A 72,089-nucleotide genomic window follows, 5' to 3' on the forward strand; every position below is an offset into this window, starting at 1 on the left:
TTAAATCATTGCATCGTATGAAATTTTACTACAGTTTACAGGTTAAATTTTACAAGTTCAATGGTTTATTATGTTTTCCAGCATTAAGTACTCCTCTTTTCCGGTAAAAGTAAATATAGTTTTTTTTAGTTTCATATGTTGCGACTAAATGGTTGGATGTTTTGAATCCGCGATTCGTCGACTTCAAATTTACAGCTTCGTAAAAGAACTCGTTTGTATTTAGACATTGGTCCATCCCCAGTATTTTCTAGCGTTCTTTTGTTGAGTCCTTTGCTGCTTAATTTAATTTTGTTGCTTTCACTATCAGAGCAGCAAAACGTCTTGCTGCACAGGCACAACATCTCAGTACAGCGAAATTCTTCTTTGAATAGACCGGGTTCTCGTTTGTCATGCTTTTTATGGACAGCGCAGCCTGTACGTGGGGAGAAATTTTTCTTTGCATTGGCAATGAAGTCATCTCTGCAGTCATTTCGACGGATTTGTAGCCATTGAGCTTGGTAAAATCTCAGGTAAAATACAACCCTCCAAGTTCTCTTCGGCTAATGATAAATACAGAGAGTGTGTGTCCATCTCCAGTTAGTTCCTCGAACTTGTTCTCATCGCAATACCTATGAAAAAATTATAATATAACTCCAACATTCTGAGTTTAGCGTATTGAAGAACGAAAAAGCCTAGAGTAATTGGTTCTCTACTTTCGATTGTTGACTTTAACAGTCCTACTTCATATAATTTTTTTTCACATTATTCAATCGCTTGAAAACTTTTTCATTAATTGCTCTGTATGTCTTCTTATCAACGAGTTATCCATTTCTCGCTTCTTGTTCCACCTTTCAATATCTTGTTCTGACAAAGATGGACGGGTTTCTTGACATAAGCAGAAGTAATAGTAGCAACCCATAGCTTCAAATACTGTTTTACAGTGATGGCAATAGCCATCAACATGGAAACAGTCAATTTTCTTCTGCTTTCCGGTTGTGTAAAAACTCAATTTTACACTCTGGTCTCAATTCTTGATAGAAGGACATAACCATGTTCTCAAAATTTCTTGTCCTGTTATTTTTAGCTTTAAATCGATCAGTTTCAGAGTCATTCTCCCATCTTGTGTAAAGTCCGCTCGGCATCTCTTTGTACATTGAGAATGGATATAATTGGCTAGCGTCAACTCCAAACTATTGTCTTGCAAACATTTGACGAGTTACGAATATATGTTTAATCGACAACAGTTTTTCGTTTAAAAACTATTGATGGACCACCTGTAATGTCTTCTCTAATTTTCTCACATAAATCCTTATCTCCTTCAAAGAACGGGTAGAATTTGTGATTCGTATATTTGTGTAAGCAGATACTTGCAAGATTTGGAAGCGTGCATCCCAGTTTCAACATGTCAATTCCCTTATCATGGTAAAACCCTATCATTTTGGGCATAGCAACAAGAGAAGGATCAACATCTTAGTTGTTATACCATCGTAAGAAATCTTTGAAAATGATCATGCTGTGTTGTACCCAGATGCTTTTCAAATAAGAGTAATTTTTGAAACCTTTTGGTGGAACTGATTGAATACGTATTTTTTTTCAGCGTACTTTGTTGATCAAGTCTTCCATTAACAAGTTTTTGGTAATCGTTGTAATCTTTTTCGTGAGGGTTGTGATTTCTCAGTTGAGGGTTGTGATTTCTCAGTTTGCTGAAAAAGGCTTCACATGGAGGAAATTTGCACAGTCAAGCTTGTCTGGACTGTCAAACCATTCGGAACGGAAAACCCTTTCGTTTTGCTTTATAGATTTTCAGAAACTAATCCAATGTTGTTGCTCCTCCAAGAAATTGCATTAAGTCTAGAAACTGTACATCTCCAAATTTGAATGATATGAAATCATTTGCTATTTTAGTGACTGTTGGTTCGATTTCTTTATCACATATAAAGTACGGAATCAAATAAGATTTGATAAAGTTCTGATCGTATCTGCCGCTATTGAAGCTGAACACCGGTAAGGTATTAACATATCGCTCTAAATGCTGTTTCAAGTCGATCAGCTGATTTTTTTGAATTCTTAAGAATTGCGTCGACTAGTCATCTTCCTCACCATCGTCAACACATTCATCTTCATAATCGAAGACTTCTAGTGTTTTAGTTAAAGTTCTATCGTTGAGTTGATCAATGATCTTTTTGACTCGATCGTTGACTGTGTTTTCGATTTCTTGAAACTTGGTTCTCATTTGTAATTTACTTTTTTCAGCCAGAAGTTCCAAGCTGGAAACAAAACAATTATTAAGAGTTCTGGATTTTTTTCTCACAAAAAAATTGGATCATGCTGTAGATTTGAAGATATTGAGACAGAAATAATGACATGTTTTCCAATCCAAGTAGTTGTTTCAGTTGCTTTCACTTCTTCTGTGGGAACACAAATTGATTCCAAGTCAAAGATTGCTACATTGCTAAATAATTTATGTTCTTCGGTGTAAGGAATGTTGAAACTGTCGAGTTTTTCTCGAATATTGTTTCCCCTTAGTGTGTACGCGTTTTTGGGATAATTATGTCGCACTATATCTTTACATCTGATTAGATGCTTGTTGAAGTGATCTGACTTGTGGAAGAAAGTGTCACAGCCACTTTCTTGTGGAAGAAAACGTCATCTAGTATTTTTGATTTAAATTATCAGAAAAACAATGTATTAAGATAGGAAAAAGCACTCGAAGTCATCAATGAAAATTTTTTAGCAATAATTTAACAAGTTTTCTAAAATAAATAATTTAATTTCGTTTTTCGCACATGCTTAAGAAAGAAGAAGATAGATTTTTGCGTTTTTTTTCTAAAAAATTACGAAAAAACTTGCATCAAACACAAAAATTTAATAAAAATTTCTGCACAATTGTGAAAAAAAAACAGTTTTTGCATCTGATAAAAAAGTTTAATTAAGTTTTTTCAAACTTGTTGAAGAAATCAAATCAAAATAAGCATCCTGCGAAAAAAATCTGAGTTATTTTTTGCACACGTGTTGAAACTTACAATTTTATTCGTTGAAAAAAGTTTTGATTTCAATTAAAATTAATTTTGACAATATTTTTGTAAACAAATATTCAATTATTAAAAGAAAAATTGATATGCTCACTATTTACAGTACCATAACCATCAATGAAACAATCAAAAGTTTTCAACAAATTAATCTCATACTTTGAGTTTGGAACTTTTCGAAACCTTCCCAAAAAAGCTGCTCCAAGAGTCTGAGTGGACGCAAGCTTCTGAGCAGAACTGAGATAATCGTTCTTTGTTTCTTTCCGGTATTCTACATTTCTTTGCAAAACTGGGTAATTTTCCGGTATTTTTGCAACACTGGGTAATTTTTCCGGTATTCTACATTTCAAGTTGTGTTCGACTGCACGATTCAATTGATTGAAAACTTCACCTCTTGATGAAATAATATGGGAATAAAGTCTGTATTTGTATAAAATACATATACAGTCAACAATTTGGAAAGTGAAATGATATTTATCTAATCTTTGCAAAATTTGATCGAGTGATGATCCGATTAATACTAAGTGAAATTTGAACATTTCCACCGAACAGAATGATGAATGGTTAGATACACAGTAGTCTTGGGTGACAATGAATTTTTCATAAAAGTTTTCTGAGACAGAGATAAAAAGAGATTCTGCATTGTAGTCCGAATAAATAGTGGTATATGCTTGAAACATAGCAGATGCCATCACCGATTACTTATTGAAAATGATTTTTATCTATATTGAATTGCTTATATAGTAGTTCCATCACCTACGCAATGTCCATATTTGGATCATTATCTTCTCATTATTCCATATAAGGTAAAAATACCTTATTTGGAATGTACAGTGATTCATCTACATTTCCTAATTTCTATATATATATACAAATATCATTATTTTGAAATATCTACTACTGATCAGTTGGCTCTGAGTCTCAAATCAAAAATGTATTTACGGAAAGATATCCTTCTCAACTATTTTGAATTTGCTAACAACCAAAAAAGAATTGGATGATTTTCTTGGTCCCAAAAACCCTAGAACGGAAAAATTTACTCTGAACCTTGGTTCCAATTACTGAAAAAAAATGAATCGGGACAAATCGAAAAAACCCAGCAAGTCTATCTTGGTGAAATAGAAGGAGAAAGAATATCAGCAATACGGAATACTATTATCCACGATGCTGAAAACCTTGGACTCGTTCCTGTATTGGAACCCTATTCTGACAAAGACTCTACCATGGAGCAGGATTTTGCGAACTGTCATGCAGTATATGACGTAGCAACATACAAGAAGAGAAAGGTGTGTGTCACTATCAAGAAATACAGTGTGAACAATCACTCTACATTCAGATTCGACTCTTCACTGCAAAGAAGAACGAAGTCTTGAAGCAAGTTGCCTATGTCAACTATACTTTGAACGATTTCAAAGAACTTGCCCTAGTCTTGGGAGATTTTATGTTTGCTGAGAACTGTAGGGTTCAAAAGTTTTATTTAGTGATGTTATTATAGTCATGTAATTCAAATATTCATCTTCTTGAATCATTTTTTAATTTTCTTTGAGCTGAGCAGTATGAGTTGGAACATTGATTTTTCCAGAAATCTTGTTTTATAGCTTCAAATTAAATTGGGACTTTTTCATATCGTCTCACAAGAAAAGTCCCAGAAGTTTTCACTAACAGTTTTGGAATCTCAAATTTTACCAAAATTGAAAGATTTGTTTACAGAATCACAAATTTCTCAGTTTGAAAGGATTTTCCATAATGGAAGACGCCAAGTTTTTCTAAGTTATCGTTCAGATATTAAAAAATCGGTCTTATAGAATAATATAGAATATTAAACACTTGGAAAAACAATCATAAATTTCAGTTAAAAAAAGAGGAGTATGATGAATTGGTTGTTTTTACCCCCTCGGTTTTGTTTTATGCAGAAACATTCAAATTAAACTTGTGTCATTATTGATGAATGCACTGTAGAAAATGAACGTTCAGAAATTGAATGAAAATCACAGAAATTTTGATTTGATTGAGCATGACTTTTCATCAAATACAAAAAGAAAAAATTTCTTTGTACCTGTATTGGTCTTGGACCCAAACATAAATTTGAAAGAAATGGACCAAAAATTTCCTTTTGGGGGTCTAATTGGATACGGAAGTTCCTGTATGGAATATTTTTTTGCAAGTTCAAAACATTTCAGACCTCATGCAAATTTACATGATGCAGCTAGATCTGTGAAGTTTACTACTTATAAGGGACCTGGTTATTGTTGTAATTTACCTAGATTTCCAAGTTCTTGTTTTCTTGGTCACGTGACTGGATTGTTCTTCTGTTTACATATTAAAATTTTTGCTTGAACAGTATATGCACTGTTCGATTGTTAGTCATTTTAATCAAAAATTTCAGCGAAAACAAATAACATCATGAGTCTAGTTGTTTTTTTATATTGAGTGTATTGAAAACAAAATAGTGAAAGAGTTAGGAGTTTATAAAAATGGACAAATTGTGGGATATTCCTTTCTTCCTCCCAAAAAGTTCAAAGCTTCATCTCAGTCAGCTTAGTGTACGAAGTATCTTCAGGGAATCAATTGAAGCAGTGGTCATGAAAAATATACAGAGCTTGAAAAAATATTGAAAAAACTAAAAGCTTCAGAAAGGGAGTTTTTTGCAAAAGGTTATGTAAAACGTAAAATTCTGTCAGAAGTTTTGGAAACAAAGGTTACAAACTTGGATGACTACGCATGCCCGGAAGTTCAAAATTTGAATTTCAAAAATGAAGAATATGATTGGAGGTGTAGCAACTACCCATTTCATCATACAAATACTCTTCACTGTGCAGAAAGAGAAGAATTTGCATACAGAACATCGACTCGATGTTTTTTTAAAAAATTGGAAATAATCTAAATAATTTTGTATTATTGTGTTTTTGAAAATTAAATGTTAATCATTATCAATTTTTTCATTCCAAAGTTGAGATGGGTGATGAATGTGAGAAGCAATTAAATTTGGGAAATTTTGTTTTTGATGAGGAGAATCATGAAGGAAAATCATGGAAATTTTTTGGACGTATGTGTAATAGATCTCTTTTAGTTTTTATGTTCCAATTTTTTGTCATAGTTTTGATACTAGCATGTGCAATCGTTCGAATAATGTTATCCACTACATGTGAAGAAACAACAGTTTGGGTAGCAATTTTATCAAGTAAAATCTGTTATATTTTAGCTTCTCCAAAGCTGTGAAGAAAATATAATTTCTATCAAAGAACGAGATTTTATTTTGCTAGTTGGACCGAGTGGATCTAGAAAATTGCATCTTATTTTTGATTGGTTAAAAATTGGTAATTTTTAGCCAAAATTTGACAAAAAATTTTTTTTTATCAACAATATCAACCTCTTCATGGACAAATGCAAAGAAAAAACCTTAGATTTATCCAAGGAGTTGACTTTGAACTGACTGAAAATCTTCCCAATAATGGAACAAAAGACCTTAAAATTTGGTGACTCTTGTGAAGAAATTTCAAATTCTAAGCAGTTTGTAAAAGTTGCTACTGCTGGAAGACAAGGGGACTAAATACAAAATATATTTAGCATAACTTGTTTAATCAAAGCAAATTGGGAAGAGATGTTGAGTTACAAAATACACATATACCTTTTTTTCAAGTCTTTTTCAAGCAACGAGAGATGTTTTACAAATCAATACATTAGGTCAACAACTAGGTCTAGGATCACAACTGAAAGAGTGGTATCAAGATGCAACATCTACTCCTTATGGTCATTTACTCATTGATTTAACTCCAAAAACAGTTGATTCGCTAAAATATTTCACAAACAGCGGTTCAGTTCCATCAAAATTTTATCTGCCAGCAGGATCAGAAACAAAGTTTTTGGACGATGAGCATACAATACGTCTCTATACTCCAATATTTCAAATATTTTCCCAAAAACTTCAAAAACAATTCATCATCCATTGTCCAAAAATTACAATTTGTGATCATCCATTATCAATCACAAAGTACACTTCCAAAAAAAACCAAAACGAACAAAAGCAAAAAGAAAAAGGAGATTGAACCAAAAAGTTTTGATTTTGTTTCCAGTGCTGTAAATGCGAAGTTGAAAACAAGTAACAATAAGCACCTTATTGAATTACTTTTGAATTCTCCTAGAATTAGTCTAAGTCAGTCAGAAAATATCATATTAGATAATCGAGACACACAAGAATCAATTGTAGACTTTGTGTGTGCACTTAAGCGAAAAAATGTCGACTTTCCCGATATTTACTTTAGCATTTTGGAAGCAACTCAAATTCCACCTAAACTTGTTATCAACAAGAATGCCAAAGCGAAATACCGAGGAACTTGGATCCCTTTCAAAATCTGAAAAGGTAAGTCTGAACAGATTGTATTCTAGGGGTAGAGCTGCGTACGGTTCTGTGCCAAACTTGAGTAAATCAAGCGGATTGTCAAAAAAGAAAGTAGAACAATTTTTACAAACCAAGACATCGTATATAAAATTTGGTCCTCCAATCAGACGTTTCCGAAGGCTTCAAGCTTTTTCAAATTATATTAATGAAAATTGGTGTATGGACTTGGCATTTGTGGACGATCTAGCAAGTCAAAACAGTGGAGTCAAATAATTCTTGGTTGCTGTTGATATTTTTTCGCGGTTTGTCAGAGTTCAAGCAATGAAAACTAAATATGCCAAAGAGACTTTGCAAGCTTTCAAAAAAATGATTTCTCGAAAAAATACTCCTGAAAAGCTTTGGGTTGATAAAGGAACAGAATATGGGGGAACTTGCAAAATGTTTTGCAAGGAAAAAAACATTAAAGTTTACTCAAAAATGAGTGAAACAAAAGCTGCATTTGCAGAGAGAGAGAGAGAAAGAGAGAGTGATTCAATCATCAAGACACATAATTTACCGCTACACAGAAGATCATGGTGGAAAATTTATTCACAAGTTGTGGCAATTTGTGTCTACAATGAATTGTTGCTTTAAAAGATCTATTGGAAAATGACCTAGAGATGTTAAGAATTTAGATTTTCTCTCAATTCTGTACAATAACCCTCTAACAAGGTATAAGAAACTAAAATTCAAAGTTGGAGACAAGGTGAGAGTTTCAAAGAATGATATTCCGTTCCGAAAAGGATACAAACCACAATTTCCAGATGAAATTTTTGAAATTTCGGCAATATCTACAAAAAAACCTCCTTTATACATCCTCAAAGATCTCAACAAAGAAGAAATTCTGGGAAAATTTTATGAAAAAAAGCTAAAAATGTTCAGATTAAAGGTAAACATTTTTTTAAACTAAATTTCAATCAATCAGTTGTCATGGATTCTTTTACTATTGAGTTAGTTTCCAACACTTCTTTTAATTGTTGTCCGAATATAATTCTTAGTTCTCTTACAAACTTTCTACCCGAGCAAAAACATTTGAAAGGAGAATGGGAGGTTGCTGAGGAGAAAAGAATGATTGTACCGATGCATATTGAACCAGGATTGTATCCAAGTATTGTTGATATGAACAACAAAACTCGAGAACGTCTAGGTGCTCAAGCTTTTGAATATAACGGAATCTATGTATCAGTAGATAAATTTACACAAAAGATTGCCGTTCCTTTACCTGAGAATGAATCAGTGTTTATTATTCAAAGTTCTGACTTGAGTCACATTTTTGGTTGGGATTTAGAACAAAGTCAAACAGGGGTTAAAATGAAAGGAAAAGGTCCACATTACTCTCAGCATTTTTACGACATTATATGAATGCAATCTGTGATGATATATAGTGATATTATAGAGTATAACATAGTCGGTGATACAAAAAGTCCCTTATTGCGTTGTATTCCATTTATCTCCAAAGTAAAAAGTGGAGACATAATTGCTACAGGGCAGTACATGAATTATCAGTCCTTTACAAATTTACAATTTAAGAAACTGTTGAAAACTTCTTTCTATTGTATCAAGATAGAACTAAGAGATAGTACATGGGAAAAAATTTCTTTTGTGTCCGTAGGAATTACCTGAGTTTTTCTTTTGTTCCGCAAGATTTCATATAAACTTTTTTGATTTAAACTTCATACGAAATGGTTGCCCAAAACTCAGCAGATTTCCCTATTTTTCGAGGACATGCAAGACAACGTGGAAGAGGTTCTGGAGCTCTCGCACAAACTCTTGGGAGAATTGCAATCCACTTTATTAAAAAATATATAGTCCCAGCTGCGAAAAAAATTGGAGCAGGTTTGTTTGAAATCGCTGCTCCAGAGATTGGGGAAGTTGTTAGTGGACGTAAAAACTCAAAACATTTGCAAAAGATGTGAAAACAAAAGCAATTTGGAAACAATTGGGAGGTGGAAAAAGAAATAAAAGCGTAGAACTGGTAGAACCAGATCCATTTCTCGAAAAAGTAGATCGAAAAACAGTCGATTTTGCAAAGACCTTTTTGACAAAATAAAATGACTGTAAACCAAAATCTTTTTCGGTACGGGGCTTTAACAAATTCTTCCTTGGAGATTTTTGATAATGTCCCAGTTTTGGAAACAATTATGCCATCTTACACACAAGAAGTATTCCTGTGCACTTCTCTGGATGGAAGCAGCATTGAGTTTGAATTTGAAACGGATCGTAATCTCTACTTAAATATGCGTGAAACCCATCTTAGTTTAAAGCTTCAGCTGTTCAAGGGAAGACTTTTTGATGCTTTCAAAAAAGAAAAAGCAGAACATAAAGCAAAGTCTGCGGATGACTCAGATGAGGAACCACAAACTTACTTAACTTATGTAAACAATCTACTACATTCACTATTCTCCAATTGTGAGATTTATTTTAACAATACAATGGTTTTCAACGCCAATGGATTATATCCTCATAAGGCAAAAAAATCGAACGAATTCAACTCGTCAACAGAGAGTAATAAAGGAGTACTTGCTTGTCATGGATGTTGTTATGAAGAATATCCTGATGCGTTTGATATGCATCCATTCACTGATAGAGCAAATTCCTTGGGATCAGAGATAACTTTTTCCTTTTATGGCAGGCTTGCCATTGATTTGTTTACTTGCAGAAAATAGTTGCTACCAAAAACCAGATTTCGAAATAAAGAGTTAAACTGATTCGAGTTAAACCTAATTTTTACATGTTATCTGATAATCCAAATGTCAGTCTGAAAATTTTTGATTGTTCACTGTTTACTAGAAGAATTTTAGTTGCTGAACCTAATCATCAATATTTGCACCGGATTCTGGAAAGAGAACCTGCTCAATACTATTACATGGAAACTATAGCAAGAATCTTTATCATTCCATCTCGTCGAAACCAATTCATACAAGCAAATATATTCAATAACCCTCGAATAAGAAAAGTAGCTGTTGCAATGAATACAAATTCAGCTGTTGCAGAATCTTTTCATGAAAACTTTTTCAGCTATCATCAATTCCATTTGAGAGAGCTTAGAATTATTTGGGGTGGAAGAGCATTTGTTTCATTAGATACAACTTCTCCTTGTCGTCCTTATGTCACAACAATGAAAGCAATGCAGTTTAACGAAGATTTCCCAGCTCTTTCTATGGAAGATTTTCAAACTCACTATATTCTTGTTTTTGACTTCACTTCACTACAGGATGCAGCTGAACAGTTGCATTATCCAGAACTTAGTAAAGAAAGCCGGAGATAAGCAACGTTTTTCCAATTTCCCTTGTATCAAGTAACGGAAGTGATAGTCTTGGGAGAAAGCCTATCAAATATTCAAATTGACAAATTCGGAACAGTCGCTAAAAATGATTAGTTTTTCTGAGTTTTCAGGTTCCTATAAAAAGGTTGTAACTTTTTTGGGACTTTTCATTGTTATTGTCTCTGTGCTATCTATTTAATAATTCTTTAGACCTAAATCTCAATGCAGACTGAAGTTTGGGCAAAGCTGAGTTTGGGCAAAGCAGACAATGAATGCTGTTTAAATGAAAACCCGAGAAGTTTCTTCAACCTAGACTGCAAACCAGTGTTCAATAATCTTTGTCCAGTTCATAAGACTTCTGTATGGGACTTTGTTGATTCAATATCTAAATGCATGTAAAACATGAATCTTAGTTTTTTTATCCTAATTTACACTATGAAACTATCTACATCTGTGTTTTTAGATGTAAATCAGCTAACAATTGCAAAGATGGATAATTTTTCACTCCTGAAAATTATTGAAAGAACTTCTCAACTCAGGTACAAGTACATGGGATCTTACCCCTCTGATAAAGTTCCTCGACTAAAAAAATACTCTTTTGCAATCATCAACTCAGCTCCAAACAATGATAGAGGGGAACACTGGATCATGATAGCTCGATTGGACAAAACTTACTACTTTGCAGATTTTTTGGTTCAAAAACAACAACTTATTGCTTTCTGATAAAAAAGTATTTGAAAAACTTTTGAGTTTTTTCGAAGTTTCAGTAGGTTTCAGCCTTGTTTCAAGCAGATAGAAAGTAAGAGTATCTTATAAACTGTTATTAGGTCGAACTATAACAAATCTTATCGTGTCTTGAAATTTTTTTATGAAACTTACCATGCACCAAAAACGAATTAAAAGACCTTCCTTCCACAATCTACACGTCATTAACAATTATTTTTTCCAATTAGATAACGCGCACCGAAACTTTCGCAAAAAAACTAGACAATTCCACACAAAAACCAAAACAAACATTCGTTTTTCTTATCATTATCTTACCACCACACAAAACATAAAACCTTACCATTGGTAATCCCTATCTTAATACATTGTAGACTCTATACCCAATCCTAATACATAGCTGGGTAACCAGGTGATCTACTCCCTATCTTAATACATGGAGGTCACCCACCAATCCCCCCCCTCCCCACTTCAGCCCCAACATATAATACTGTTATGCGATAAAAAAGAAGACCGCTACTCCGACATCATCGCTTAGGTGCGCACTAAAATAAGTTTGCGCTACTTCGCAGCTCAATTTTATGCATCCGTGGTTCGCAATCTATACGTCGTTGCGCAGCTATTGAAGCGTCGATCTGAACCGTTGTTGTGGAGGGGATGCTGCTGCAGTAATTTACACAGGTTATTTCATGTGCAAGTTCGCATCCATGTAAGTGAATACTTGCGTGTATATACACACAACTTTATAATTTTTTTAAGTTATTGTCTAAAAATATTCTATCTCTAGTGCTGTAAAATTATTTCTCCACTTCTTGTTGTAATGTTTTTGACAAGCCCGTTACTCACACTGTACGGTGGAGTGCAGCGTGGAACTCAGGACACCCGATCGTGCTGTCTAAATCTTACCATTGCGCGTTGTTTGACATTCAAATGGGCTCCGGAGCACGTTCCTTTTTATCTTTTTTGAATTTTTTTTTTAAAATTGCACTTTATAGAGCTGCTTTTTGTCCTGTTCTCACTAGTAGCAGTGAAGCGCAGCTTCACTTGTGTGGAAGGAATACCACCGACGTTTTGTTTTCTCGCTGATCTATCTGCTGTATCTACACGATTAGAACAGTATAAATTGACAAGTTTTACTGAAAAAAAAAACGAATCAGCCAATGGACTTGATTTTGTCGAAGATTATACTAGCCTGGGATACTAGCTAAAATAAAGTTCACCTTTTTCAATTTAGTTCACGAGACCTACAAAATGAAGAAGATTGGAGTGCAAAAAAAAACAAAATTTAAGAGCAAAAGAGGAAAACATTTCGTTGATATTTGAGAGCTGGGATATCTATCTAAAAAATACTTACCAGGCCAAGTGTAATTGTTGCCCAAACAAAAAGCGAGCAAAGCGAGATCTCCTCCCTTATCAGTCAGTTTTAATTGGTTCCATTCAGCTTTTATCCTTGCAGCAGTTTGATTTGCTGGTTGACTCCAACACGAAAACTGACTCCGAGTCCGAGAAAAAGCAATACCGATTCATGTGAATGAAAGTTTCAGTTTTTATCTGAAATTCGTTTACTATTTTGCTGAAAAATGTAACGTTGAATTTTAAGACTTTGAGGCTTCTCATGTAACTTTTAGAAAACTAACTCATTATCTGTCTTTTCTCAAAAAATGTTCGAGCAGTAGCAACAAATTTGCGTAGCCGGTGTATAGAAATCAATTTTTGTTGCTAGATACTCCTGCCTAAAATGATGAGTTTTTAGGTTAATTGACTTGCATGAAAATTCTGAAAAATGCGAATTCGATTGTCTTAGGCAGACGCGGATTTAGGAATTCGATCCCCCCTCGGGGATTCGACCCCTGCCAATCCAAAGGGTCCGCCTTTTGTACTATTTTCCAATATCCATTTTTGGTGTTGGAACCTAAAAAATTTTTAAAGGCGCCCTCGAGTCAAAATTTCTATGCAAAAAGTGCCTAAAAACGCCTTTTTTGACCTGTTTTTTTTTCAACTTTGCTTCCGGTGCAGAAAATTTGGCCAACACAGGGTTTTTTAGTGCTTTTGAAGACCTCGTACATCAATTTAGTCGGCCTATTTTCCAATATTCATTTTTGATGATGGACCCTAAAAATTTTCCAAAAGCGCCCTCGGCGCCAATATATACTAATTTTGAGGGGGCAGCGCACCGAAAAAACGCGATTTTTTGGTCAAAATTTTCCAAAAAGTGCCCAAGAACGCTTCTTGGCCTGCTTTTTTCCCAAAATTTTGCCTGCGGCGCAGAAAATTTGGCCAAAACTGGGACCAAGCAGTGCTTTGGGAGTGCTCGAAAGATCAATTTGGTCGACCTAAAAAAAAGGTCGACAAAATTTTCGAAATTTTTTTTCGTAAATGTGCCCCTCCCCCCTCGAGAAAATTCTAGATCCACCCCTGAGTGTATTTTAAAATGTGAATAAATTATTTTGAAATGGTATTGAAATTATTTGGCTAATTGAAGCACTTAATTTTGAAGCAAAATAGTTTCCTATCAAGATGTTGAAATTTTGATTTTTGGGAGGAATTAGTAAAAAGACCCAAAAACTTTGTTCAACAGTGCCAAAAGGCTAAGCCAAAGACTGCTAACCCGGATATCTCCTGTGTATGGCCACCGGGGGGCGATAACTGGCTCTAGTTATAAAGTGCGTCCTTTCAATTGCTAGCAAGCTCGCAACACGCCGTTTTTGTCATTTTTGTAGCAAATTAAAATGTTGTTGAACAGCAAATGAAGTAAAAATTCTTCGTTTTGACCAGTCCCATATTAATATCTTGCATTTCTTAGTGATATCGATACCAATTTTGTTATAAGATTTTTAATTTTCATTTTTCAACATGTAGGGGGTACAATCGAAAAGACTCGATTTTTGCGGGTAAATAACAATTTTCGATGTTATTTGGGCATTATAAGATTCGGCCATGAGAATAGGACCCTCTTAATCTAAGGAAAGATGAGGGTGTTCAACGTGCCGAAGTGCCACAGTGGCGAAGCGGAAAAAGTGTTGAACAGTGCCGAGAAAATTCGGATCCCCCGAGATTGTTAAGTATAGATCCGAGGGCTGAACTGAAGATTTAACTTGCAATCTTAGTTTTGCCAATGCTGGTTGGTCCTTTTCACGCTCCCTTGTAGCAAAGAAAATTGCGCTAGTACAATCAGCGAATTATTCGCAAAAACTGTTTAAAATATTCAATTCATTTTATGGCGCTTGTCACTTTGTCGACGGTTGATATTATTGAAGTTTCTGAAAACAATTCAGAATATCCGTTGATATTCAATCTGACACCAAACAAATGTTTTTCTGAAGGGAGAGAAAGTTACAAGTTGTCATGGTTGAAAAAGTAAAGTCAACTTATTTGGTTTCTTCAACATTCCGTCACTAGGACGGTCAGTGCACAAGTGCCATTCGGTCAGAATGTAACAATTATTGGAGACAGTTCGTACTTGTTTGCAAGACGTCTGTTGTATTTTTCAGAACATGCAAATCGAGTAATCAGGCTACCAATGAGTCAACTTTTGCCTATCTGCAGCGTGTTGGTCCTTTTTTTGTCCTAGCTTTCTTATTTTTTATCATTGTCTGTTGTTATGCTAACCGATTGAGCAACCGAATAAAATTGTCTTTTTGGCTCTTTTCCAGTTCCCCCCTTTCAAATTCAATTTTGAAAAGTCGTTTTAACGTTGAAATGCATTGAAATTTGGCGTGGTGAACAAATCGACTATTCTGAACATATTTGTTCTTTATACTTTACAGCGTAACATCACGCATTTAGCCGTAATAACACGTAAAACAAATATAAAACTCGGTATTTTGAAAGGGGGGGACTGGAAAAGAGCGGTCTTTTTTTGCTCCATTGATGTGTTGTTGCTTCAAAAATAACATAGAAGGCAAGCCAATATTATAAATCAGATAGATTTATAATGTATTCTTTTCGAGCAACGTTGAAAGCAAGCGACTCAAAGTGTACGCAGAATATCAGCTGTATATAGTGTCTATGTTAACCATGGACAAGGTCATTTATTTCTTTCATTCCTTCCAAGATGTGACAATTTATTCACTTCAGCCGCTTTAGGCCAAAAACGACCTTATGATCGATAGTTCGACTCAAGCATATATTTCCCGTGCTAGCTTCGGCAGCACATATACTAAAATTGGAACGATACAGAGAAGATTAGCATGGCCCCTGCGCAAGGATGACACGCAAAATCTTGAAGCGTTCCATATTTTTCACGATCTTCAAATCCTGCCGTGGAGTTGAAGTTTTTGCCGCTTAAGTTGTCCGTGCAAAGATCGGTATCGGAAAAACATGGAACTCATAGATTTATAGATTATGGCAATAATTGTCGTCAGTGCCTCTCAAAAATTAATTCAAAAAAGCAATTAACTGCAACTAGATGAATTTTGAACTCAATTGGAAGACCGTAATTCAATTATAATTTATACCCAAACAGTTTTAGGTACAAGCAAGTTAACGGAAATGAGGCAGGGTAATTACATTAGAGAAAAAGTTTTGAAACGACCCATTTTTCTGTTTTTCTGCTCTTTGATCCGTTCTGCTGTATTTTACTTATTGCTCCGTAGGGTTGTGCAGTTACCATTGTCCCAGGATGACCGAAACTTCTTATCATACAATTTTCATATATGAGAAACTTCTTGTCATACAATTCCATACGTACAGAAAATTGTATGAAATCTCTATGATAAACATTTTTCCATATATGAAAATTGTATGATAAGTGTTTTTCCATAAAAGTTCAATTATAAAAATTCGCACGTGGGGGGGAAAAGGAAAAAGAGCCAATTACTTGAAAAAGTTTTTTGTGTCGCCATCAAAAAAAAGCCAGTATGGGAATATATGGGAATTGTATGACAAGCATTTTTTTCAAAAAATGAAAACCTCGGTTTTTTATTACCAGACTGTTTTATTAGAATCAAAGGCTCTTTTCCAGTTCCCCCCCTTTTCAAAATAACGAGTTTTATATTTGTTTTACGTGTTATTACGGCTAAATGCGGATGTTACGCTGTAAAGTATATGAAGAACAAATCTGTTCAGAATTGTCGATTTGTTCACCACGCCAAATTTCATTGCATTGTGACAACGTTAAATAGACTTTTCAAAAATGAATTATAAAGGGGGGGAACTGGAAAAGAGCCCAATCAAACAGCCACAGAAATAAGTTTACATCTTTTTTCAACCATTTTTAGAAATTGTATGAAAATTGTATGACAAGCATTTTTCCACACACTTGATGTATGGAATTGTATGATAAGCATTTTCGGTGTATGGAGGTCAACCGGGGGTCTTAGGTCCTTGGCCCACAAGTTTTTTCGCCCATGCGGTTCTTCGCAGGGGTTGGTAACAGTCAATTGGTAGACAAAAAGTCAATTACTTGAAAAGATTGTCAATTAATTGAATTGTTTGCTCAAGCTTTGTCAATTATCAATTAATTGCAATTAATTGGGTCTCATTCATAGCTTAAGCAACGTCAGTTTTCGACCAAAATTGATTGTTAACATTCAGGAACAGCTGCATTTTAAGGTTCATCGGCAAAATACTCCGTCGTAATATCCTACATCTTGATAAACACTGTCAGCTGATTTCTTTGTACACTTTTTTTTTACGAAGTCAATAATAGCTTTACATTTCAAAGACAAAATCATATGGCTCTTTTCCAGTTTCCCCCCCCCCCTTTCAAAATACCGAGTTTTATGTTTGTTTTACGTGTTATTACGGCTAAATGCGTGATGTTACGCTGGAAAGTATGAAGAACAAATCTGTTCAGAATTGTCGATTTGTTCACCAGGCCAAATTTCATTGCATTATGGCAACGCTAAATAAGCTTTTCAAAATTGAATTTGAAAGGTGGGGGGAAACTGGAAAAGAGCCAATCATATAAATTTCAAAGTTTGCAAACCTTCAATTAATTGCAATTAATTGGCGGATTTTGTCAATAGTCAAAAATTGGAAAAACAAAGAAGTCAATTAATTGCATCCAATTAATTGCAATTAATTGGTCACCAATTGACTTTTACCAAGCCTTGGTTCTTCGCGCATGAGAATAGCCCCCGCGGGACCTGTCTATCATAGTTGCTTTTTCGAGGGACCACTCTATCATAGTAGTACCTAGTAGTACCCCGCCGAAAGTTAACGTTGTTATGATTTATAATAACAGATTGTCATGTTTATTTTTTGTTGGTAATTCACCTTGTAAACAGCTAGTAGAAAATAAGTTAAAATAGTTGTAAATTGAAAAATTTCCCAGTCCGGGAGTCGAACCCGGGCCTTGTGGGTGAAAGCCACAAATCCTAACCGCTAGACCAACTGGGATATAACCTCGACCTCAGTGGTTGAGATAAGTAACAAACGTTTATTTATTGCTTAACAATCTCAAGTTATTTATTAGCTATAACTGTGTAAAAAGACAGCGGCAACCACCAACCCCTACCATCTAATCATTTAAGATTTTCCGATCATGAAGGAACTCATATAAAGCTTACCAATTGGTTTTCGATCCTATTTACGGCATAGTTCCAATAGGTGACAATTCTAGTTATACAAACTTACAGCACAATAGTAGTGTACTGCTTATTATAATGAATGCTATTCAAAAGAACGCTTAGCACAATCGCTGTTTTTGCTTTCTCCTAGTTCTTCAAGGCTATCAAACTCACTAATACTCGTGTGAATGATTTGAACTTGCATTTGTTTTTGAATAAACGCGCTATAAAATCTGTGTTTTAGTATCTAGTGTTATTGAAAATTATTATTAACAATGCCTGATCTGATGTTGGAACTAGTCCTTCATCACATATTCCAGTCTAGGCTAGTTAAGTCTAGCAATGTTTGAAGCATTGGCGATCTTGGAACCAAGTCGTCAATCGAAAATTTCTGAAGAACCTGATCGATTTGATTTCATCGGAGTCTAGAAAAATTTTGTAATCAAAAACAGTTCTATAAAACAAGTTTTAGGCTAGAATTTAAAAAATGTCAGGAATGATCCTGATTCTGAACTAAACCTAAATTGGATCTTAACTCCCTTTGGGATCTAAATAGGGGGGCGTTAGACAGTGCCGAAGTTAGAGAGTGCCGAAAAAGGCGGGAAATATTGGAACGCAATTTAAGAGGCTAGCTTTTGGCGGGAAAATTAATAATGACACTTGAAACTTGTTCAGACTCAATTTTGGCGCCAAAATCGATGAGCAAACAAAACTTTCTTTTCTTTTGTTTTCGGCACCCTCGCTTGGGTGATAGAATGCTACTAAGTTCTTTAATTCCTGAAACACAGACCCTTAGACACAACTAGCACTCGTATCGGATTCAAGTGAGCGGAGCGAAGCGGAGCGAACGTATGGTCCTTGCCAAATATTAGCGGGCCATGCCTCGCTGAAAACACTAATTACACCCACCTCGGCACTCAATTTTCATTTTCGGCACTCTTTAACAAATTTTCATTTTCGGCACTCTTTAACAAATTTTTGTTTTCGGCACTCTCTTACTTCGGCACTGTCTTACCCAACCCTAAATAGTCACCCTCCCTTTGGTATCTACTAAAGAATTGCCACCCATTTAATGAAATGGGTCTCATGCACTAAACGGCCCAAATTCAAATTTTCTACATAAGTTAGCTGGAAATACTTATAATAATCGAATTTGATTGGGTAATTTTAGCCAATCAAATTCAAGTTAGACGGTCAGGAATTCCAGCAGATAAAAATATTAGCCGAAATTTCCGAAAATATGGAACTTTGTAAAATAATCAAATTAATTTTGAGTTACTTGTGAAACCTTGCCCAGACAAGGAAAACTTAATAAATTGGCTTGACAAAAAAATTCAAGTTCATAATTCGGCTAATAATTTTATCTGCTTGAAACGGCAGAATTTTAATTATTTCATTTGAAATGGCAGAAAATGTCGATGGAACTTGATTGGCTAATTAGCCAATCAAGTTCAACCACAATAATTTCAGTTCAAGAGATGTAGAAATAATGATTTTGGGTCGTTTAGTGCATAAGACCCAAATAAATTAACACTCGTCTATGTGCCTGCATGTACGCCTACGACTCCTCTCTTTTTACCGTACCCCACTTTCTATCTGAGATTTTGAAGGATAAAATTAACATTCCCCCCAATAGAAATAAATCAAGTTAAGATCAAGATAAGAAATTAAATTTGTACTGCATATAAAATGCTTTATTCTGATTGGCTGAGGTTTCTCAAATAAGGACCATGTTAACTTCCTCCCCCCTATCAGCTTCGGGAAGAAGACGTTTACTTGGTCGGTCCATTTTAGGATCAACGAATAAAACGGCTGGGGTTCCGCAAAATATATGGCCATATAATGGGGTTTCCGCCCTACATTATGCCATAATCGCCCTTCTTTCCCTCCATTATTTCCATAATCGCTCAGGAAAAATAAATAATAGCCATTATGGGGTTTTATTATTTCCATAAGTTTGAATGAAAAATCAAAACAAATTATTAAATTTTACAAAATTTTTGAAACGAGTTTAGCATCCCAAAGCTCTTTATTGACTTTTAAGAAAAGAGTAGCCTCAAGGTGATGTGGAGTCATGCTTTATCGAACAATGCTTTATCGGAAGCCCTGTAAAACAGTTTGTAGGAAACTCCGCTGCTGAAGCGGTTACGCCCTAACTTCTTTCCACAAATTTTGGCCATCGGAAGAACATAAATTTTGATTGTTTGATAGTTTTTCAAACTGGTCGGCTTTTCTCGAAAACTAAACCCCCTAATATGAGATTTTGGGTTCAATGAAGAGAGCGGGTTTTGGGATTTTCCTATCAATTGGAATAAAAAGGTTGAGCGATGCTACCCTGCACTTGTGACATCGCACAAAACTAGCATTGCAAGCTATCCGACATAGAATGAAACAATAAGTAAAAAAAAATGTTTGTCCAGCGGCAAGCAAGCTGACAAAAATAGGTAAACGCCTTTTGAGCCTAAAGAAAATGCTGACCTAAAAACTTAGAATTATGAAATTCTGATATTGTACAAAACTTACGCCCCTCCAGAAACACAAAAAAGTTTAAAAAAAAAACAAATCATTTTTCGAAACGATGCAAAATTATGTCACCAAGTCGAAACAAGACAAACCAAAACAAAAGAAAACTTTTGAGCGAAAAAAAACAAACAATAAAAATCATAACGTCAGGTTTTAGTAGATTTCTTATATTTTAGATAATCAAAGAACTTTTAGTTACAATGAAACTACTGACAGCACAAGAAAAGTCCACGGTATGGCAATCAAACCGACAAAACAAACAGACGACAATCGGCCGAAATTTTTTTTGAAATGTGTTTTTTCCTGTTTGACAAAAAAACAAGGTCCTAGCCGGATTCAAACTTAAGAATTTTTAACATCGGATCAAATTATATGAAAAAGCTCAATCTAATGTTTCGACAAAAATTGCAAGTGGTGAAACTAAAGCGTTCCAAGAATTTAAAACTAAAATCCAATTTACCGGAAACCAACCATCGATTTCTGAAATAAAGGATAGTACTATTTTCCAATATACATTCTTGTTGATGGACCCTAAAAATTTTCCAAAGGTGCCCTCGGCGCCAATATATACTAACTTTGAGGGGGCAGTGCGCCGAAAAAACGCGATTTTTTGGTCAAAATTTTCTAAAAATTGCCCAAAAAGCTTCTTGGCCTGCTTTTTTTTCAAAATTTAGCATGCGGCTCAGAAAACTTGGACAAAACTGGAACCAAGCAGTGCTTGGGGAGTGCTCGAAAAATCAATTTGGTCGACCTAAAAAAAGGTCGACAAAATTGTCGAATTTTTTTTTGTAAATGTGCCCCTCCCCCCTCGAGAAAATCCTAGATCCGCCCCTGAGTGTACTTTAAAATGTGAATAAATTATTTTGAAATGGTATTGAAATTATTTGGCTAATTGAAGCACTTAATATTGAAGCAAAATAGTTTCCTATCAAGATGTTGAAATTTTGATTTTTGGGAGGAATTAGTAAAAAGACCCAAAAACTTTGTTCAACAGTGCGAAAAGGCTAAGCCAAAGGCTGCTAACTCGGATATCTCCTGTGTATGGTCATCGGGGGGCGATAACTGGCTCTAGTTATAAAGTGCGTCCTTTCAATTGCTAGCAAGCTCGCAACACGCCGTTTTTGTCATTTTTGCAGCAAATTAAAATGTTGTTGAACAGCAAATGAAGTAAAAATGCTTCGTTTTGACCAGTCCCATATTAATATCTTGCATTTCTTAGTGATATCAATCCCAATTTTGTTATAAGAATTTTAATTTTCATTTTTCATCATGTAGGGGGTACAACCGAAAAGACCCGATTTTTGCGGGTAAATAACAATTTTCGATGTTATTTGGGCATTATAAGATTCGGCCATGAGAATAGGATCCTCTTAATCTAAGGAAATATGAGGGTGTTCAACGTGCCAAAGTGCCACAGTGGCGAAGCGGAAAAAGTATTGAAGAGTGCCGAGAAAATTCGGATACCCCGAGATTGTTAAGGGTACTACTATGATAGAGTGGTCCCTCGAAAAAGCAACTATGATAGACAGGTCCCGCATGCATATTGCATGTTATAATTTGGATAGCTAGTTTGCTTATAAATTATTCATTTCAAAAATCTGGCGAAATATGTTAAGTCAGAAACCTTTCAGATTGAAAATTTTAATCACTATTTTTTATATATTGAAGTTTGCTCGCTTTACTTCATTTTACGGTTTAACAACCATATGATTGGGTTGACTTACTTGTCATCAAAACCCACTATTGGTTTTTTTTAGATTTTCAACTTTGAAATGGATAGGGGGAAATTTTATAAGATAACAAAACATGAAATTCATGAAATCATACTGCGACATTTTTCTGAAGGACCATTTCAGGATCAACGAATAAAACAGCTGGGGTTCCGCAAAATATATGGCCATATAATGGGGTTTCGGCCCTACATTATGCCATAATCGTCCTTCTTTCCCTCCATTATTTCCATAATTGCTCAAGAAAAATAAATAATGGCAATTATGGGGTTTTATTCGTTCCATAAGTTTGAATGAAAAATCAAAACAAATATTCAATTTTACAAAATTTTTGGAACGAGTTTAGCATCCCAAAGCTCTTTATTGACTTTTAAGAAAAGAGTAGCCTCAGGATGATGTGGAGTCATGCTTTATCGAACAATGCTTTATCGGAAGCCCTGTAAAACCGTTTGTAGGAAACTCCAAAGCGGTTACGCCCTAATATGTTTCCACAAATTTTGGCCATCGGAAGAACATAAATTTTGATTGTTTGACAGTTTTTCAAACTGGTCGAGTTTTCTCAAAAACTAAACCCCCTAATATGAGATTTTGGGTTCAATAAAGAGAGCGGGTTTTGGGATTTTCCTATCAATTGGAATAAAAACAAGACAAACCAAAACAGAAGAAAACTTTTGAGCGAAAAAAAAACAAACATTGAAAATCTCAACGTCAGGTTTTAGTAGATTTTTTATATTTTAGAGAATCAAATTAATTTTTAATTACAAGGAAACTGATGACAGCACAAGAAAAGTCCACGGTATGGCAATCAAACGCACAAAACAAACAGACGACAATCGGCCGAAAATTTTTTTATGAAATGTGTTATTTCCAGTTTGACAAAAAAACATGGTCCTAGCCGGATTCAAACTTAAGAATTTTTAACATCGGATCAAATTATATGAAAAATCTTAATCTAATGTTTCGACAAAAATTGCAAGTGGTGAAACTAAAGCGTTCCAAGAATTTAAAACTAAAATCCAATTTACCGGAAACCAACCATCGATTTCTGAAAAAAAGGATACCACTATTTTCCAATATACATTCTTGTTGATGGACCCTAAAAATTTTCCAAAGGCGCCCTAGGCGCCAATATATACTAATTTTGAGGGGGCAGTGCGCCAAAAAAACGCAATTTTTTGGTCAAAATTTTCCAAAAAGTGCCCAAGAACGCTTCTTGGCCTGCTTTTTCTCCCAAAATTTTGCCTGCGGCGCAGAAAATTTGGCTAAAACTGGGACCAAGCAGTGCTTTGGGAGTGCTCGAAAGATCAATTCAAATAACATAGAAGGCAAGCCAATATTATAAATCAGATAGATTTATAATGTATTCTTTTCGAGCAACGTTGAAAGCAAGAGACTCAAAGTGTACGCAGAATATCAGCTATATATAGTGTCTATGTTAACCATGGACAAGGTCATTTATTTCTTTAATTCCTTCCAAGATGTGACAATTTATTCACTTCAGCCGCTTTAGGCCAAAAAAGACCTTATGATCAATATTTCGACTCAAGCATAACTTTCTAGTGCTAGCTTCGGCAGCACATATACTAAAATTGGAACGATACAGAGAAGAATAGCATGGCCCCTGCGCAAGGATGACACGCAAAATCGTGAAGCGTTCCATATTTTTCACGATCTTCAAATCCTGCCGTGGAGTTGAAGTTTTTGCCGCTTAAGTTGTCCGTGCAAAGATCGGTATCGGAAAAACATGGAACTCATAGATTTATAGATTATGGCAATAATTGTCGTCAGTGCCTCTCAAAAATTAATTCAGAAAAGCAATTAAGTGCAACTAGATGAATTGTAAACTCAATTAGAAGACCTTAATTCAATTATAATTTATACCCAAACAGTTTTAGGTACAAGCAAGTTAACGGAAATGAGGCAGGGTAATTACATTAGAGAAAAAGTTTTGAAACGACACATTTTTCTGTTTTTCTGCTCTTTGATCCATTCTGCTGTATTTTACTTATTGCTCCGTAGGGTTGTGCAGTTTGTCTTAGGTCCTTGACCCACAATTTTTTTCGCCCATGCGGTTCTTCGCGCATGAGAATAGCGCCCGCGATACCTGTCTATCATAGTTGCTTTTTCGATGGACCACTCTATCATAGTAGTACCGCCGAAAGTTAACATTGTTATGATTCATAATAACAGATTGTCAGGTTTATTTTGTTGGTAATTAGCCTTGTAAACAGCTAGTAGAAAATAAGTTAAAATAGTTGTAAATTGAAAAGTTTCCCAGTCCGGGAGTCGAACCCGGGCCTTGTGGGTGAAAGCCACAAATCCTAACCGCTAGACCAACTGGGATATACATGTCGAGCTCAATGGTTGAGATTAGTAATAAACGTTTATTTATTGCTTAACAATCTCAAGTTATTTGTTAGCTATAACTGTGTAAAAAGACAGCGGCAACCACCAACCCCAACCATCTAATCATTTGAGATTTTTCGATCATAAAGGAACTCACATAAATCTTACCCATTCGTTTTCGATCCTATTTACGGCATAGTTCCAATAGGTGACAAATCTAGTTATACAAACTTACAGCACAATATTAGTGTACTGCTTATTATAATGAATGCTATTCAAAAGAACGCTTAGCACAATCGCTGTTTTTGCTTTCTCCTAGTTCTTCAAGGCTATCAAACTAACTGATACTCGTGTGAATGATTTGAACCTGCATTTGTTTTTGAATGAACGCGCTCTAAAATCTGTGTTTTAGTTTCTAGTGTTATTGAAAGTTATTATTAAAAATGCCTGATTGAACGTACGAACTAGTCGTTCATCACATATTCCAGTCTAGGCTAGTTAAGTCTAGCAATGTTTGAAGCATTGGCGATCTTGGAACCAAGTCGTCAATCGAAAATTTCTGAAGAACCTGATCGATTTAATTTCATCGTAGTCCAGAGAAATTTTGTTATCAAAAACAGTTCAATAAAACATAGTTTTAGGCTAAAATTAAAAAAATGTTAGCAATGACCCTGATTCTGAACTAAACCGAAATTGGATCTTAACTCCCTTTGGGACCTAAATAGTCACCCTCCCTTTGGTATCTACTAAAGAATTGCCACCCATTTAAAGAAATGGGTCTCATGCACTAAACGGCCCAAATTCAAATTTTCTACGTAGTAAGCTGGAAATTATGCGATCGAATTTGATTGGGTAATTTTAGCCAATCAAATTCAAGTTAGACGGTCAGGCATTCTGATCAACCTTTCCAGCAGATAAAAATATTAGCCGAAATTTCCGAAAAGATGGAACTTTGTAAAATAATCAAATTAATTTTGAGTTACTTGTGAAACCCTGCCCAGACAAGGAAAACTTAATAAATTGGCTTGACAAAAAAATTCAAATTTATAATTCGGCTAATAATTTTATCTGCTTGAAACGGCAGAATATTAATTATTTCATTTGAAATGGCAGAAAATGTCGATGGAACTTGATTGGCTAATTAGCCAATCAAGTTCAACCACAATAATTTCAGTTCAAGAGATGTAGAAATAATGATTTTTGGTCGTTTAGTGCATAAGACCCAAATAAATTAACACTCGTCTATGTGCCTGCTTGTACGCCTACGACTCCTCTCTTTTTACCGTACCCCACTTTCTATCTGAGATTTTGAAGGATAAAATTAACATTCCCCCCAATAGAAATAAATCAAGTTAAGATCAAGATAAGAAATTAAATTTGTACTGCATATAAAATGCTTTATTCTGATTGGCTGAGGTTTCTCAAATCAGGACCATGTTAACTTCCTCCCCCCTATCAGCTTCGGGAAGAAGATGTTTACTTGGTCGGTCCATTTTAGGATCAACGAATAAAACGGCTGGGGTTCCGCAAAATATATGGCCATATAATGGGGTTTCCGCCCTACATTATGCCATAATCGCCCTTCTTTCCCTCCATTATTTCCATAATCGCTCAGGAAAAATAAATAATAGCCATTATGGGGTTTTATTATTTCCATAAGTTTGAATGAAAAATCAAAACAAATTATTAAATTTTACAAAATTTTTGAAACGAGTTTAGCATCCCAAAGCTCTTTATTGACTTTTAAGAAAAGAGTAGCCTCAAGGTGATGTGGAGTCATGCTTTATCGAACAATGCTTTATCGGAAGCCCTGTAAAACAGTTTGTAGGAAACTCCGCTGCTCAAGTTATTTGTTAGCTATAACTGTGTAAAAAGACAGCGGCAACCACCAACCCCAACCATCTAATCATTTGAGATTTTTCGATCATAAAGGAACTCACATAAATCTTACCCATTCGTTTTCGATCCTATTTACGGCATAGTTCCAATAGGTGACAAATCTAGTTATACAAACTTACAGCACAATATTAGTGTACTGCTTATTATAATGAATGCTATTCAAAAGAACGCTTAGCACAATCGCTGTTTTTGCTTTCTCCTAGTTCTTCAAGGCTATCAAACTAACTGATACTCGTGTGAATGATTTGAACCTGCATTTGTTTTTGAATGAACGCGCTCTAAAATCTGTGTTTTAGTTTCTAGTGTTATTGAAAGTTATTATTAAAAATGCCTGATTGAACGTACGAACTAGTCCTTCATCACATATTCCAGTCTAGGCTAGTTAAGTCTAGCAATGTTTGAAGCATTGGCGATCTTGGAACCAAGTCGTCAATCGAAAATTTCTGAAGAACCTGATCGATTTAATTTCATCGTAGTCCAGAGAAATTTTGTTATCAAAAACAGTTCAATAAAACATAGTTTTAGGCTAAAATTAAAAAAATGTTAGCAATGACCCTGATTCTGAACTAAACCGAAATTGGATCTTAACTCCCTTTGGGACCTAAATAGTCACCCTCCCTTTGGTATCTACTAAAGAATTGCCACCCATTTAAAGAAATGGGTCTCATGCACTAAACGGCCCAAATTCAAATTTTCTACGTAGTAAGCTGGAAATTATGCGATCGAATTTGATTGGGTAATTTTAGCCAATCAAATTCAAGTTAGACGGTCAGGCATTCTGATCAACCTTTCCAGCAGATAAAAATATTAGCCGAAATTTCCGAAAAGATGGAACTTTGTAAAATAATCAAATTAATTTTGAGTTACTTGTGAAACCCTGCCCAGACAAGGAAAACTTAATAAATTGGCTTGACAAAAAAATTCAAATTTATAATTCGGCTAATAATTTTATCTGCTTGAAACGGCAGAATATTAATTATTTCATTTGAAATGGCAGAAAATGTCGATGGAACTTGATTGGCTAATTAGCCAATCAAGTTCAACCACAATAATTTCAGTTCAAGAGATGTAGAAATAATGATTTTTGGTCGTTTAGTGCATAAGACCCAAATAAATTAACACTCGTCTATGTGCCTGCTTGTACGCCTACGACTCCTCTCTTTTTACCGTACCCCACTTTCTATCTGAGATTTTGAAGGATAAAATTAACATTCCCCCCAATAGAAATAAATCAAGTTAAGATCAAGATAAGAAATTAAATTTGTACTGCATATAAAATGCTTTATTCTGATTGGCTGAGGTTTCTCAAATCAGGACCATGTTAACTTCCTCCCCCCTATCAGCTTCGGGAAGAAGATGTTTACTTGGTCGGTCCATTTTAGGATCAACGAATAAAACGGCTGGGGTTCCGCAAAATATATGGCCATATAATGGGGTTTCCGCCCTACATTATGCCATAATCGCCCTTCTTTCCCTCCATTATTTCCATAATCGCTCAGGAAAAATAAATAATAGCCATTATGGGGTTTTATTATTTCCATAAGTTTGAATGAAAAATCAAAAAAAATTATTAAATTTTACAAAATTTTTGAAACGAGTTTAGCATCCCAAAGCTCTTTATTGACTTTTAAGAAAAGAGTAGCCTCAAGGTGATGTGGAGTCATGCTTTATCGAACAATGCTTTATCGGAAGCCCTGTAAAACAGTTTGTAGGAAACTCCGCTGCTGAAGCGGTTACGCCCTAACTTCTTTCCACAAATTTTGGCCATCGGAAGAACATAAATTTTGATTGTTTGATAGTTTTTCAAACTGGTCGGCTTTTCTCGAAAACTAAACCCCCTAATATGAGATTTTGGGTTCAATGAAGAGAGCGGGTTTTGGGATTTTCCTATCAATTGGAATAAAAAGGTTGAGCGATGCTACCCTGCACTTGTGACATCGCACAAAACTAGCATTGCAAGCTATCCGACATAGAATGAAACAATAAGTTAAAAAAATGTTTGTCCAGCGGCAAGCAAGCTGACAAAAAAAGGTAAATGCCTTTTGAGCCTAAAAAAATGCTGACCTAAAAACTTAGAATTATGAAATTCTGATATTGTAAAAAAGTAAGCCCCTCGAGAAACACAAAAATAAAAAAAAAACAAATTCTTTTTTCGAAACGATGCAAAATTATGTCACCAAATCGAAACAAGACAAACCAAAACAAAAGAAAACTTTTGAGCAAAAAAAAAACAAACAATAAAAATCATAACGTCAGGTTTCAGTAGATTTCTTATATTTTAGATAATCAAAGAACTTTTAGTTACAATGAAACTACTGACAGCACAAGAAAAGTCCACGGTATGGCAATCAAACCGACAAAACAAACAGACGACAATCGGCCGAAATTTTTTTTGAAATGTGTTTTTTCCAGTTTGACAAAAAAACAAGGTCCTAGCCGGATTCAAACTTAAGAATTTTTAACATCGGATCAAATTATATGAAAAAGCTCAATCTAATGTTTCGACAAAAATTGCAAGTGGTGAAACCAAAGCGTTCCAAGAATTTAAAACTAAAATCCAATTTACCGGAAACCAACCATCGATTTCTGAAATAAAGGACAGTACTATTTTCCAATATACATTCTTGTTGATGGACCCTTAAAACTTTCCAAATATATACTAAATTTTAGGGGGCAGTGCGCCGCAAAAACGCGATTTTTTGGTCAAAATTTTCTAAAAATTGCCCAAAACGCTTCTTGGCCTGCTTTTTTTTCAAAATTTAGCATGCGGCGCAGAAAACTTGGACAAAACTGAAACCAAGCAGTGCTTGGGGAGTGCTTGAAAAATCAATTTGGTCGACCTAAAAAAAAGGTCGACAAAATTTTCGATTTTTTTTTTGTAAATGTGCCCCTCCCTCCTCGAGAAAATCCTAGATCCGCCCCTGAGTGTACTTCAAAATGTGAATAAATTTTTTTGAAATGGTATTGAAATTATTTGGCTAATTGAAGCACTTAATATTGAAGCAAAATAGTTTCCTATCCAGACGTTGAAATTTTGATTTTTGGGAGGAATTAGTAAAAAGACCCAAAAACTTTCTTCAACAGTGCGAAAAGGCTAAGCCAAAGACTGCTAACTCGGATATCTCCTGTGTATGGTCATTGGGGGGCGATAACTGGCTCTAGTTATAAAGTGCGTCCTTTCAATTGCTAGCAAGCTCGCAACACGCCGTTTTTGTCATTTTTGCAGCAAATTAAAATGTTGTTGAACAGCAAATGAAGTAATAATGCTTCGTTTTGACCAGTCCCATTTTACTATCTTGCATTTGTTAGTGATATCAATCCCAATTTTGTTATAAAATTTTTAATTTTCTTTTTTCATCATGTAGGGGGTACAACCGAAAAGACTTTGAAATGGATAGGGGGAGGTTTTATAAGATATAAAAACATGAAATTTTTGAAATCATACTGCGACATTTTTCTGAAGGACCATTTCAGGATCAACGAATAAAACAGCTGGGGTTCCGCAAAATATATGGCCATATAATGGGGTTTCCGCCCTACCTTATGCCATAATCGTCCTTCTTTCCCTCCATTATTTCCATAATTGCTCAAGAAAAATAAATAATGGCAATTATGCTGACAGCACAAGAAAGTTACAAGGAAACTGCTGACAGCACAAGAAAAGTCCACGGTATGGCAATCGAACGGACAAAACAAACAGACGACAATCGGCCGAAAATTTTTTATGAAATGTGTTATTTCCAGTTTGACAAAAAACATGGTCCTAGCCGGATTCAAACTTAAGAATTTTTAACATCGGATCAAATTATATGAAAAATCTTAATCTAATGTTTCGAAAAAAATTGCAAGTGGTGAAACTAAAGCGTTCTAAGAATTTTAAACTAAAATCCAATTTACCGGAAACCAACCATCGATTTCTGAAAAAAAGGATATTACTATTTTCCAATATACATTCTTGTTGATGGACCCTAAAAATTTTCCAAAGGCGCCCTCGGCGCCAATATATACTAATTTTGAGGGGGCAGTGCGCCAAAAAAACGCAATTTTTTGGTCAAAATTTTCTAAAAATTGCCCAAAACGCTTCTTGGACTGCTTTTTTTCAAAATTTAGCATGCGGCGCAGAAAATTTGGCTAAAACTGGGACCAAGCAGTGCTTTGGGAGTGCTCGAAAGATCAATTCAAATAACATAGAAGGCAAGCCAATATTATAAATCAGATAGATTTATAATGTATTCTTTTCGAGCAACGTTGAAAGCAAGAGACTCAAAGTGTACGCAGAATATCAGCTATATATAGTGTCTATGTTAACCATGGACAAGGTCATTTATTTCTTTAATTCCTTCCAAGATGTGACAATTTATTCACTTCAGCCGCTTTAGGCCCAAAACGACCTTATGATCAATAGTTCGACTCAAGCATATCTTTCTCGTGCTAGCTTCGGCAGCACATATACTAAAATTGGAACGATACAGAGAAGATTAGCATGGCCCCTGCGCAAGGATGACACGCAAAATCGTGAAGCGTTCCATATTTTTCATGATCTTCAAATCCTGCCGCGGAGTTGAAGTTTTTGCCGCTTAAGTTGTCCGTGCCAAGATCGGTATCGGAAAAACATGGAACTCATAGATTTATAGATTATGGCAATAATTGTCGTCAGTGCCTCTCAAAAATTAATTCAAAAAAGCAATTAACTGCAACTAGATGAATTGTGAACTCAATAAGAAGACCTTAATTCAATTATAATTTATACCCAAACAGTTTTAGGTACAAGCAAGTTAACGGAAATGAGGCAGGGTAATTACATTAGAGAAAACGTTTTGAAACGACACATTTTTCTGTTTTTCTGCTCTTTGATCCATTCTGCTGTATTTTACTTATTGCTCCGTAGGGTTGTGCAGTTTGTCTTAGGTCCTTGACCCACAATTTTTTTCGCCCATGCGGTTCTTCGCGCATGAGAATAGCGCCCGCGATACCTGTCTATCATAGTTGCTTTTTCGATGGACCACTCTATCATAGTAGTACCGCCGAAAGTTAACATTGTTATGATTCATAATAACAGATTGTCATGTTTATTTTGTTGGTAATTTGCCTTGTAAACAGTTAGTAGAAAATAAGTTAAAATAGTTGTAAATTGAAAAGTTTCCCAGTCCGGGAGTCGAACCCGGGCCTTGTGGGTGAAAGCCACAAATCCTATCCGCTAGACCAACTGGGATATACATGTCGAGCTCAATGGTTGAGATTAGTAACAGACGTTTATTTATTGCTTAACTATCTCAAGTTATTTGTTAGCTATGACTGTGTAAAAAGACAGCGGCAACCACCAACCCCAACCATCTAATCATTTAAAATGTTTCGATCATAAAGGAACTCACATAAATCTTACCAATTCGTTTTTGATCCTATTTACGGCATAGTTCCAATAGGTGACAAATCTAGTTATACAAACTTACAGCACATTATTAGTGTACTGCTTATTATAATGAATGCTATTCAAAAGAACGCTTAGCACAATCGCTGTTTTTGCTTTCTCCTAGTTCTTCAAGGCTATCAAACTAACTGATACTCGTGTGAATGATTTGAACCTGCATTTGTTTTTGAATGAACGCGCTCTAAAATCTGTGTTTTAGTTTCTAGTGTTATTGAAAGTTATTTATATAAATGCCTGATCGAACGTACGAACTAGTCCTTCATCACATATTCCAGTCTAGGCTAGTTAAGTCTAGCAATGTTTGAAGCACTGGCGATCTTGGAACCAAGTCGTCAATCGAAAATTTCTGAAGAACCTGATCGATTTGATTTCATCGTAGTCCAGAGAAATTTTGTTATCAAAAACAGTTCAATAAAACATAGTTTTAGGCTAAAATTTAAAAAATGTCAGGAATGACCCTGATTCTGAACTAAAACTAAATTGGATCTTAACTCCCTTTGGGACCTAAATAGTCACCCTCCCTTTGGTATCTACTAAAAAATTGCCACCCATTTAATGAAATGGGTCTCATGCACTAAACGGCCCAAATTCAAATTTTCTACGTAGTAAGCTGGAAATTATGCGATCGAATTTGATTGGGTAATTTTAGCCAATCAAATTCAAGTTAGACGGTCAGGCATTCTGATCAACCTTTCCAGCAGATAAAAATATTAGCCGAAATTTCCGAAAAGATGTAACTTTGTAAAATAATCAAATTAATTTTGAGTTACTTGTGAAACCCTGCCCAGACAAGGAAAACTTAATAAATTAGCTTGACAAAAAAATTCAAATTTATAATTCGGCTAATAATTTTATCTGCTTGAAACGGCAGAATATTAATTATTTCATTTGAAATGGCAGAAAATGTCGATGGAACTTGATTGGCTAATGAGCCAATCAAGTTCAACCACAATAATTTCAGTTCAAGAAATAATGATTTTGGGTCGTTTAGTGCATAAGACCCAAATAAATTAACACTCGTCTATGTGCCTGCATGTACGCCTACGACTCCTCTCTTTTTACCGTACCCCACTTTCTATCTGAGATTTTGAAGGATCAAATTAACATTCCCCCCAATAGAAATAAATCAAGTTAAGATCAAGTTAAGAAATTAAATTTGTACTGCATATAAAATGCTTTATTCGGATTGGCTGAGGTTTCTCAAATCAGGACTATGTTAACATCCTCCCCCCTATCAGCTTTGGGAAGAAGATGTTTACTTGGTCGGTCCATTTTAGGATCAACGAATAAAACGGCTGGGGTTCCGCAAAATATATGGCCATATAATGGGGTTTCCGCCCTACATTATGCCATAATCGCCCTTCTCTCCCTCCATTATTTCCATAATCGCTCAGGAAAAATAAATAATGGCCATTATGGGGTTTTATTCGTTCCATAAGTTTGAATGAAAAAATCAAAACAAATTATTCAGTTTTACAAATTTTTTGAAACGAGTTTAGCATCCCATAGCTCTTTATTGACTTTTAAGAAAAGAGTAGCCTCAAGGTGATGTGAAGTCATGCTTTATCGAACAATGCTTTATCGAAGCCCTGTAAAACAGTTTGTAGGAAACTCCGCTGCTAAAGCGGTTACGCCCTAATGTGTTTCCACAAATTTTGGCCATCGGAAGAACATAAATTTTGATTGTTTGATAGTTTTTCTAACTGGTCGGCTTTTCTCGAAAACTAAACCCCCTAATATGAGATTTTGGGTTCAACGAAGAGAGCGGGTTTTCGGATTCTCCTATCATTTGGAATAAAAAGGTTGAGCGATGCTACCCTGCACTTGTGACATTGCACAAAACTAGCATTGCAAGCTATCCGACATAGAATGAAACAATAAGTAAAAAAAAAATGTTTGTCCAGCGGCAAGCAAGCCGACAAAAATAGGTAAACGCCTTTTGAGCCTAAAGAAAATGCTGACCTAGAAACTTAGAATTATGAAATTCTGATATTGTAATAACTTACGCCCCTCCAGAATCACAAAAAAGTAAAAAAAAAACAAATCATTTTTCGAAACGATGCAAAATTATGTCACCAAGTCGAAACAAGACAAACCAAAACAAAAGAAAACTTTTGAGCGAAAAAAAACAAACAAAAAAAAATCATAACGTCAGGTTTTAGTAGATTTCTTATATTTTAGATAATCAAAGAACTTTTAGTTACAATGAAACTGCTGACAGCACAAGAAAAGTCCACGGTATGGCAATCAAACCGACAAAACAAACAGACGACAATCGGCCGAAATTTTTTTTTGAAATGTGTTTTTTCCAGTTTGACAAAAAACAAGGTCCTAGCCGGATTCAAACTCAAGAATTTTTAGCATCGGATCAAATTATATGAAATAGCTCAATTTAATGCTTCGACAAAAATTGCAAGTGGTGAAACTAAAGCGTTCCAAGAATTTAAAACTAAAATCCAATTTACCGGAAAGCAACCATCGATTTCTGAAATAAAGGATAGTACTATTTTCCAAAAAACATTCTTGTTGATGGACCCTAAAAACTTTCCAAAGGCGCCCTCGGCGCCAATATATACTAACTTTGGGGGGGCAGTGCGCCGAAAAAACGCGATTTTTTGGTCAAAATTTTCTAAAAATTGCCCAAAACGCTTCTTGGCCTGCTTTTTTTTTCAAAATTTAGCATGCGGCGCAGAAAACTTGGACAAAACTGGAACCAAGCAGTGCTTGGGGAGTGCTCGAAAAATCAATTTGGTCGACCTAAAAAAAAGGTCGACAAAATTTTCGAATTTTTTTGTAAATGTGCCCCTCCCCCCTCGAGAAAATCCTAGATCCGCCCCTGAGTGTACTTTAAAATGTGAATAAATTATTTTGAAATGGTATTGAAATTATTTGGCTAATTGAAGCACTTAATATTGAAGCAAAATAGTTTCCTATCAAGATGTTGGAGTTTTGATTTTTGGGAGGAATTAGAAAAAAGACCCAAAAACTTTGTTCAACAGTGCGAGAAGGCTAAGCCAAAGACTGCTAACTCGGATATCTCCTGTGTATGGTCATCGGGGGGCGATAACTGGCTCTAATTATAAAGTGCGTCCTTTCAATTGCTAGCAAGCTCGCAACACGCCGTTTTTGTCATTTTTGCAGCAAATTAAAATGTTGTTGAACAGCAAATGAAGTAAAAATGCTTCGTTTTGACCAGTCCCATATTAATATCTTGCATTTCTTAGTGATATCAATTCCAATTTTGTTATAAGATTTTTAATTTTCATTTTTCATCATGTAGGGGGTACAACCGAAAAGACTCGATTTTTGCGGGTAAATAACAATTTTCGATGTTATTTGGGCAGTATAAGTTTCGGCCATGAGAATAGGACCCTCTTAATCTAAGGAAATATGAGGGTGTTCAACGTGCCAAAGCGCCACAGTGGCGAAGCGGAAAAAGTATTGAACAGTGCTGAGAAAATTCGGATACTCCGAGATTGTTAAGGGTACTACTATGATAGAGTGGTCCCTCGAAAAAGCAACTATGATAGACAGGTCCCGCATGCATATTGCATGTTATAATTTTGATAGCTAGTTTGCTTATTCATTAGTAAATTATTCATTTCAAAAATCTGGCGAAATATGTTAAGTCAGAAACCTTTCAGATTGAAAATTTTAATCACTATTGTTTATATATTGAAATTTGCTCGCTTTACTTCATTTTACGGTTTAACAACCATATGATTGGGTTGACTTACTTGTCATCAAAACACACTATTGGGTTTTTTTTAGATTTTCAACATTGAAATGGATAGGGGGAGGTTTTATAAGATAACAAAACATGAAATTTATGAAATCATACTGCGACATCTTTCTGAAGGACCATTTCAGGATCAACGAATAAAACAGCTGGGGTTCCGCAAAATATATGGCCATATAATGGGGTTTCCGCCCTACATTATGCCATAATCGTCCTTCTTTCCCTCCATTATTTCCATAATTGCTCAAGAAAAATAAATAATGGCAATTATGGGGTTTTATTCGTTCCATAAGTTTGAATGAAAAATCAAAACAAATTATTCAATTTTACAAAATTTTTGGAACGAGTTTAGCATCCCAAAGCTCTTTATTGACTTTTAAGAAAAGAGTAGCCTCAGGATGATGTGGAGTCATGCTTTATCGCACAATGCTTTATCGGAAGCCCTGTAAAACAGTTTGTAGGAAACTCCGCTGCTGAAGCGGTTACGCCCTAATATGTTTCCACAAATTTTGGCCATCGGAAGAACATAAATTTTGATTGTTTGACAGTTTTTCAAACTGGTCGATTTTTCTCAAAAAATAAACCCCCTAATATGAGATTTTGGGTTCAATAAAGAGAGCGGGTTTTGGGATTTTCCTATCAATTGGAATAAAAACAAGACAAACCAAAACAGAAGAAAACTTTTGAGCGAAAAAAAACAAACAATGAAAATCACAACGTCAGGTTTTAGTAGATTTTTTATATTTTAGAGAATCAAAGAAACTTTTAGTTACAAGGAAACTGCTGACAGCACAAGAAAAGTCCACGGTATGGCAATCAAACGGACAAAACAAACAGACGACAATCGGCCGAAAATTTTTTATGAAATGTGTTATTTCCAGTTTGACAAAAAAACATGGTCCTAGCCGGATTCAAACTTAAGAATTTTTAACATCGGATCAGGTTTTATGAAAAACCTTAATCTAATGTTTCAAAAAAAATTGCAAGTGGTGAAACTAAAGCGTTCCAAGAATTTAAATCTAAAATCCAATTTACCGGAAACCAACCATCGATTTCTGAAAAAAAGGATATTACTATTTTCCAATATACATTCTTGTTGATGGACCCTAAAAATTTTCCAAAGGCGCCCTCGGCGCCAATATATACTAATTTTGAGGGGGCAGTGCGCCGAAAAAACGCGATTTTTTGGTCAAAATTTTCCAAAAAGTGCCCAAGAACGCTTCTTGGCCTGCTTTTTCTCCCAAAATTTTGCCTGCGGCGCAGAAAATTTGGCCAAAACTGGGACCAAGCAGTGCTTGGGGAGTGCTCAAAAAATCAATTTGGTCGACCTAAAAAAAAGGTCGACAAAATTTTCAATTTTTTTTGTAAATGTGCCCCTCCCCCCTCGAGAAAATCCTAGATCCGCCACTGAGTGTACTTTAAAATGTGAATAAATAATTTTGAAATGGTAATGAAATCATTTGGCTAATTGAAGCACTTAATATTGAAGCAAAATAGCTTCCTATCAAGATGTTGAAATTTTGATTTTTGGGAGGAATTAGTAAAAAGACCCAAAAACTTTGTTCAACAGTGCGAAAAGGCTAAGCCAAAGACTGCTAACCCGGATATCTCCTGTGTATGGTCATCGGGGGGCGATAACTGGCTCTAGTTATAAAGTGCGTCCTTTCAATTGCTAGCAAGCTCGCAACACGCCTTTTTTGTCATTTTTGCAGCAAATTAAAATGTTGTTGAACAGCAAATGAAGTAAAATGCTTCGTTTTGACCAGTCCCATATTAATATCTTGCATTTCTTAGTGATATCAATCCCAATTTTGTTATAAGATTTTTAATTTTCATTTTTCATCATGTAGGGGGTACAACCAAAAAGACCCGATTTTTGCGGGTAAATATTAATTTTTGATGTTATTTGGGCATTATAAGATTCGGCCATGAGAATAGGACCCTCTTAATCTAAGGAATTATGAGGGTGTTCAACGTGCCAAAGCGCCACAGTGGCGAAGCGGAAAAAGTATTGAACAGTGCCGAGAAAATTCGGATACCCCGAGATTGTTAAGGGTACTACTATGATAGAGTGGTCCCTCGAAAAAGCAACTATGATAGACAGGTCCCGCATGCATATTGCATGTTATAATTTTGATAGCTAGTTTGCTTATAAATTATTCATTTCAAATATCTGGCGAAAGATGTTAAGTCAGAAATCTTTCAGATTGAAAATTTTAATCACTACTGTTTATATATTGAAATTTGCTCGCTTTACTTCATTTTACGGTTTAACAACCATATGATTGGGTTGACTTACTTGTCATCAAAACCCACTATTGGGTTTTTTTTAGATTTTCAAATTTGAAATGGATAGGGGGAGGTTTTATAAGATAACAAAACATGAAATTTATGAAATCATACTGCGACATCTTTCTGAAGGACCATTTCAGGATCAACGAATAAAACAGCTGGGGTTCCGCAAAACATATGGCCATATAATGGGGTTTCCGCCCTACATTATGCCATAATCGTTCTTCTTTCCCTCCATTATTTCCATAATTGCTCAAGAAAAATAAATAATGGCCATAATGGGGTTTTATTCGTTCCATAAGTTTGAATGAAAAATCAAAACAAATTATTCAATTTTACAAAATTTTTGGAACGAGTTTAGCATTCCAAAGCTCTTTATTGACTTTTAAGAAAAGAGTAGCCTCAGGATGATGTGGAGTCATGCTTTATCGAACAATGCTTTATCGGAAGCCCTGTAAAACAGTTTGTAGGAAACTCCGCTGCTGAAGCGGTTACGCCCCAATATGTTTCCACAAATTTTGGCCATCGGAAGAACATAAATTTTGATTGTTTGACAGTTTTTCAAACCGGTCGATTTTTCTCAAAAACTAAACTCCCTTATATGAGATTTTGGGTTCAATAAAGAGAGCGGGTTTTGGGATTTTCCTATCAATTGGAATAAAAACAAGACAAACCAAAACAAAAGAAAACTTTTGAGCGAAAAAAAACAAACAATGAAAACACGTTTGGTTCACAACGTCAGGTTTTAGTAGATTTTTTGTATTTAAGAGAATCAAAGAATTTTTTAGTTCCAAGGAAACTGCTGACAGCACAAGAAAAGTCCACGGTATGGCAATCAAATGGACAAAACAAACAGACGACAATCGGCCGGAAAATTTTTTTGAAATGTGTTATTTCCAGTTTGACAAAAAAACATGGTCCTAGCCGGATTCAAACTTAAGAATTTTTAACATCGGATCAAATTATATGAAAAACCTTAATCTAATCTTTCGACAAAAATTGCAAGTGGTGAAACTAAAGCGTTCCAAGAATTTAAAACTAAAATCCAATTTCCCGGAAACCAACCGTCGTTTTCTGAAATAAAGGATAGTGTTTATCCGCCCTATAGCTAAAGGCGACTAGAAGGTAGCAGGGAAAGCTCGGCGGGTCGATGGATGAATTGGCGGGTCGATGGATAGCTGCTGGCGTGATGGATGATGGATGAAAGCCTAGTTGGATGGATGACATGATGGATAGATATTTGTGCTATTTTGATGGATGATTGGATTGATGAAAGGCTGACATAGATCGATGGATTGATGAATTGCTGCATGGATAGATAGCTGGTTAGGTTGAATGCTTTTTTTGGTTGTCCGATGAATGACAATATTTTTTCAAAATATTTTTTGCCCGTTTTAGGAGTAGTGGGTCGTAAGACTTCTAAACTGAAATACTTTGTAAATTGAAGCTTTTTTATGACTAAATCTTCATTTTTAGCTTAACGATGGTTGACCCAAACACAGTCATAATTTATCAATTCAACATCTTTTAATGCCATATTTTACTTATTGCGAAGCTCTTCTTCGCCTGTGTTAAATTTTTCAATTTCATTTCTCATCATTTAGGAGGCGCATAACGAAAAATAACCCTCAAATTGTATAAAAAACTAATAACTGATAAGAAAAGATCATGAAATTGAGAAACTTTTCACCAGTCTTCAAATTCATCTTTATTCATGAATATTTCGACAAAAATTGCATGTGGTGAAATTGAAGCGTTCCAAGAATTTAAAATAAAATCCAATTTCCCGGAAAGCAACAAAGCACTAATTTTTGAACTAAAGGATGGTGGTTACTCATCCTATAGTTAAAAGCGACTAGATGGTTGCAGCGAAAACTCAGTGGTTAGATAGATTGGCGGGTCGATAGATGGCTGCTAGCGTGATTGATGGAAGGCTGGTTGGATGGAAAATTTGATGATGAAAGTTTTCGCTAGTTTGATGAATGTTTGGATTGATGAATTTTGGCTCGTTGGATAGATCAGTGGATTGGTGAGTAGCTGCTTTGATAAATATGTATGTCACTGGATGGTGGATGGCTGGATAGATTGACCGATTTAAGGCTGCATTGATTGTGGGATGAAATGCTAGAAAAATGGATGTGTGACGACTTGATTGAAGAATGGCAATTGAATGGATGGCTGAAAGGATGGATAACCTGATGGATAGCTGGATAATGGGATCGCTGATGTGGTTGATCGATGGCTAACTGGATGTTTTCATCGATGCCTAGTCATATAGTTTGATGACTTCGTGGATAGATGGCTGATTGGATAGATGGATAGCTGATTAGATGGTTGAACGGATTCATGTTTGGGTGGCAAATAGCTGGATGAAAGAAGTGCCACGCCTATAAATAAAGCCAGTAAACTTACACTAGCTTGTGTGGCTACAGCTAGGATTCTTTTTTTTTACCGTACCCCAGTTTCTACAGCCTTCGAAAAAGTGTCTGGAGAACTTTTGACCCTTTTTGGATTTTTTTCCCGAACACTACCCTCCTAAATTTGAGATTTTGGGAGATCAAGTTAACATCCTCCTCCCACCAAAAGAACAAATTAAGATCCCGTACGCAAGCGATCAATGTAATTTAATTTTTCTAAGAGCTGCATGTAAAATGTTTGATTCTCATAGGCTGAAGTTTCTCAATTCACATCCTCCCCCACCCCAAAGGGCATTGGGGGAAGGATGTTTACTTGGTCGATTTCAAGTTTAACGATTTAAACAGCTTGTGGGAAGCATCAATGCTGAAGCGGTTACGCCCCAACTTATTTCCGCAAGTTTTGGCCCACAGAGTGTCAGTGAATATTGTAACAATTAGCAAAAAAAGTTGATTAATGTCCCCTGCTTCAGCGGATTTGCAAAATTTTACGGTCCCTGAAAAAAAAAACTGATTTTTTTGACCGTTTTTTGAAAAATTTTGAATTGTCTCAAAAACACTCACCCAAGTTTAAGATTTTAAGTTTAATTAAAACAGGTTGATAGAAACTCTCTAATTTAAACTGCTGCGTCCAAAATGTTTTACAAAAGTCATGTCCCTCGAAATTCAAACTTTTGATTTTTTGACCGTTTTTCGATTTTTTTTACTTCTCTCGAAAACTACCCTCCCAATTCCAGTATTTTGGGTTCAATCAAAAGAGCGTGTTGGGTGAAGTTTCCCTGTAGATACGGATAAGCGAATTCTTTTTACACAAATAGTTATATCACTCAAAAAAGTCACATTTTTGATTTTTTGACCGTTTTTGATACTTCTCCTGTATAGGCAGTTTTGCTCAGTTTTTTGCCAACAAAAATTGCCTTTAAAACTTTTTTTTGATTTTTTTTTTCAAAAAAAAACAGCTGAATCTGAAATCAAGTGTTAAACCGTGCATAAGCGGCAACGCTTTAATGTTTGTAAAAAAGTTGCTTGTTAGAAATCTCCAATTTTTCAAAAAAAAAATTCTTATTTTGTTTCCGAATTAACTAAGGTTTCGGATGAGACCCCATTTTTGAACTGGCTCATTTCATCCTGCATCAGTAGTCTAAGGTTAAAAAAATAAAAAGGTTACTTTTGGATGGCCTCCTAGTTTTATATTTCAAAAGTGTTCTGTAGTTTGTAAAATTACTAACTTCGATATCGAATATTTTTTTGTTAAACGGGCTCCGCTGATGTCTTTTTGGCTTTGTTATTTTAGTTTTTCGGGTACAATTTAAAAATGTTTTCGCCCATTTCAGGAGTACCCAGTTTTTTACCGTAATTTATCTATTCAACATCAGCTAATGCATCGTCTTGCTTGTATCGCAGTAGTTGCGAAGCTCCACTTCGCCTCTGCGATATAATTTGCAATATCATTTTTTTATCATTTGGGAGAGTTATAAACAGAAATATCCCTCAAAATAAATGAAAAAGCCAAAAATTGATAAGAAGGGCTCATGAAGTTGAAAAATACTTCACCAGTTTTCAAATTGATCATGTTTCATGATAAAAACTTCTGTTTTAAATTCCAGTTTCACGATTCGGCTTGATGTCCCGTCGGCTTGTGTCCGGCACCCTGCATACACGACAAACTATCAGAATTTCCAATAAACAATCCTAACTGTTTAAATAGCCTAGTTTCCTACATAGAAGCGATTCAGAGTTTTGCACTACTTACATCACACAAAACTAGCATTGCAAGCTAGCCGATACAAAATGAAAAGTCAGTATTCAAAATGTTGTTTTTGTCCTGTCCAGCGCAGCAGCAGCAATTAAGCGGACAAAAAATAGGTAAACCCTCTTTGAATCTAAAGAAAATGCTGTCCTAAAATCTTAGGATTATAATATTCTGATATTCTGAAAATTTAAGACTCTCCATAAACCCAAAAATAGAAAAAATTATCTTTTTTTTCCACCGAAGAAAAATTATGTCACCAAGTAGACATAACAAAAACCAAAACATGAGAAAGCTTTTCGGCGAAAAAAAAAGAAAAATTTATCACGCCAGGGGTTAGTAGATTCTTAAATTATAGAGAAACAAAAAACTTTTTAGTTACAATGAAGTTGCTGACAGCACAAGAAAAAACCGTGATCTGGCAATCAAACCGGCAATACAAACAGACAGACGATAAGCCGACAATTTAATTTTTAACTATCTGATCGAATTGGATCAAAAACCTCGACCAGCGTTGCGAGACTTTAAAAACGACTACCAAGTTCTCGGAAATCAACCATCAATTTTTGAATGAAAAGATAGTGCTTAATAGCCCTATAGTTAAAGGCGACTAGATGGGTGCAGGGAAAGCTCGGAGGATGGATTGGCGTGTCCTTGGATGGCTTGGCGTGATGGATGGAAGGTTGGTTGGATGGATAATTTGATTGATGAAAATTTTTGCTAATTTGATGAATTTTTGGATTGATAAATGGCGTGTTGGATATATCGGTGAGTTGGTGAATGGCTGCTTGGATGGGTATGTGAGTGGCTGGATGGTTGATGGCTGGATAGTTTGACCGATTGAAGGCTGCATTGATCGTGGGATCAAATGCTAGACAGAGTAATGTGTGACGACTTGACTGATGGTTGGCAGTTGGAAGGATGGATAACCTGCTGGATAGCTGGATAAGGGGATCGCTGATGTCGTGGTTGATGGATGGCTAGCTGGATGTTATGATTGATGTTTGGACATATAGTTAGATGGCTTCATGGGTCAATGGCTGATTGGATAGACAGATGCCCTGATGGATGGTTGAATAGATTCATAGTTGGATGGGCAATTGCTGGATCAATCTATGGCTGTATGGATGGATGGATCTCATCACGACTGTACCCAGCCCTGTAGTCCTTGGATGGGCTGGCACAGATTTAGATGGCTTCATGGATAGCTGGTTGGATAGACAGTTGGCTGGATAGATGGATAGCTGGATTCATAGATAGATGGCTAATAGCGGGATAAAAATCTGACTGTATGGATGGATGGATCATTCACTCACACTTTTGTACTCACCCCGTCGTGTTTATCTCCCTAGTCCTTGTCAATTTTGATTTAGCTTCAATATGCAAATACATGAGGTTGACCATGGTAAAATTTTTTGAAACTTGCAAGATAGGTGTCACACATAGTTAAGTATGGTGTTTTGCAGTCATAGGCGTTGATATGATCCAGCAAATCTGATACTGTGAGCTTTTTGCAGAAATGTTTGGCTCATTATAAAACAATTATAAGACGGCTACCATAGGAAAAGTGTACTTTCAAAGTTCAGCTTTGCCAAAATTTCCGAAAAGATGGAACTTTGTAAAATAATCAAATTAATTTTGAGTTACTTGTGAAACCTTGCCCAGACAAGGAAAACTTAATAAATTGGCTTGACAAAAAAAATTCAAGTTCATAATTCGGCTAATAATTTTATCTGCTTGAAACGGCAGAATATTAATTATTTCATTTGAAATGGCATAAAATGTCGACGGAACTTGATTGGCTAATTAGCCAATCAAGTTCAACCACAATAATTTCAGTTCAAGAGATGTAGAAATAATGATTTTTGGTCGTTTAGTGCATAAGACCCAAATAAATTAACACTCGTCTATGTGCCTGCATGTACGCCTACGACTCCTCTCTTTTTACCGTACCCCACTTTCTATCTGAGATTTTGAAGGATCAAATTAAGATCCCCCAATAGAAATAAATCAAATTAAGATCAAGTTAAGAAATTAAATTTGTACTGCATGTAAAATGCTTTAATCTGATTGGCTGAGGTTTCTCAAATCAGGACCATGTTAACATCCTCAACCCTATCAGTTTTGGGAAGAGGATGTTTACTTGGTCGGTCCATTTTAGGATCAACGAATAAAACGGCTGGGGTTCCGCAAAATATATGGCCATATAATGGGGTTTCCGCCCTACATTATGCCATAATCGCCCTTCTTTCCCTCCATTATTTCCATAATCGCTCAGGAAAAATAAATAATGGCCATTATGGGGTTTTATTCGTTCCATAAGTTTGAATGAAAAAATCAAAACAAACTATTCAATTTTACAAAATTTTTGAAACGAGTTTAGCATTCCAAAGCTCTTTATTGACTTTTAAGAAAAGAGTAGCCTCAAGGTGACGTGGAGTCAAGCTTTATCGAACAATGCTTTATCGGAAGCCCTGTAAAACAGTTTGTAGGAAACTCCGCTGCTGAAGCGGTTACGCCCTAACTTCTTTCCACAAATTTTGGCCATCGGAAGAACATAAATTTTGATTGTTTGATAGTTTTTCAAACTGGTCGGCTTTTCTCGAAAACTAAACCCCCTAACATAAGATTTTGGGTTCAATGAAGAGAACGGGTTTTGGGATTTTCCTATCAATTGGAATAAAAAGGTTGAGCGATGCTACCCTGCACTTGTGACATCGCACAAAACTAGTATTGCAAGCTATCCGACATAGAATGAAACAATAAGTAAAAAATAATGTTTGTCCAGCGGAAAGCAAGCTGACAAAAATAGGTAAACGCCCTTTGAGCCTAAAGAAAATGCTGACCTAAAAACTTAGAATTATGAAATTTTGATATTGTAAAAACTTACGCCCCTCCAGAAACAAAAAAAAGTACAAAAAAAACAAATCAATTTTCGAAACGATGCAAAATTATGTCACCAAGTCGAAACAAGACAAACCAAAACAAAAAAAAACTTTTGAGCGAAAAAAAAACAAACAATAAAAATCATAACGTCAGGTGTTAGTAGATTTCTTATATTTTAGATAATCAAAAAACTTTTTACTTACAATGAAACTACTGACAGCACAAGAAAAGTCCACGGTATGGCAATCAAACGGACAAAACAAACAGACGACAATCGGCCGAAAATTTTTTATGAAATGTGTTATTTCTAGTTTGACAAAAAAACATGGTCCTAGCCGGATTCAAACTTAAGAATTTTTAACATCGGATCAAATTATATGAAAAACCTTAATCTAATGTTTCGAAAAAAATTGCAAGTGGTGAAACTAAAGCGTTCCAAGAATTTAAAACTAAAATCCAATTTACCGGAAACCAACCATCGATTTCTGAAAAAAAGGATATTACTATTTTCCAATATACATTCTTGTTGATGGACCCTAAAAATTTTCCAAAGGCGCCCTCGGCGCCAATATCTACTAATTTGAGGGGGCAGTGCGCCGAAAAAACGCGATTTTTTGGTCAAAATTTTCTAAAAATTGCCCAAAACGCTTCTTGGCCTGCTTTTTCTCCCAAAATTTTGCCTGCGGCGCATTCAAAACTGGCTAATTGAAGCACTTAATATTGAAGCAAGATAGTTTCCTATCGAGATGTTGAAGTTTTGATTTTTGGGAGGAATTAGTAAAAAGACCCAAAAACTTTGTTCAACAGTGCGAAAAGGCTAAGCCAAAGACTGCTAACTCGGATATCTCCTGTGTATGGTCATCGGGGGGCGATAACTGGCTCTAGTTTTAAAGTGCGTCCTTTCAATTGCTAGCAAGCTCGCAACACGCCGTTTTTGTCATTTTTGCAGCAAATTAAAATGTTGTTGAACAGCAAATGAAGTAAAAATGCTTCGTTTTGACCAGTCCCATATTAATATCTTGCATTTCTTAGTGATATCAATCCCAATTTTGTTATAAGATTTTTAGTTTTCATTTTTCATCATGTAGGGGGTACAACCGAAAAGACTCGATTTTTGTGGGTAAATAACAATTTTTGATGTTATTTGGGCATTATAAGATTCGGCCATAAGAATAGGACCCTCTTAATCTAAGGAATTATGAGGGTGTTCAACGTGCCAAAGCGCCACAGTGGCGAAGCGGAAAAAGTTTTGAACAGTGCCGAGAAAATTCGGATACCCCGAGATTCTTAAGGGTGCTACTATGATAGAGTGGTCCCTCAAAAAAGCAACTATGATAGACAGGTCCCGCATGCATATTGCATGTTATAATTTTGATAGCTAGTTTGCTTATTCATTAGTAAATTATTCATTTCAAAAATCTGGCGAAAGATGTTAAGTCAGAAACCTTTCAGATTGAAAATTTTAATCACTATTGTTTACATATTGAAATTTGCTCGCTTTACTTCATTTTACGGTTTAACAACCATATGATTGGGTTGACTTACTTGTCATCAAAACCCACTATTGGGTTTTTTTTAGATTTTCAATTTTGAAATGGATAGGGGGAGGTTTTATAAGATAACAAAACATGAAATTTATGAAATCATACTGCGACATCTTTCTGAAGGACCATTTCAGGATCAACGAATAAAACAGCTGGGGTTCCGCAAAACATATGGCCATATAATGTGGTTTCCTACCTATATTTTAGAGAATCAAAGAAATTTTTAGTTACAAGGAAACTGCTGACAGCACAAGAAAAGTCCACGGTATGGCAATCAAACGGACAAAACAAACAGACGACAATCGGCCGAAAATTTTTTATGAAATGTGTAATTTCCAGTTTGTCAAAAAAACATGGTCCTAGCCGGATTCAAACTTAAGAATTTTTAACATCGGATCAAATTATATGAAAAACCTTAATCTAATGTTTCGACAAAAATTGCAAGTGGTGAAACTAAAGCGTTCCAAGAATTTAAAACTAAAATCCAATTTCCCGGAAACCAACCGTCGTTTTCTGAAATAAAGGATAGTGTTTATCCGCCCTATAGCTAAAGGCGACTAGAAGGTAGCAGGGAAAGCTCGAAGGGTCGATGGCTGAATTGGCGGGTCGATGGATAGCTGCTAGCGTGATGGATGATGGATGAAAGCCTAGTTGGATGGATGACATGATGGATAGATATTTGTGCTATTTTGATGGATGATTGGATTGATGAATTGCTGCATGGATAGATAGCTGGTTAGGTTGAATGCTTTTTTTGGTTGTCCGATGAGTGACAATATTTTTTCAAAATATTTTTTGCCCGTTTTAGGAGTAGTGGGTCGTAAGACTTCTAAACTGAAATACTTTGTAAATTGAAGCTTTTTTATGACTAAATCTTCGTTTTTAGCTTAACGATGGTTGACCCAAACACAATACGTCATAATTTATCAATTCAACATCTTTTAATGCCATATTTTACTTACTGCGAAGCTCTTCTTCGCCTGTGTTAAATTTTTCAATTTCATTTCTCATCATTTAGGAGGCGCATAACGAAAAATAACCCTCAAATTGTATAAAAAACTAATAACTGATAAGAAAAGATCATGAAATTGAGAAACTTTTCACCAGTCTTCAAATTCATCTTTATTCATGAATGTTTCGACAAAAATAGCATGTGGTGAAACTGAAGCGTTCCAAGAATTTAAAATAAAATCTAATTCCCGGAAAGCAACAAAGCACTAATTTTTGAACTAAAGGATGTTGGTTACTCATCCTATAGTTAAAAGCGACTAGATGGTTGCAGCGAAAACTCAGTGGTTAGATAGATTGGCGGGTCGATAGATGGCTGCTAGCGTGATTGATGGAAGGCTGGTTGGATGGAAAATTTGATGATGAAAATTTTCGCTAGTTTGATGAATGTTTGGATTGATGAATTTTGGCTCGTTGGATAGATCAGTGGATTGGTCAGTAGGTGCTTTGATAAATATGTATGTCACTGGATGGTGGATGGCTGGATAGATTGACCGATTTAAGGCTGCATTGATTGTGGGATGAAATGCTAGAAAAATGGATGTGTGACGACTTGATTGAAGAATGGCAATTGAATGGATGGCTGAAAGGATGGATAACCTGATGGATAGCTGGATAATGGGATCGCTGATGTGGTTGATCGATGGCTAACTGGATGTTTTCATCGATGCCTAGTCATATAGTTTGATGACTTCGTGGATAGATGGCTGATTAGATGGTTGAACGGATTCATGTTTGGGTGGCAAATAGCTGGATGAAAGAAGTGCCACGCCTATAAATAAAGCCAGTAAACTTACACTAGCTTGTGTGGCTACAGCTTGGATTCTTTTTTTTTTACCGTACCCCAGTTTCTACAGCCTTCGAAAAAGTGTCTGGAGAATTTTTGACCCTTTTTGGATTTTTTTCCCGAACACTACCCTCCTAAATTTGAGATTTTGGGAGATCAAGTTAACATCCTCCTCCCACCAAAAGAACAAATTAAGATCCCGTACGCAAGCGATCAATGTAATTTAATTTTTCTAAGAGCTGCATGTAAAATGTTTGATTCTCATAGGCTGAAGTTTCTCAATTCACATCCTCCCCCACCCCAAAGGGCATTGGGGGAAGGATTTTTACTTGGTCGATTTCAAGTTTAACGATTTAAACAGCTTGTGGGAAGCATCACTGCTGAAGCGGTTACGCCCCAACTTATTTCCGCAAGTTTTGGCCCTCAGAGTGTCAGTGAATATTGTAACAATTAGCAAAAAAAGTTGATTAATGTCCCCTGCTTCAGCGGATTTGCAAAATTTTACGGTCCCTGAAAAAAAAACTGATTTTTTTGACCGTTTTTTGAAAAATTTTGAATTGTCTCAAAAATACTCACCCAATTTTAAGATTTTAAGTTTAATTAAAACAGGTTGATAGAAACTCTCTAATTTAAACTGCTGCGTCCAAAATGTTTTACAAAAGTCATGTCCCTCGAAATTCAAACTTTTGATTTTTTGACCGTTTTTCGATTTTTTTTACTTCTCTCGAAAACTACCCTCCCAATTCCAGTATTTTGGGTTCAATCAAAAGAGCGTGTTGGGTGAAATTTCCCTGTATATACGGATAAGCGAATTTTTTTTACACAAATAGTTATATCACTCAAAAAAGTCACATTTTTGATTTTTTGACCGTTTTTGATACTTCTCCTGTATAGGCAGTTTTGCTCAATTTTTTTGCCAACAAAAATGGCCTTTAAAACTTTTTTTGATTTTTTTTCCCAAAAAAAAACAGCTGAATCTGAAATCAAGTGTTGAACCGTGCATAAGCGGCAACGCTTTAATAATTGTTAAAAAATTGCTTGTTAGAAATCTCCAATTTTTCAAAAAAAAAATTCTTATTTTGTTTCCGAATTAACTAAGGTTTCGGATGAGACCCCATTTTTGAACTGGCTCATTTCATCCTGCATCAGTAGTCTAAGGTTAAAAAAATCAAAAGGTTACTTTTGGATGGCCTCCTAGTTTTATATTTCAAAAGTGTTCTGTAGTTTGTAAAATTACTAACTTCGATATCGAATATTTTTTTGTTAAACGGGCTCCGCTGATGTCTTTTTGGCTTTGTTATTTTAGTTTTTCGGGTACAATTTAAAAATGTTTTCGCCCATTTCAGGAGTACCCAGTTTTTTACCGTAATTTATCTATTCAACATCAGCTAATGCATCGTCTTGCTTGTATCGCAGTAGTTGCGAAGCTCCACTTCGCCTCTGCGATATAATTTGCAATATCATTTTTTTATCATTTAGGAGAGTTATAAACAGAAATATCCCTCAAAATAAATGAAAAAGCCAAATATTGATAAGAAGGGCTCATGAAGTTGAAAAATACTTCACCAGTTTTCAAATTGATCATGTTTCATGATAAAAACTTCGGTTTTAAATTCCAGTTTCACGATTCGGCTTGATGTCCCGTCGGCTTGTGTCCGGCACCCTGCATACACGACAAACTATCAGAATTTCCAATAAACAATCCTAACTGTTTAAATAGCCTAGTTTCCTACATAGAAGCGATTCAGAGTTTTGCACCACTTACATCACACAAAACTAGCATTGCAAGCTAGCCGATACAAAATGAAAAGTCAGTATTCAAAATGTTGTTTTTGTCCTGTCCAGCGCAGCAGCAGCAATTAAGCGGACAAAAAATAGGTAAACCCTCTTTGAATCTAAAGAAAATGCTGTCCTAAAGTCTTAGGATTATAATATTCTGATATTCTGAAAATTTAAGACTCTCCATAAACCCAAAAATAGAAAAAATTATCTTTTTTTTCCAACGAAGAAAAATTATGTCACCAAGTAGACATAACAAAAACCAAAACATGAGAAAGCTTTTCGGCGAAAAAAAAAAGAAAAATTTATCACGCCAGGGGTTAGTAGATTCTTAAATTAAAGAGAAACAAAAAACTTTTTAGTTACAATGAAGTTGCTGACAGCACAAGAAAAGTCCGTGATCTGGCAATCAAACCGGCAATACAAACAGACAAACGGTAAGCCGACAATTTAATTTTTAACTATCTGATCGAATTGGATCAAAAACCTCAACCAGCGTTGCGAGACTTTAAAAACGACTACCAATTTCTCGGAAATCAACCATCAATTTTGAATTAAAAGATAGTGCTTAATAGCCCTATAGTTAAAGGCGACTAGATGGGTGCAGGGAAAGCTCGGAGGATGGATTGGCGTGTCCTTGGATGGCTTGGCGTGATTAATGGAAGCTTGGTTGGATGGATAATTTGATTGATGAAAATTTTTGTTAATTTGATAAATTTTTGGATTGATAAATGGCTTGTTGGATATATCGATGAGTTGGTGAATGGCTGCTTGGATGGGTATGTGAGTGGCTGGATGGTGGATGGCTGGATAGTTTGACCGATTGAAGGCTGCATTGATCGTGGGATCAAATGCTAGACAGAGTAATGTGTGACGAATTGACTGATGGTTGGCAGTTGGAAGGATGGATAACCTGCTGGATAGCTGGATAAGGGGATCGCTGATGTCGTGGTTGATGGATGGCTAGCTGGATGTTATGATTGATGTTTGGACATAAAGTTAGATGGCTTCATGGGTCAATGGCTGATTGGATAGACAGATGCCCTGATAGATGGTTGAATAGATTCAATACAAGAGGTTGACCATGGTAAAATTTTTTAAAACTTGCAAGATAGGTGTCACACATAGTTAAGTATGGTGTCAGGCAGTCATAGGCGTTGATATGATCCAGCAAATCTGATACTGTGAGCTTTTTGCAGAAATTTTTGGCTCATTGTAAAACAATTAAAAGACGGCTACCATAGGAAAAGTGTACTTTCAAAGTTCAGCTTTGCCAAAATTTCCGAAAAGGTGGAACTTTGTAAAATAATCAAATTAATTTTGAGTTTTTTGTGAAACCTTGCCCAGACAAGGAAAACTTAATAATTTGGCTTGACAAAAAAATTCAAGTTCATAATTCGGCTAATAATTTTATCTGCTTGAAACGGCAGAATATTAATTATTTCATTTGAAATGGCATAAAATGTCGACGGAACTTGATTGGCTAATTAGCCGATCAAGTTCAACCACAAAAATTTCAGTTCAAGAGATGTAGAAATAATGATTTTGGGTCGTTTAGTGCATAAGACCCAAATAAATTAACACTCGTCTATGTGCCTGCATCCGTACCCCACTTTCTATCTGAGATTTTGAAGGATCAAATTAAGATCAAGTTAAGAAATTAAATTTGTACTGCATGTAAAATGCTTTAATCTGATTGGCTGAAGTTTCTCAAATCAGGACCATGTTAACATCCTCACCCCTATCAGTTTTGGGAAGAGGATGTTTACTTGATCGGTCCATTTTAGAATCAACGAATAAAACGGCTGGGGTTCCGCAAAATATATGGCCATATAATGGGGTTTCCGCCCTACATTATGCCATAATCGCCCTTCTTTCCCTCCATTATTTCCATAATCGCTCAGGAAAAATAAATAATGGCCATTATGGGGTTTTATTCGTTCCATAAGTTTGAATGAAAAAATCAAAACAAACTATTCAATTTTACAAAATTTTTGAAACGAGTTTAGCATTCCAAAGCTCTTTATTGACTTTTAAGAAAAGAGTAGCCTCAAGGTGACGTGGAGTCAAGCTTTATCGAACAATGCTTTATCGGAAGCCCTGTAAAACAGTTTGTAGGAAACTCCGCTGCTGAAGCGGTTACGCCCTAACTTCTTTCCACAAATTTTGGCCATCGGAAGAACATAAATTTTGATTGTTTGATAGTTTTTCAAACTGGTCGGCTTTTCTCGAAAACTAAACCCCCTAACATAAGATTTTGGGTTCAATGAAGAGAGCGGGTTTTGGGATTTTCCTATCAATTGGAATAAAAAGGTTGAGCGATGCTACCCTGCACTTGTGACATCGCACAAAACTAGTATTGCAAGCTATCCGACATAGAATGAAACAATAAGTAAAAAATAATGTTTGTCCAGCGGAAAGCAAGCTGACAAAAATAGGTAAACGCCCTTTGAGCCTAAAGAAAATGCTGACCTAAAAACTTAGAATTATGAAATTTTGATATTGTAAAAACTTACGCCCCTCCAGAAACACAAAAAAGTAAAAAAAAAACAAATCATTTTTCGAAACGATGCAAAATTATGTCACCAAGTCGAAACAAGACAAACCAAAACAAAAGAAAACTTTTGAGCGAAAAAAAAAACAAACAATAAAAATCATAACGTCAGGTGTTAGTAGATTTCTTATATTTAGATAATCAAAAAACTTTTTAGTTACAATGAAACTACTGACAGCACAAAAAAAGTCCACGGTATGGCAATCAAACCGACAAAACAAACAGACAAAAATCGGCCGAAATTTTTTTTTTTGAAATGTGTTGTTTCCAGTTTGACAAAAAAACAAGGTCCTAGCCGGATTCAAACCTAAGAGTTTTTATCATATGATCAAATTATATGAAAAAGTTCAATCTAATGTTTCGACAAAAATTGCAAGTGGTGAAACTAAAGCGTTCCAAGAATTTAAAACTAAAATTCAATTTACCGGAAACCAACCATCGAATTCTGAAACAAAGGATAGTACTATTTTCCAATATACATTCTCGTTGATGGACCCTAAAATTTTTCAAAAGGCGCCCTTGGCGCCAATATCTACTAATTTTGAGGGGGCAGTGCGCCGAAAAAACGCGATTTTTTGGTCAAAATTTTCTAAAAATTGCCCAAAACGCTTCTTGGCCTGCTTTTTTTCAAAATGTAGCCTGCGGCGCAGAAAACTTGGACACAACTGGAACCAAGCAGTGCTTGGGGAGTGCTCGGAAAATTAATTTGGTCGACCTAAAAAAAAGGTCGACAAAATTTTCGAATTTTGTTTTGGTAAATGTGCCCCTCCCCACTCGAGAAAATCCTAGATCCGCCCCTGAGTGTACTTTAAAATGTGAATAAATTATTTTTAAATGGTATTGAAATTATTTGGCTAATTGAAGCACTTAATATTGAAGCAAAATAGTTTCCTATCAAGATGTTGAAATTTTGATGGACCAAGTTAACATCCTCCCCCCTAAACACGTTTAGGGGTGAGGATGTTAACTTGATCCATTTTCATTTTTGGGAGGAATTAGTAAAAAGACCCAAAAACTTTGTTCAACAGTGCCAAAAGGCTAAGCCAAAGACTGCTAACCCGGATATCTCCTGTGTATGGTCATCGGGGGGCGATAACTGGCTCTAGCTATAAAGTGCGTCCTTTCCATTGCTAGCAAGCTCGCAACACGCCGTTTTTGTCATTTTTGTAGCAAATTTAAATGTTGTTGAACAGCAAATGAAGTAAAAATGCTTCGTTTTGACCAGTCCCATATTAATATCTTGCATTTCTTAGTGATATCAATCCCAATTTTGTTATAAGATTTTTAATGTTCATTTTTCATCATGTAGGGGGTACAACCAAAACGACCCGATTTTTGTGGGTAAATAACAATTTTTGATGTTATTTGGGCATTATAAGATTCGGCCATAAGAATAGGACCCTCTTAATCTAAGGAATTATGAGGGTGTTCAACGTGCCAAAGCGCCACAGTGGCGAAGCGGAAAAAGTTTTGAACAGTGCCGAGAAAATTCGGATACCCCGAGATTCTTAAGGGTGCTACTATGATAGAGTGGTCCCTCAAAAAAGCAACTATGATAGACAGGTCCCGCATGCATATTGCATGTTATAATTTTGATAGCTAGTTTGCTTATAAATTATTCATTTCAAAAATCTGGCGAAATATGTTAAGTCAGAAACCTTTCAGATTGAAAATTTTAATCACTATTATTTATATATTGAAATTTGCTCGCTTTACTTTATTTTACGGTTTAACAACCATATGATTGGGTTGACTTATTTGTCATCAAAACCCACTATTGGGTTTTTGTTTTAGATTTTCAACTTTGAAATGGTTAAGGGGAGGTTTTATAAGATAACAAAACATGAAGTTTATGAAATCATACTGCGACATCTTTCTGAAGGACCATTTCAGGATCAACGAATAAAACAGCTGGGGTTCCGCAAAAATTATGGCCATATAATGGGGTTTCCACGCTACATTATGCCATAATCGTCCTTCTTTCCCTCCATTATTTCCATAATTGCTCAAGAAAAATAAATAATGGCCAATATGGGGTTTTATTCGTTCCATAAGTTTGAATGAAAATCAAAACAAATTATTCAATTTTACAAAATGTTTGGAACGAGTTTAGCATCCCAAAGCTCTTTATTGAATTGTAAGAAAAGAGTAGCCTCAGGATGATGTGGAGTCATACTTTATCGAACAATGCTTTATCGGAAGCCCTGTAAAACAGTTTGTAGGAAACTCCGCTGCTGAAGCGGTTACGCCCTAACTTGTTTCCACAAATTTTGGCCATCGGAAGAACATAAATTTTGATTGTTTGACAGTTTTTCAAACTGGTCGATTTTTCTCAAAAACTAAACCCCCTAATATGAGATTTTGGGTTCAATGAAGAGAGCGGGTTTTGGGATTTTCCTATCAATTGGAATAAAAACAAGACAAACCAAAACAAAAGAAAACTTTTGAGCGAAAAAAAAACAAACAATGAAAATCACAACGTCAGGTTTTAGTAGATTTTTTATATTTTAGAGAATCAAAGAATTTTTTAGTTACAATGAAACTGCTGACAGCACAAGAAAAGTCCACGGTATGACAACCAAACCGACAAAACAAACAGACGACAATCGGCCGAAAATTTTTTTTGAAATGTGTTATTTCCTGTTTGACAAAAAACAATGGTCCTAGCCGTAATCAAACTTAAGAATTTTTAAAATCGGATCAATTTATATGAAAAACCTTAATCTAATGTTTCGATAAAAATTGCAAGTGGTGAAACTAAAGCGTTCCAAGAATTTAAAACTAAAATCCAATTTCCCGGAAACCAACCGTCGGTTTCTGAAATAAAGGATAGTGTTTATCCGTCCTATAGCTAAAGGCGACTAGATGGTAGCAGGGAAAGCTCGGCGGGTCGATGGATGAATTGGCGGGTCGATGGATAGCTGCTGGCGTGATGGATGAAAGGCTAGTTGGATGGATGACATGATGGATAGATATTTGTGCTATTTTGATGGATGATTCCCTGTGTTAAATTTTTCAATTTCATTTCTCATCATTTAGGAGGCGCATAACGAAAAATAACCCTCAAATTGTATAAAAAACTAATAACTGATAAGAACAGATCATGAAATTGAGAAACTTTTCACCAGTCTTCAAATTCATCTTTATTCATGAATGTTTCGACAAAAATTGCATGTGGTGAAACTGAAGCGTTCCAAGAATTTAAAATAAAATCTAATTCCCCGGAAAGCAACAAAGCACTAATTTTTGAACTAAAGGATGGTGGTTACTCATCCTATAGTTAAAAACGACTAGATGGTTGCAGCAAAAACTCAGTGGTTAGATAGATTGGCGGGTCGATAGATGGCTGCTGGCGTGATTGATGGAAGGCTGATTGGATGGAAAATTTGATGATAAAAAGTTTGGCTAGTTTGATGAATGTTTGGATTGATGAATTTTGGCTCGTTGGATAGATCAGTGGATTAGTGAATAGCTGCTTTGATAAATATGTATGTCACTGGATGGTGGATCGCTGGATAGATTGACCGATTTAAGGCTGCATTGATTGTGGGATGAAATGCTGGATAGATGGATGTGTGACGACTTGATTGAAGAATGGCAATTGAATGGATGGCTGAAAGGATGGATAACCTGATGGATAGCTGTATAATGGGATCGCTGATGTGGTTGATCGATGGCTAACTGGATGTTTTCATCGATGCCTAGTCATATAGTTTGATGACTTCGTGGATAGATGGCTGATTGGATAGATGGATAGCTGATTAGATGGTTGAACGGATTCATGTTTGGGTGGCAAATAGCTGGATGAAAGAAGTGCCACGCCTATAAATAAAGCCAGTAAACTTACACTAGCTTGTGTGGCTACATCTAGGATTCTTTTCTTTTTACCGTACCCCAGTTTCTACAGCCTTCGAAAAATTGTCTGGAGAATTTTTGACCCATTTTGGATTTTTTTCCCGAACACTACCCTCCTAAATTTGAGATTTTGGGAGATCAAGTTAACATCCTCCTCCCACCAAAAGAACAAATTAAGATCCCTTACGCAAGCGATCAATGTAATTTAATTTTTCTAAGAGCTGCATGTAAAATGTTTGATTCTCATAGGCTGAAGTTTCTCAATTCACATCCTCCCCCACCCCAAAGGGCATTGGGGAAGGATGTTTACTTGGTCGATTTCAAGTTTAACGATTTAAACAGCTTGTGGGAAGCATCACTGCTGAAGCGGTTACGCCCCAACTTATTTCCGCAAGTTTTGGCCCTCAGAGTGTCAGTGAATATTGTAACAATTAGCAAAAAAAGTTGATTAATGTCCCCTGCTTCAGCGGATTTGCAAAATTTTACGGTCCCTGAAAAAAAAACTGATTTTTTTGACCGTTTTTTGAAAAATTTTGAATTGTCTCAAAAATACTCACCCAAGTTTAAGATTTTAAGTTTAATTAAAACAGGTTGATAGAAACTCTCTAATTTAAACTGCTGCGTCCAAAATGTTTTACAAATGTCATGTCCCTCGAAATTCAAACTTTTGATTTTTTGACCGTTTTTCGATTTTTTTTACTTCTCTCGAAAACTACCCTCCCAATTCCAGTATTTTGGGTTCAATCAAAAGAGCGTTTTGGGTGAAGTTTCCCTGTATATACGGATAAGCGAATTCTTTTTACACAAATAGTTATATCACTCAAAAAAGTCACAACATGATTTTTTGACCGTTTTTGATACTTCTCCTGTATAGGCAGTTTTGCTCAATTTTTTTGCCAACAAAATTGGCCTTTAAAACTTTTTTTGATTTTTTTTTCCCAAAAAAAAACAGCTGAATCTGAAATCAAGTGTTGAACCGTGCATAAGCGGCAACGCTTTAATAATTGTTAAAAAATTGCTTGTTAGAAATCTCCAATTTTTCAAAAAAAAAATTCTTATTTTGTTTCCGAATTAACTAAGGTTTCGGATGAGACCCCATTTTTGAACTGGCTCATTTCATCCTGCATCAGTAGTCTAAGGTTAAAAAATCAAAAGGTTACTTTTGGATGGCCTCCTAGTTTTATATTTCAAAAGTGTTCTGTAGTTTGTAAAATTACTAACTTCGATATCGAATATTTTTTTGTTAAACGGGCTCCGCTGATGTCTTTTTGGCTTTGTTATTTTAGTTTTTCGGGTACAATTTAAAAATGTTTTCGCCCTTTTCAGGAGTAATGGGTCGTAAATTTTGTGATTTAAAATACTTTTTATTTTGAAATTTTTTATGAGTACATCTTCGTTTTTGGCTTAACGAGGGTTGACCCAGTTTTTTACCGTAACTTATCTATTCAACATCAGCTAATGCATCGTCTTGCTTGTATCGCAGGAGTTGCGAAGCTCCGCTTCGCCTCTGCGATATAATTTGCAACATCATTTTTTATCATTTAGGAGGGTTATAAACAGAAATACCCCTCAAAATAAATTGAAAAGCCAAAAATTGATAAGAAGGGCTCATGAAGTTGAAAAATACTTCACCAGTTTTCAAATTGATCATATTTCATGATAAAAATTTCGGTTTTAAATTCCAGTTTCACGATTCGGCTTGATGTCCCGTCGGCTTGTGTCCGGAACCCTGCATACACGACAAACTATCAGAATTTCCAATAAACTATCCTAACTGTTTAAATAGCCTAGTTTCCTACATAGAAGCGATTCAGAGTTTTGCACCACTTACATCACACAAAACTAGCATTGCAAGCTAGCCGATACAAAATGAAAAGTCAGTATTCAAACAATTGTTTTGTCCTGTCCAGCGCAGCAGCAGCAGCAACTAAGCGGACAAAAAATAGGAAAGCCCTCTTTGAATCTAAAGAAAATGCTGTCCTAAAATCTTAGGATTATAATATTCTGATATTTTGAAAATTTAAGACTCTCCATAAACATAAAAATAGAAAAAATTATCTTTTTTTTCCAACGAAGCAAAATTATGTCACCAAGTAGACAACACAAACCAAAACATGAGAAAGCTTTTCAGCGAAAAAAAAGAAAAATTTATCACGCCAGGGGTTAGTAGATTCTTAAATTAAAGAGAAACAAAAAACTTTTTAGTTACAATGAAGTTGCTGACAGCACAAGAAAAGTCCGTGATCTGGCAATCAAACCGGCATTACAAACAGACAGACGATAAGCCGACAATTTAATTTTTAACTATCTGATCGAATTGGATCAAAAACCTCAACCAGCGTTGCGAGACTTTAAAAACGACTACCAATTTCTCGGAAATCAACCATCAATTTTGAATTAAAAGATAGTGCTTAATAGCCCTATAGTTAAAGGCGACTAGATGGGTGCAGGGAAAGCTCGGAGGATGGATTGGCGTGTCCTTGGATGGCTTGGCGTGATTAATGGAAGCTTGGTTGGATGGATAATTTGATTGATGAAAATTTTTGTTAATTTGATGATTTTTTGGATTGATAAATGGCTTGTTGGATTTATCGATGAGTTGGTGAATGGCTGCTTGGATGGGTATGTGAGTGGCTGGATGGTGGATGGCTGGATAGTTTGACCGATTGAAGGCTGCATTGATCGTGGGATCAAATGCTAGACAGAGTAATGAGTGACGAATTGACTGATGGTTGGCAGTTGGAAGGATGGATAACCTGCTGGATAGCTGGATAAGGGGATCGCTGATGTCGTGGTTGATGGATGGCTAGCTGGATGTTATGATTGATGTTTGGACATAAAGTTAGATGGCTTCATGGGTCAATGGCTGATTGGATAGACAGATGCCCTGATAGATGGTTGAATAGATTCATAGTTGGATGGGCAGTTGCTGGATCAATCTATGGCTGTATGGATGGATGGATCTCATCACGACTGTACCCAGCCCTGTAGTCCTTGGATGGGCTGGCACAGATTTAGATGGCTTCATGGATAGCTGGTTGGATAGACAGTTGGCTGGATAGATGGATAGATGGATTCATAGATAGATCGCTAGTAGCGGGATAAAAATCTGACTGTATGGATGGATGGATCATTCACTCACACTTTTGTACTCACCCCGTCGTGTTTATCTCCCTAGTCCTTGTCAATTTTGATTTAGCTTCAATATGCAAATACATGAGGTTGACCATGGTAAAATTTTTTAAAACTTGCAAGATAGGTGTCACACATAGTTAAGTATGGTGTCAGGCAGTCATAGGCGTTGATATGATCCAGCAAATCTGATACTGTGAGCTTTTTGCAGAAATTTTTGGTTCATTATAAAACAATTATAAGACGACTACCATAGAAAAAGTGTACTTTCAAAGTTCAGTTAAGCTATAAAAAACTATCAAATTTTCTTTTGCTTTTCATGTCATACGTCAAGCCTAAAATACCGTTGAATGTTTCGCTGGATGAATGGAAAGGTTGCTGAAATGATGACTCGTTGCATCGATAGATGAGTAACTGGTTGGATGGATAGATGACTGATTTGACGGATGGATAATTGACTTCATGTTTGACTGCAAGGATGGATATTTGACTGCATGGCTGGGTGGATAGATAGCTGGGAGAGGATGTATTGATGGCCGAAACGATAAAAAATATTGCTAAGCCGATGGATAATTGGCTGGATCGATGGCAGGGTGTATGAATATTTCGGTATTTCGGTTGATGACTGGTCTGATGGATTGATGGCTGGATAAATGGCGGGAGGATTCACTGGACAATTGGTTGATTGTGTGGATGACTGGATAATTGATTGAGAAATGGCTAGCTTGATAGATAAAAGATTTTAAAACCGCAGGTTGGATAGATCGATGGCTCGATAGATGGCTGAATGGATGAGTGGGTGGTTGACTAATTGATTGGATGTCTGAATTTCTGGATAATCGCATGGCTGGATAGATTTTTGGATGCACGGATGGCATACTAATAGGCTATTTTATGGATGAATGATGGCTTGAATGAAAGCATGGATCGATGAATTGAATTGATGGCTGGCTACATGAACAGATGATTGAATAGTTGGGCGAATAGATGGATGGTTGATTGGATGGATGAAAGATAAATGACTTGGCCGCTGGCTGTATGGATGATTGGTCGTATGAGTGGCTGGAAAATTGCTTGCAAATGGATGGGTGAATGAATGGATGGCTCGATGGATGACTGAATATCGGCTCAGTAGATGAATAGACAAGGGAATAGATATATAGCTGGTTGGACAGATTGATGGATAAAAGAATCAATAGATGGCTGATAGATGGCTGGGCAATGGCTAGTTAGAACGATTGCTGTTATATAGCCGGATGAATGAATAAATGAATTGAAGTTTGCGTGGATTGATGATTGCCCCGAGATGTCTTCTGGGCTGATGGACATTTGGTTGATACATAGTTGATGAGGCGGATGAATGGTTTATTTGGATATATGGCTGGGTTTTTGGTTTGACTGCTGGGGGGATGGATGGCTACTAGATGGCTGGGTGGGTTGCTAATTAGATGGATGACCGATAGCTGGTTGGATGAATGTCTGGATAGATAGTCGACTGGATGGATGGATAGGTAGATGGCTAATTGGATTGATCGTTTCATGGATGGTGGACAAATGGCTGATAGATTATCAGGTAGATGAAGGAATGACTGGTTGAAGATCAACTGGATCTGTTCAGTTGTTTTAAAGTTATTAAGCAAAACGTCTTTTTTCTAAAATAAAAAAAAAATCTTTTATAGTTTTCGCCTAACGTTTTTCGCAATTCTGTTCTTTTCGACCTAAAATTTTTTGATCCGAGCTCAGAAGGCTTTACAAGTTCAATGCATCAAACCGATCTAAAACGTTCCAGCTGGAAACTGGACCCTTCCGGATTGATGAATCCACTAAATCAAACACGTTAAGTTCGATTTCACTGTAACCCAGGAGGTTATCGCTAAACGGGTCTTAAAACCTGTCGATTCATTAGTGAACGCTGTCCGAACAACAATTTTTACTGTCCTAACTCAAAAATTTCCTAAAACTTTTTTATTTTGTAGTGTTTCGTTTTTCCAAAAATGAAGAAAATTCTGTTTTTGGTACCCAATTAGTTCCAACCACTTCTGAACTAAACTTGACCGGTTCCACCTATTACACTAACACAGTTACGATGTAACTCATTATTTTGCGCTTTTTTCCGTTTCCAAAAATATCGATATCTCAAAAATCGCGATTGGTGGGGGGGGGTCAAAAAATCGCTATTTTGACCTAAAAACCGGTCTGCCTACTAATTTTTTTTTCACTGAAAAACGGTATAGGATTATTAAAATAGGCTGTATAAATAGTAATACTAGTAATAATATACCCCTCCGGGTTTGTTAATTAACCGAATTAAGGTGCTTAACTCGGAAATTCGCAGTTTGGTGAAGGGTCACTACACTGCAGTCACTAACGAGCCCCCCACAGATTAATATCTTACTTTTTGTACCAAAAGGGATGAAAAGTATTTTAACGATACCCAACAGTCGATTTTTGTTGTCTTTGAGCCCCTTCTTGTCGCTCCTTGAACTGCTTGCCGGATCAGTCTTCTTCTCTAATCCCGAGAACCTTCCGAATTGAGCGCAAATTAGCATAAATGTAGCTCAAATACTCAAATAACCCTAGAGTACAAGCACCACAAACGGGCCACAAAAATGATCGTAACAATCCTGACTGATATAAAAGCCTGTAACAACAATATATCTAACAACAACAAACGGGAGGGTCGGATCGCATCTCGTCTGGGGGGATAATTTCTACTAATTTTATACTTTTTTTTACTGTTTTTGGTTTTTTCTTAGGTACTATACTTTTTTTGTTTGGTTTCTTGTATATCTTTAAGTGTTTTTGGTCACGTACCACTCAGAAAATGACGGGGCTACCAATCCCGCCATCCTTCCTGGAACGTGAATTTTTGGTCTTAACTAGGTTAAAAAGCCATTCACGGGAATCCGGAAGGCTTCCGCGTTGCGAACTGTCTTTCCACCCCGGTGGTTAGGGCCTCGTTATGAGCATCCGCTCGGCGCGGAGTGCTCGTAAATGGTTCTGCCGGTCATGATGTTAAAAAGAATAACACCCAGGAGCGCCATAAAAACATCTATGTAACATTCGCCCGGAAGTACATATCGACGGAAAATAAAGCTAGGTTCTAAAACGACTGGCTAGCGTCTAAACACAGCTCTACATGGTTTTCACCGTCTCTGACAAAGCCAGTCCTTTTGGTGGTCTTTCTAACATTGGGTCGACCAAAAAAACGTTACTGTTTCCGGCTTCAATCAGAACGCTCAAATTAACTTACTTACATGCAAAATTAGTGAGCTCATGGCTGGGTCTCAGTATTCACAGACCACGAGGTCACTCCTAAAAACAGGGCTACTACTATTTATTATTTTACGATTGTTTTTGTTCAGTAGATAAAAATCTTTATCTCCATCGAAGATGGATCAACCCTTTCCTTCACTCCTAGCTTCTCATTCTCTGAAAATGAATCTGGATGTTAATTAATTTCATCTCAGGGCATGAGTAGGAAGCTAAGAGTTTTTATAAAACAGTTTGAGTTCTGAGCCTGAGACCCTTCCGGATTCTGGAATCCGGGGAAATAGCACTCCTATTTCTTTCCGAAAAGCTAGACACGCCATCCCAAGACCCTTCCTTTTTCTCGGGTTCTACAATCGTTACAACTCGGAATGGTTCATGACAATCTCCAATTACAATTTTCCTTCTGTTGTTTTTTTCGTTGTTGTTTCCACTGCGACTATCGTTGTTGTCTTTTCGCCGTTTCAGTTTGTGCAAAATAATAAAAGGTTACAAGTCCAAATCGAAATTTGAAAAATTAGCATGTCAGTTAAAACTAACCCTTCCCGATTTGTCCAATCGTTCCAATAACGTCGCTAATTCAATAAAACCATCAATCTTCCCGGTTAGATGTTCTTTTTTCTAATCGATAAAAATTCGATTGCGAAACTGCATTTTCGTACATTCTGGTCGAAATTCACAATGGTTATAGGGCCTATATTTCTTTAACCTCATATGTGACTTAAGTAGGCGACTGTTACAAATGTCACCAACGTCCATTTTGTTCTCGTCGGAGGGTTTGACTGTGCCAATCCAGCAGAATGGCACATTGACACATGCGCTTCACTGTGCAAATTGCGGTTACAAACACATTAAACAAAATGAAATTATAGACACTTTACCCAACCTCGTGAACGAGGTTTTACATGACGTCGAGATTGAGCCAAAACTTCAGCTGTTGCAAGGCGAAAGCTTTGTCAACAAATCAACTACAACTGAAGATGAGGCACAGTAACATCGCTCGGAAGTACATATCGAAGGAAAATAAAGCTAAGCTATAAAACGACTGGCAAGCGTCTAAACAAAGCTCTACATGCTTTTCACCGTCTCTACCAAAGCCAGTTCTTTTGGTGGTTTTTCTAACATCGAGTCGACGAAAACGTTACTGTTCTTCGGTTTCGACCAGAACGCTCAAATTAACTTACATACATGCAAAATTAGTGAGCTCAAGGCTGGGTCTCAGTATCCCCAGACCACGAGTTCACTCCTAAAAACAGGGCTACTACTATTTTTTATATCACTATTGTTTTTGTTCAATAGATAAAAATCATCATCTCCATCGAAGATGGATCAACCCTTTCCCTCAACTCCTAGCTTCTCGTAATCAGAAACTGAATCGAGATGTTATTTAAACTCAATTCAGGGCATGACTACTAAGCTAAAAGTTAGTATAAAATAGTTTAAGTTCAAGTCTCAAGACTCCTCCGGATTCCTGAATCCGGGGAAACAACACCCTTATTTCCTCTCTGGAAGGCTGAATTCACGATTACACCACCCTTCACCGTTAGCGTGAATGGCTTTGTAACGATTGTAGCGACACAATCGTAACAATTCGGAGCGGTCTCTGCTAACACGTATTTTTCTATTTCCCGTCCTTGTTTCTCTCGCAACTATCGTTGTTGTTGTGTTTCTTATTTTGTTTACTTCTAAAAAATGGCTGTTTCGTCATTTCTCGGAAATATGACATCATTATTCGAAATTTGAAAAACTCAAAACACCAGAATATCCTGACCTTCACAGTTTGCCTAATCGTTCAAATAAGGTCGCTAATCTACTAAAACTGCCAATTCTCAAGGTCAGCGGCCATCAATTTGAAATTGCACTTTTGTCCTTTCTGGTCGAATTTCACATACTCCCCGGACAGCCCGGTCAATTTCCATATTGAATTTCGTAGTCTTCGTAAAAATGGTACAGTGTCATCGAACAGAATTTACAAAATGCACGAAATCACTTTTATCCACGCCATATCGACTCACTGCAGAATATAAATGGCATCATACTACACTACTATAGCCTTCCAAATTCTTTCACTAATCTGCACTTTCGAGGATATGACTTAAAATAAAAACATTTTTTCTGTTTTCCAACGTCAATGCCCTGATTAAAACTTTTTCTCCTAGGTATTAAAAAGTGTTAGTTTGTAGGACAGTCCTGCCAACCAACAAGCTAAAACTACCCTACTATGCTTCTTCCCTTCGGAAATTTTTGTTGTTATTGGTCCTGAATATTAAAATTAAGAAACTCTGTGGTTAGAAGGAACAATGACATAATCTCCCTCTTCAAGAGATTACCCAAGTCTTTCATGTCACAACAAAGTGATCACGTCCGAGTTGATTAAAAACATGCGGGCTGCAATACTTAAATAACCTTATCACTCAAGCCTTTCTAAATAAATAGTAAGTGTCTCTAAAGCCAATAACTAAAATCAAAATGCAAATTTATAAATGCAACAAAGTCATGAATCATTCAAAACTCAACTGAATGTTTTCTTTCAATTTCAATTACAACTCGGTTGCTTTGTTTCTGATTTGAGTTTTTTGTCACATACAAAACAATTTTGAGTTTGACTTCTTTTTTCTTCTTCACTTCGTCGTTTCTTCTTTTTTCGTCGTTTGGAAGTTCTAAAACTTCTAAAGTCTTCTAATTTCGTTTCTCCGTGCATCTTGTTTTTCGGCCATTCTGTCAATGTTCCTTCTCCTCCTCCTGCGACATTGACTCTGCACTTTCAGTTTCCGTGTCCTGCAAAACATCGGTAGCTATCCTGACACTGTTGGAAGCAGTCCTCCAACACTTCTGCTCTTCTACTCTTTGCTTACAACAAGGCAGGGGATCAACGTTAGATTCTCTGTTCCGGCAGAAGCTGTTGTGGAGGCACAACGTCATGTTTCTCTCCAAATCTTCCTTCAACAATTCTTCCTTCTCCCTTCCATTAAGTTCACTCGTCCTGGAAGTTCCCTTTACTGCGGTGGTCACTGCATTCCGATGAGTTACAAAAGCTCGCTTGAAAGCTCCTGCTCCAATTCCAGCTGAAACGCACTGTACACTCTGCTGTGCTTCGACATATGCTTCTTAGCATATTCGTACAACCATTAGTCTGGTAAACCCATGAAGAGCAGCTCTCCACAGTCCCAGATCAACATTTGGTTTCTACGCCCGGTTGGTTACTTTGCAACAAGCAATGGCACGGAAACTCATCATGTGTTGACATGATGCTCCTCCAATAACGCTTTCCCGAAGCTTCCAGTAGTGGTTCCACTTCCATCATCACTCGGTGGACTTCGTCATTTTCATCTACTGCATTGTATTCCGTGACGGTTGATCCTTTCTGCTTCTGTCTCTCAAAGTCACTGAAGTTCCCACTGGCGTATCTCATGAACATCCTTCCCAGTATCGAGTCTAACTCTTCTTTAGTTCTCTCCGGAACCACTGAGAACATTTGCACAATAATTCCTGAGACTTTTCCGCTTTTCTCGCTAGTCTTACACATTTTGGTACCGAGAATGCTTGATCCACGATCGTTCTCGTACTTTTCACATCCACAGCTACGAAATGAACTGGGTATCTGCTCTTACACATTAAAGCTAATGTCGATCCCACCAAATATCGCGCTTCCGACGGTCTGCGATATGTCCCACTGTGTCGTATGTTCGTTTTCGCCTCGATTGCTTCCCTCCACCTTCCTATGTGTTTTTGCTCAGTCTGCAAAACTCCTGGGAACACTTCTACACTGATGGCCGTGACCATCTCATGCTTTTGTTCTAGATTCAGTAGTAACTCTAAAGAACCAAACATGCTGTAGAATCCTAGTGCAGTCACTAGATTCACCTCAGTTCCGCCATGGCAATCCGCAATTAGTTCCGTTTCTGTCTTCGTCTTCATCACAATGTTCCCAAACAAAATCGTCAACTGCTTGTGTTTTTTCTCCAAGGTCTTCACGCAATCCAGACCTCCACAGACGTGACCTTCCAGTCCACAGACTTCTGCCAGACAGCTACCAGGTTTGACCCAGTCCTCCGGTCCCCAGTCAGGCAACTCTACTTTGTCTTCTCCGTTGCTCTTAGAGGCTGTTGTCATCACGTTATAGATGATGTTAAGATCACGCAGTTTACAGTCTGAGTTCAATTCCCTCTGTACGTATTGTGTCGCCCGTAATTTTGAATCAGCGTTGGGACTCGGACACTATGATGGTTTCATCAGTTCCCACACTACCATCAAACTCGTTCTCAGTGGTTCGTCTGAGAATCCCAATCCAAATTCTACCCGGTTGTCCGATTTTGGCACTGAAGGTGCAGTCACCTTTTCCTCCAAGACTAGTCCCACCTTGGCCTGCTGACTAGCAGCGCTTCTTATCGTTGCAATTCTCGACGTCCAGAATCTTAGCAACACTACTTCAAAGAAGCAATCGCGTATGCCCTCATTTAGGAAAGGGTTGTACGCTATCCCTATGATTCCGGACACGTAACTGTAGGACTTCTTCTGATTGGTCCACAGTATTCATTGGATTTCGGCAGTGCTCCCATGGTTTCCTTAGTGAGCCTCAGCTCTTTGTTCGTGAATCTTCTTATTCCGTCTATTTTCCTCATGGGTTCTAGTTCCACGGGTTCTTTCATGTTCAGTCGCATTGGTTTGCTTTGATGCATATCCAGCAGTGCCAGCAAGAGCAAGGCTTTCGCTCGTTCATCGCCTTACCTTAGCATCTTGACACAGGTGTTCAATGCTGGCACTGAAATTTGTTCTATCATGAACCGAATGAAACATAGAGCGTCTCTCCGCTTCGCGCACGCTATTGCCGCTTCCTCTTGGGTTATCAGATCTCTCAAGCTCGTCATTAGGAACACCTTTTCTTCCTTTGATCTTTTCTTTTCTTCTGAATCATATTCCACGCGAGTCAGTCCGATCATGCACCAGGCGAACCTCAGTTGTAACTCAGTTCTCACGTAAGGTACTGCTATCAAAGCGTGTATCTTCGGCGTGGTTCTCATTTTTTCTTCGAAAAACCGTAACACTACCGCTCTCAATGGAAGGCTCACCAACTGCTCGATCGTTTCTGCATGCCTTTCAGACGACGCTAGAGTCCCGTATGCTTTCTGTTTCATGGTGGTGCCTTGCATCATCGTCTCCAAATAACCTTCCTTGGCACTTTTGTCTTCCAGAGCCATTAAGTGTCCTCTGGCCGAATTCCTGTACTCAAACATCTCCATGTATCCACCAGCGGGTTCATCTATTGATACAGTATCTGACACTGTCAGTCGGTTATATTCCACTGGGACTAGCTGTCCTACAACACTTCCTTTTCCGTGGTTCATGGGAGACGGTTTAAAGTATCTCATAGTACTCTCTCCACATTGGCTGAGTATTTCCATTTCTAATGTTGCTCCAGTCAGAGTGCGGTCACTCCTCTTGGTTTTGTAACCAGTTGATTTTATCCCTGCCATGAGAATGGGTGGAACCATCGCTATATAAGTCAGCATCCTGTCTATGCCAGGCAATCGATCATCACCTTGTCCCAAATCCATAGCTTCTTCGACTCGTTTTCTTTTCGTTGAGTTGACAGCTTTTATCGAGATTTTGGAATCCATCTTCGTCTTTCCCGCCTTTCTCAATGTCACCTTGCTGCCCAGTTTCATCTTCATATCAAAAATCTTGTCAATCAACAATTTTGATCGCATCGTTCCTTTCCGGATTCTTGACAGACACACCACTTCTCCTTTGTCTTCTTGCGGCGTCATCTTGATAGGAAAGTTTGCCTCACTTTCGTCAGTGGCTGAGTCGAGCAATAATTCACTCAATCTCCTTTAACACTCGTCGAGTTTGTCAAGGACCTCCCGCATTAGTGGTCGGTTGAGACCTAGTTTCAAAATGGACTGGGTACCGTAGTTCTGAACTACTGCCCAGACCTCTTGCATAAAGGCTACTCTGTTCATTCTACATCCCGTCCTATCTTCATGGTACCTGTGGTGCAACTCCCATTCTTCTTTGGGCGACGTTCCCAAGAAAGGTACTCTGGCAGCGCCTTCTATTCTGCTTCTCCTTGGTGATTCCATGAGGAATCTCTATTCTGTATCTTTAGAATTGCTCTGAGAGCGGCTCTCCGGTAAATTCCGATTCGTTTCCATAAAGGCTGACGGAGGTTCCAGCGTGAAAGTGCCCTCGTCTGCTGGCTCAGTCGTCTCCAACGCATCCGCGCCATTTTCAAAATCACTGAGGAAATTGAAGTCTAGGCTTGACATTCCTCCTGTCGATGCCTTATCGTCTTCTTTCTCGGCCTGGTCGGGTTCCTGTTGCATAGATTCCTCCGATCGTCGGCTTCCTCCCTGCCCTTCATCTCCTTCTGATTTCTCTTTCGAGTTTCAGGGCCCGTGCTCTTCACTTCTGACCCGTTCCGGAAATTTCGGTATGACTAGCCTGCCAGCTGACAGATCTTCCTCTCCATAGACTATTTTGACCTCCTCATAGCCGAAGGGTGCTAGCAAGGTTCTAGTCTGGAGCGTTCCTCCCACCGTTAACTCCGGTTTCACACTCGTCAAGATCAGGGAGGCCTCTGGTAATTCAGCTCTGCCTCTCAACCTCATAGACGCTAGATCCAGTTTCAGCCATTCCTTGTCAAATCCCCCAGGCTTCGGAGTCGCTGCGTTGCTTATTCGCCTTCTCGTTGCTTGATCCGTGTGAGCAAATTGCGTATGCTGCAACACTGCAGCATTTCTGCGCACAAAACACGGATCCATCGTTTCCGAGAGTTTCACCACTCTCCTTTCAATGGTGTCAAACGCTCTCAACCAAGGAGTTTGCACTACGGAGACTGCTCCCAGCAACATTCCTCTTATCAGAGGGAATTCAGGGATTTCCTCTGGTAATTTCTTGTAATCACGCCAACATTTCGTCTCTTCTCTCACCTTGTGGTATGCTGCAGTGAGTCGAGGAATTCTCGTGATCTCGCCATTTGTCTTGTCGTAGGGCCTTAGATTCCAGAGCTTTGGGAATGCTTCAACATGCCCTCTGTCCACTTCTCCCATACAATTACGGAAGTGATTGTCGAAGTTGACGACTGTCATCTCTGGTTCCGATATCTTTGCAAACAAGAGATCTTTGCTCATGAGTTCTCGCAATACGTGCTGCTCACACCAATTCAGCGCACTTCCGTCCACTGCTGATATGAGGTTCAGGTGCAGCACCGACCTCCTGTATGCTTCCACCTTAACATCAAGGAACGCAAATGTGACTGCTGGTACGTATATGACTGTCACGAACTCCGTGGCTCCTCTGATCAACGCTAAGGGATCGGTCCTCATAGCTAAGCTCAGATCAGTTAGCACGGGCATGCCCCCAACATGACATCGCACGCCTTCCTCCCTCTGGATTGTTTCATCCTCTCCTGTTCCAAAGCGATTCTGCTGCAGGAGGTACTGGATAAGAGTATGTCTCAAATCTCTTATCTTGTTTCAGGAATCCGTAGCTCGCTTCACGTCGAATTTCCTCACATTCTCTCTCATCTGCTCTGGGTAGCGCGTCAAATTAATCAGTCCTCCCAAGTTTCCATGCGTTATTGCAATCAACGTTAGAAGTCCATCTAATCGCAATTTTGAAATTCCTTCGTTGAGCAGTACAACCGGTCCTTTCACAAAGTTTTCTGCCCCAAATGTCACGAACAAGGCTAGTTGTTCAACGATCGATACTTGCACTACTGCTTGGAGGAATTCCTTTATCAAATATCGAGAAAGTATTGGGTAAATTTTCGCCAAGAAGGACGCGGTCCATCCGACTCCTAGCCCTTCCAGCATCCTATCAGTCCGGTCAAAGCCTTCTTAGCCCCTCACTTTCTGGGTCCAGAAAGCTTCCAGGGTAACTTGCCACACTCTGTTCACAAACTCGGCTGATTTATCTTCACCATTTTCGGCCAGGTTCACCTCCTTCACTAAATAGGCATGGATTTTCTTGATCATCAATGGGCCTTGCTCGAAGGCATCCGCGCCCAACGCTGCTATGCGAGGGGTCAAGTGCAGCCACTGGTTAGCCTCGGGTTTCGTCCTCACAACCATCGCTTCCATGTGAGCTCTGCTCTCATTGGAGATCTTTCTACTCTCTCCTTCCTGTCTTACTTCCATTCCTGCGAATCATAAATCGTTTGACATCGCTACGATTACTCGATGGTCATCGCCAATTCCTGGCTTCAATTTAAGTTTTCTACTGAAGGTGGACAGTTCCAACCCCAGCACTTCGTCCAATACTAGCGTTTGTTGTGAATGCTCCTTGAATCCTCTCATCGCATTCAAGATGTTCGACTACACCGCAGGTAATTCAGCTCTGAGTGGCCTCAGATTCTCCATCTCTATCTCGCGATTTGGGGCAGATATGATCACATCAAATTTCCCCTCCGATAGTAAAGCCACAATCGGATACACGAATTTCAGTCCCTCCGGGAGATGTGCATATCCCGGGGACAGTGCAAACACGGCTCTCGGTGTTATTTTAGTGAAGGCACCCTCTTTCAGGGTATCCTCCACTTCACCCATTGACTCGAGGATATCTTTTATAGCTGGCCATACAGCGGCTTCAGTCTGCTCAGGAAACCTCTGCTGTGTAGATGGTCATTGATGCAGAAGTTCTCCTGCACCTTGATGCACTGTTCTCCGGCTTTGACCAGAACGCTCAAATTAACTTACATACATGCAAAATTAGTGAGCTCAAGGCTGGGTCTCAGTAAAAACAGGGCTACTACTATTTTTTTATATTATTATTGTTTTTGTTCAGTAGATATAACTCATCATCTCCATCGAAGATGGCTCAACCCTTTCCCTCAACTCCTAGCTTCTCGTAATCAGAAACAGAATCGAGATGTTACTTAAATTCAATTCAGGGTATGACTAGGAAGCTAAAAGTTCGTATAAAATAGTTGAAATTCAAGTCTCAAGACCCCCCCCCCCCCCCCCCGGATTCCTGAATCCGGGGAAATAACACCCTTATTTCCTCTCTGGAAGGCTGAATTCACGATTACACCACCCTTCACCGTTGGCGTGAATGGCTTTGTAACGATTGTAGCGACACAATCGTAACAATTCGGAGCGGTCTCTGCTAACACTATCGTTGTTGTTGTGCTTCTTATTTTGTTTACTTCTAAAAAATGGCTGTTTCGTCATTTCTCGGAAATATGACATCATTATTCGAAATTTGAAAAACTCAAAACACCAGAATCTCCTGACCTTCACAGTTTGCCTAATCGTTCAAATAAGG

At 36.9% G+C, this 72,089-nt stretch overlaps 6 non-coding genes across 6 annotated transcripts; 3 read left to right on the forward strand and 3 right to left on the reverse strand.

The window, feature by feature from the left end:
- Positions 1–15,509: 15,509 nt before the first annotated feature.
- On the forward strand, positions 15,510–15,616 carry LOC134857349 (U6 spliceosomal RNA). Its single transcript, XR_010164906.1, has one exon. It is a non-coding gene; the product is annotated as a U6 spliceosomal RNA (small nuclear RNA).
- Positions 15,617–17,644: 2,028 nt separating this feature from the next.
- Positions 17,645–17,716, reverse strand: Trnae-uuc (transfer RNA glutamic acid (anticodon UUC)). The gene has a single exon. It is a non-coding gene; the product is annotated as a tRNA-Glu (tRNA).
- A 5,982-nt stretch (positions 17,717–23,698) lies between these two features.
- LOC134857350 (U6 spliceosomal RNA) lies at positions 23,699–23,805 on the forward strand. The gene has a single exon (XR_010164907.1). It is a non-coding gene; the product is annotated as a U6 spliceosomal RNA (small nuclear RNA).
- A 605-nt stretch (positions 23,806–24,410) lies between these two features.
- On the reverse strand, positions 24,411–24,482 carry Trnae-uuc (transfer RNA glutamic acid (anticodon UUC)). The gene has a single exon. It is a non-coding gene; the product is annotated as a tRNA-Glu (tRNA).
- Positions 24,483–30,812: 6,330 nt separating this feature from the next.
- Positions 30,813–30,919, forward strand: LOC134857348 (U6 spliceosomal RNA). Its single transcript, XR_010164905.1, has one exon. It is a non-coding gene; the product is annotated as a U6 spliceosomal RNA (small nuclear RNA).
- A 605-nt stretch (positions 30,920–31,524) lies between these two features.
- On the reverse strand, positions 31,525–31,596 carry Trnae-uuc (transfer RNA glutamic acid (anticodon UUC)). The gene has a single exon. It is a non-coding gene; the product is annotated as a tRNA-Glu (tRNA).
- Positions 31,597–72,089: the final 40,493 nt, after the last annotated feature.

Source organism: Symsagittifera roscoffensis, chromosome 1 (genome assembly GCF_963678635.1).
Source record: "Symsagittifera roscoffensis chromosome 1, txSymRosc1.1, whole genome shotgun sequence".
In the NCBI taxonomy this organism is placed as follows: domain Eukaryota; kingdom Metazoa; phylum Xenacoelomorpha; order Acoela; family Convolutidae; genus Symsagittifera; species Symsagittifera roscoffensis.